The sequence below is a fragment of the Muntiacus reevesi genome, chromosome 1, assembly GCF_963930625.1.
Source record: "Muntiacus reevesi chromosome 1, mMunRee1.1, whole genome shotgun sequence".
In the NCBI taxonomy this organism is placed as follows: Eukaryota; Metazoa; Chordata; class Mammalia; order Artiodactyla; family Cervidae; genus Muntiacus; species Muntiacus reevesi.
The window spans coordinates 95695060-95765299 of record NC_089249.1 but is presented as its reverse complement, the minus strand read 5'-3'; the positions used below and the strand labels follow the sequence as shown (position 1 = coordinate 95765299).

The following is a 70240-nucleotide window of genomic DNA, read 5'->3' as shown; positions in this document are numbered from 1 at the left end:
CATGACTGGCTCACAGCTCTGGAAAGTGTGGGGGAAGCAGAGCCTTCAGGAGATGATATTCAGCTGGCATTAGTAGAGTAAGACACAGTAGTATTAATATCAAGGACTAAAAAGACAGACAATATTTTCTCCTCATCTCCAAAGGGCTTTGCAGCAATTGAGTCTCTGCCTGTTGTTCTGAGATTCTCAGAGCTGTAGTTGGTGGCTTCCCTGGTGACTCAGATGGTAAAAAATCTGCCTGTACTGTGGGAGACCCTGGTTTGATCCCTTAGTTGGGAAGATACCCTGGAGAAGGGAATGGCTACCCACTCTAGTATTCTTGCCTGGAGAATTCCATGGACAGAGGAGCCTGGGGGGCTATAGTCCACAGACTATAGAGTCGCATATGACTGAGTGACTAACATAACATTTCTGCTAACATAATATAGATGTCCTGTGCAAGGATTTTATCTTGACTTCTCATTTGGTGGGTACTTTCCTTCCCTCCTCATCTCCCATCCTGTCTTCCTTCCCGTTACTCCAGATTCTGTCTGAAAGATGGGTTAGTATTTTCATTTTAAATCACGTTCACTGATCTGATCCTCTCCCCTGTATGAGACACTGTGTCAGGCACAAGGGGGATACAGATGTCACACAGTCCTGGTGCCCTGCATCTGGGGCTCCGTGCAGCTGGAGAACTATAGGAACCCTGAGCTGTGTGGTGTGGGTGGGGCTTCCTTGGTTCTGGAGGAGCACAGCCTGACCACCTCCCAGCTCATCATTCACCCAACTGAAGAGCAACAGGGTCTGCTTTGTGATGGATATGGAAATTTGAAGCTCTTGTCCAAGAGGTTTTTCAGTCTACAGTTTGTTTTGTATGTCCACTTCTATCATGAAATCTGCTTTCTCAGCTAGTTCTCATCAGCTCTGGTTTTGGTCCAAGGCTTTTGCCTTGAGAATTTTGCAAGATCTGGGGTGACTGCCCAGCAGGGAGGATGGGAACAGATGTGGCCTGCAGTGTGTGGCCTGTTGGGGCCTGGGCTGTGGGGTATAGGCAGCCCTAGATCTTGGAGTCCTGGGAACTCTTGGGCACTGTCTATCTTGCGAAGATGGTGCACAGGGACACCTGAGTGTTGCTGCCTGACTGGCTGTAGTAGGACTGAGGATGAGGTAGGTTGAGGCCCCGTAAGAGTGGGCTCAGGTCCCAGTCCAGGCAATTGGTCTGTATCTTTTAAGTGAAAAACTAGAGTCTGGCCTAGCCTAGTCTTGTTGCTTGAACCCTCCTATCATGTTTCATCCATGTTTTCCTGAATAATTGGGTGAAATGTGGTCTCTTCTGCAAGTTGCTTGGGCACTTTCTGAGCACTTTTGTTTTGCTGGGGCCCATCTCTATGGAAACTCTTGCAACTAGGAATCTTTTCTGAGAAAGAGAATAATTTTGGAGAATGAGAAGAACAAATACTCTTATGACCAGATGGCAATTGGGAAAAAACCCTCACAACTTAAGAACAGTGTTGTTCAGTTCCTCAGTTGTGTCTAACTCTTTGCGATCCCATGAACTACTGCACACCAGGCCTCCCTGTCCTTCACCATCTCCCAGAGTTTGGTCAAACTCATGTCCATTGAGTCGATGATGCCATCCAACCATCTCACCCTCTGTTGCCCTGTTCTCTTGCCCTTGATCTTTCCCAGCATCAGGGTCTTTTCAAACGAGTCAGCTCTTCCTATCAGGTGGCCAAAGTATTGGATCTTCAGCTTAAGCATCAGTCCTTCCAATGAATACTCAAGGTTGATTTCCTTTAGGATTGACTGGTTTGATCTCCTTGCAGGTCAAGGGACTCTCAAGAGTCTTCTCCAGCACCACAGTTCAAAAACATCAATTCCTTGTCAATGAACCTTCTTTATGGTCCAACTCTCACATCCATATATGACTACTGGAAAAACCATAGCTTTGACCAAACAGACCTTTGTTGGCAAAGTGATGTCTCTGTTTTTTAATATGTTGTCTAGGTTTGTCATAGCTTTCTTTCCAAGGAGCAAGTGAAAGTGAAAGTCACTCAGTCATGTCTGACTCTTTGTGACCCCATGGACTGTAGCCTGCCAGGCTCCTTTGTCCATAAAATTATCCAGGCAAGAATACTGGAGTGGGTAGCCTTTCCCTTCTCCAGGGAATCTTCCCAACCCAGGTCTCCCACATTAGGCAAATTCTTTACCATCTGAGCCACCAGGGAAGCCCTTCAAGGGGCAAACATCTTCTAATTTCATGGCTTCAGTCACCGTACACAGTGATTTTGGAGCCCAGAAAAGTAAAATCTGTCAGTGCTTCCACTTTTTCCCCTTCTATTTGCCATGAAGCAATGGAACTGGATGCCATGGTCTTATTTTTTTGAATGTTGAGTTTCAAGCCAGCTTTTTCACTGTCTCTTTCACCCTCATCAAGAGGCTCTTTAGTTCCTCTTCACTTTCTGCCATTAGAGTGGTATTATCTGCTTATTTGAGGTTGCTGATGTTTCTCCTGGCAATCTTGATTCCATCTTGTCATTCATCCAGGCCAGCATTTTGCATGATGTATTCTGCATGTAAGTTAAATAAGCAGGCTGACAGTATGTAGTCTTGTCTTACTCCTCTCCCATTTTTGAACCTGTCCGTTGTTCCATCTAAGGTTCTAACTCTCCTACATACAGGTTTCTCAGGTGATAGATAAGTGGTCTAGTATTTCCATTTCTTTAAGAATTTTCTAGTTTGTTGTGATCCATGCAGTCAATGAAGCAGAAGTGGATGTTTGTCTGGAACCCCCTTGCTTTTTCCATGGTCCGACAAATGTTGGCAATTTGATCTCTGGTTTCTCTGCCTTTTCTAGACAGCTTTTACATCTGGAAGTTCTTGGTTCACGTACTGTTGAAGCCTAGCATGAAGGATTTTGGGTATAACCTTGCTAGTATGTGAAATAAGTGCAATTGTACAGTAGTTTGAACATTCTTTGGCATTGCTCTATTTTGGGATTGGAATGAAAACTGACCTTTTCCAGACTTGTGGCCACTGAACAGTTTTCCAAATTTATTGACATATTGAGTACAACATTTTAACAGCATCATCTTTTAGGACTTTCAATAGCTCAGGTGGAAGTCTGTCACCTCCACTAGCTTTGTTTGTAGTAATGTTTCTTAAGGCCCACTTGACTTCACACTCCAGAATGTCTGACTCTAGGTGAGTGGCCACACCATTGTGGTTATCTGGGTCATTGAAAACTTTTTTGTGTAGTTCTTCAGTGTATTCTTGCCACCTCTTCTTAATCTCTTCTGCTTCTATTATGTCCTTACCATTTCTCTTTTATTGTGCCCTTCCTTGCATGAAATGTTCCCTTGATCTCTCCAATTTTCTTGAAGAGATCTCTAGTCTTTCCCATTCTTCCCCATTCTATTGTTTTCCTCTACTTTGCGTTGTTCGTTTAAGAAGGTCTTATCTCATTTAATAGATCTTGCTATACTCTCGGACTCTGCATTCAGTTAAGTGTATCTTTCCCTTTCTCCTTTGCCTTTCACTTCTCCTTTTTCCTCAGCTATTTGTAGAACCTTCTCAGACAACCATTTTGCCTTCTTGCATTTCTTTTTCTTTCAGATGATTTCAGTCACTGCCTCTTGTCCAATGTTATGAACCGCCATCCATGTTCTTCAGGCACTCTGTCTACCAGACCTAATCTTTTGAATCTACTAATCACCTCCACTGTATAATCATCGGGGAATGGATTTAGGTGCTACCTGAATGGCTTAGTGATTTTCCCTACTTTCCTTAATTTAAGCCTAAATTTTGCCATAAGGAGCTGATGATCTGAGCCACAGTAAGCTCCAAGTTTTGTTTATACTGACTGTGTAGAGTTTCGCCATCTTTGACTACAAAGAACATAATCAATGTGATTTTGGTATTGGCCATCTGGTGATGTCCTTGTATAGAGTTGTCTCTTGGTTTGTTAGAAAAGGGTGTTTACTATGACCAGCTTGTTCTCTTGACAAAACTCTGTTAGCCTTTGCCCTGCTTCATTTATGTACTCCAAGGTCTAACTTGCCTGTTATTCCAGGTATCTCTCTCTTTTTTTTTTTCCATTTATTTTTATTAGTTGGAGGCTAATTACTTTACAATATTGTAGTGGTTTTTGTCATATATTGACATGAATCAGCCATGGATTTACATGTATTCCCCATCCTGATCCCCCCTCCCACCTCCCTCTCTACCCGATCCCTCTGGGTCTTCCCAGTGCACCAGCCCTGGGCACCCGTCTCATGTATCCACCCTGGGCTGGTGATCTGTTTCACCCTAGATAATATACATGTTTCGATGCTGCTCTCTTGAAACATCCCACCTGTGCCTTCTCCCACAGAGTCTAAAAGTCTGTTCTGTACATCAGTGTCTCTTTTTCTGTTTTGCATATAGGGCTATCGTTACCATCTTTCTAAATTCCATGTATATGCATTAGTATACTGTATTGGTCTTTTATCTTTCTGGCTTACTTCAGTCTGTATAATGGGCTCCAGTTTCATCCATCTCATTAGAACTGATTCAAATGAATTCTTTTTAATGACTGAGTAATATTCCATGGTGTATATGTACCACAGCTTCCTTATCCATTCGTCTGCTGATGGGCATCTAGGTTGCTTCCAGGTCCTGGCTATTATAAACAGTGCTGCAATGAACATTGGGGTGCATGTGTCTCTTTCAGATCTGGTTTCCTCTGTGTATATGCCCAGAAGTGGGATTGCTGGGTCATATGGCAGTTCTAATTCCAGTTTTTAAAGAAATCTCCACACTCTTCTCCATAGCAGCTGTACTAGTTTGCATTCCCACCAACAGTGTAAGAGGGTTCCCTTTTCTCCATACCGTCTCCAGCATTTATTGCTTGTAGACTTTTGGATAGCAGCCATCCTGACTGGCGTGTAATGGTACCTCATTGTGGTTTTGATTTGCATTTCTCTGATAATGAGTGATGTTGCGCATCTTTTCATGTGTTTGTTAGCCATCTGTATGTCTCTTTGGAGAAATGTCTGTTTAGTTCTTTGGCCCATTTTTTGATTGGGTCATTTATTTTTCTGGAATTGAGTTGCAGGAGTTGCTTGTATATTTTTGAGATTAATCCTTTGTCTGTTGCTTCGTTTGTTATTATTTTCTCCCAATCTGAGGGCTGTCTTTTCACCTTGCTTATAGTTTCCTTTGTTGTGCAAAAGCTTTTAAGTTTCATTAGGTCCCAGTTGTTTATTTTTGCTTTTATTTCCAATATTCTGGGAGGTGGGTCATAGAAGATCCTGCTGTGATTTATGTCGGAGAGTGTTTTCCCTATGTTCTCCTCTAGGAGTTTTATAGTTTCTGGCCTTACATTTAGATCTTTAATCCATTTTGAGTTTATTTTTGTGTATGGTGTTAGAAAGTATTCTAGTTTCATTCTTTTACAAGTGGTTGACCAGTTTTCCCAGCACCACTTGTTAAAGAGGTTGTCTTTTTTCCATTGTATATTCTTGCCTCCTTTGTTGAAGATAAGTTGTCCATAGGTTCGTGGATTTATCTCTGGGCTTTCTATTCTGTTCCATTGATCTATATTTCTGTCTTTGTGCCAGTACCATATTGTCTTGATGACTGTGGTTTTGTAGTAGAGTCTGAAGTCAGGCAGGTTGATTCCTCCAGTTCCATTCTTCTTTCTCAAGATTACTTTGGCTATTCGAGGTTTTTTGTATTTCCATACAAATTGTGAAATTATTTGTTCTAGTTCTGTGAAAAATACTGTTGGTAGCTTGATAGGGATTGCATTGAATCTATAGATTGCTTTGGGTAGTATAACCATTTTGACAATATTGATTCTTCCAATCCATGAACATGGTATATTTCTCCATCTGTTTGTGTCCTCTTTGATTTCTTTCATCAGTGTTTTATAGTTTTCTATGTATAGGTCTTTCATTTCTTTAGGTAGATATACTCCTAAGTATTTTATTCTTTTTGTTGCAATGGTGAATGGTATTGTTTCCTTAATTTCTCTTTCTGTTTTCTCATTGTTAGTGTATAGGAATGGAAGGGATTTCTGTGTGTTAATCCAGGTATCTCTTGACTTCATAGTTTTCCATTCCAATCCCTGATGATGAAAAAAGACTGCTTTGTTTTGATGTTAGTTCTAGAAGGTGTTGTAGGTCTTCACGGAATTAGTCTACTTCAGCTTCTTTGGCATCAGTGGTGGGGGCATAGATTTGGATTACTGTGATGTTGAATGGTTTGTCTTGGAAACGAACCAAAATAATTGTGTCGTTTTTGAGATTGCACCCAAGTATTGCATTTTGGAGTCTTGTTGACTATAAGGGTTATTCCATTTCTTCTAAGGGATTCTTCACCACAGTAGTAGATATAATGGTCATCTGAATTAAATCCTCCCTTTCCTATCCATTTTATTTCACCGATTCCTAAGATGATGTCTAATCTTGCCATCTTCTGCTTGACCACAACCAATTTACCTTGATTCATGGACCTATCGTTCCTGGTTCCTATGCAATATTATTCTTAAAAGCATCAGACTTTGCTTTTACTACCAGATACATCCAAAACTGAGCATTATTTCTGCTTTGGCCCAGCCACTTCATTCTTTCTGGAGCTTAGGCATCTTAACCATCTAGGGACCATGTATCCAAAACATAGCAAGTTTCATCTTGTTTTTTCCCATCATGAATTGCCTTGCAGGCACTGTTGGTGGGCAACTGCACTGAGGGTCACTTAACTGTTTGTGTGAGTGGATGATGAGTGAGCCTCCTTGTTTTTAGCTATGGGGAAGGGGGTGCAGCAGAGAGACTCAGAATGGAGAGGGAGAGTGAGCAGGCTGCATTCTAGCCATGTTACTTATGTGCAGTGTGAGCATGAGGGAGGTGCTTATCTTCTATGTGCCTCAGTTTCCTTGCTGATAAATGGTCTCAGTAGAATCCACTTGGAAGGGAGTTGTGTAGAGATTCTGAACCTCTGTCACCATATCTAGTGGATTATAGCACCATTTAATACAGTATAAAGTCTCTGTATGTGATAAGTCTGGATGTGAAATGAATTACAGGAAATCGGAAGAGTTAGCTTTCCAGAGCTGGGGACCCCAGAAGACTATATTTTGCCCCAACATTTGACTCGCACATGGAAGGGCTGTACCCCAGGTCCCAAACATGGGGAGAGCTGCCTGGGTTCCAGTGGGCAGCAGACCTGAGGCCTGGTGTTCTTTTCCCCACCCCCAGGGCCTGAAGAAGATCTCTGCCTACATGCAGTCCGGCTGCTTCCTCCCAGGCCCTGTGTTCCTGAAGCTTGCCGTGTGGGGCAACAAGTAATACCTGAAACCAGGAGATGGGCGTGAGGAGCCAGGGCCCTGGAGACCAGGTGGACCTTCCTGCACATAGAACCTTCGGTGTTTTCTTTCTCTTTCTGTTCACTCTAGATGGCTGCTTGGCCCCCTTATCTCCCTCCCACATCCCTTTCCATCCTTACTTTAAAGATTCAGTTTCCCACTATTTTTGAGCAAAGTTCCTCCCCCTCCCCACATTATCCCTGCTGCATTAAAGCCACCCAGACTATTCTTCCCTTCCATGATTACTTCTGCTGTGAGCAGCCCAGCCAGACTCCTGACCTTGGAGCTGTGTTCTGAGCTCCCAGCGCTACCTTGAAGACCAGACCTGGCCTGGTATGCACGCCCTGCTTCCCAGTGTGGTTCCTGCCCAGCCTGTCGGATGCCCAGTAAAGCCTTATCACACTTGCTGTGTCTTGTCTTATTCTTTCAGGGCTTCCTGGAGTCATGACTGTGTTGGGTATGTGGGGGTGTGTATTTTCCCCTCTGTTGTCCACTTCAGGGCTCCATGGTTGGGTATGGGTGTGTGTGGAGTGGGGTGGGGTAGACTGTTGGGGATGAGTAGGTTATATGATTGTTTGTTCATTTCTATCTCCACTTCATGCACCTCCGTTCCTTAGCATCAAGTCTCTGCAAAAGGGGAGCCCTTCTGTGCCTGGTTCCCTCTTTAATTCAGCATTCATGGGATGCCTCCTGTCAGCTTGCAGTACTCTGTGTCATGGTTCAGGGGATTCTTGGGTGCAGAGGAAGGAGTCTGAGTAGTCTACAGATGGTGTGGGATCCTAGTGGATTCGCTTCTGTCACCCTTTCCTGGAAGCTTACCCTGCTTTAGATACCCTTCATCCGCATTCTTACAACATGCATGTGTGCGTGCATGCACAGTCGTGTCCAACTGTTTGCAACCGTATGGATCTAGCCTGCCAGGGTTCTTTGTCCATGGGATTCTCCAGGCAAGGATTCTGGAGTGGGTTGCTATTCCCTTCTCCAGGGAATCTTCCTGACCCTGGGATCAAACCTGAGCCCCCTGCCTTGACAGCCGGATTTGTTACCACTGAGCCACCTGGGAAGCTCTATTTTTAAATACTTTTTTGCAGTATACCAACTTTGTGTATTAGCTTACAAAATTTATTTGCTTTTTAAAGCATTAATTACCTACATCCACTACTTTGTAATATCCTTTCAGCAAGGAAAAGAAACCACAGTCCAACCTATGTCCTATTCTTATTTTGAAATAAACTGCTGCCTGCAAAGAGGAAAGGTGGCAGGTAGGACGTTATTCTTGTGCAGATTGTACCTCAGGTCAGAGATCACAGAGTGACATCAAAAGACACTGGGCCCTCACACCACTATGTATAAGATGGATCACCAGTAAGGACGAGCTGTACAGCGCAGGGAACCCTACTCAATATTCTGTGATAATCTATCTGAGAAGAGGATCTGAAAAAGAGTGAACATCTGTATATGGATAACTGAATCACTTTGTTGTACACCTGAAACTAACACAACTTTATAGTTGTAAATCAACTATAATTTTTTAAAAGACAGAGTTCACTCTCTTAAAATCCCATTGGGTCAGGAGGCAGGGTGAGAGCTGGAATCTGTGGATCTAGGCAGCTGAGGGTGTGTGGGGTCACTCTGACTCTGGTCCTGTGTGGAGCTGTATAGGCTGTCACGCCTCTCTGGACACCCTCTGGGGCCCAGAGGCACACCCTCTGGGGCACTCAGAAGACTGGTCTCCCCTGGGTCCCTTTCCCACCACACTCCCTGTCACTGTCTCATCAGTGTGAGAGACATGGAGCTGTCTGTCAGAACATCTCTAGAGCTGCACCTGGGTACCCTCTCCACTGTGTGTGGATCTGGATTTAGATTCACAAGTGAGGCCATAAACTACTTGATTAATTTATGTTGTATCTTTATTTTTAGGCACATGAGGAGGGGCAGGGTCCTACACAGTCCCTGAAAGGAGCACAGGGAGACCACATTTCCTTTCTCTGCCTCCTCACCTCTTTCTATCGCAACGATAGTCTGTTCTGGAAGACCGCAGCTATCATGGGTTATATTAATAAATCATGGGGGAGGGTTAGGATTGCCTGGTTTCCCATGTTCCCGTAACACGGGCCGATTTAATGTTATAATTCAGTCTTGTTTCCCAAGGGCACTGGCAACTCCTCCCGGTTAGCTGACATCTAACTGGTCGGGAACCAGGCGGGCCCGACCTCGGCGGCCTTTGATCTCTAGGCGCCCAGGGATTGGCTCCCAAAGGAATCTGCTGAGAGACAGGAGCAGACCCGTTCTGGCCGCCGCGGGGCTGAGTCAGGGGCTGGGCTGGGGGCGGGGCCGAGAAGAGGGGCGGGTGCTTCCGGGCCCGCTTACTCCCGAATTCAGAAGACGTTTCAAGCCTAACTGCGCTGGAGCTCCTGCACTCTGAGCGTCATAACCTGCACCATGCCCATGATCCTGGGTTACTGGGACATCCGCGGGGTGAGCGGGGGTCCCCCAGGGCGGGGAAGATGGAGGCGGGTGGGGAAATGCTGCGCCACGCTGGGAAACTGCTGCAAAGCTGAGGCCGGTTCAAAGTCCCTCCCGCCTCAGCCCGATCATCTTATCTGGGTGTTGGCATGTGTGTGTGTGGCGTGGGTGGGCTGGTGCAGGTGATGGTGCTGAGGGAGTTGGAGGTGTGGAAGTGACCTGGAACAGAGAGTTTTGCAGTCAAGACTGACGTCTGCCCTCTGTCCCACCATCTCTCCCAGCTGGCCCATGCCATCCGCCTTCTCCTGGAGTACACAGACACAAACTATGAGGAGAGACAGTACTCGATGGGAGATGGTAATGGAGTCCTTTTCCTATTCTAACTTCTGCTCAACTCATGCTGATTTGTTGCCAAGCAACTCATATTCCGCTCTTGTTACTCCCATCCCTTAACTCCACCAGCTGGAAAAGGGACTTGCCCCTTCCCCAAACCTTGGGGGTGCAACTGTCCCCCAAAGCAGGACATGAGAGCCCCTGTGGCAGCCTTGGGCTCCACTTAGTGCTTGCATTAGCTCTCTGTAAGCCTCACCTCAGGGAGGTTCCAAATCCTTCTAAGTGTGCTTTCCGCTAAAGCTCCATGTGAGATTAGAATCCAGTTCAGATTCCAGATCCAGTAGTTTAGAGGGTCTTGCCTCTGATTCCTTGGTAGGTTCCCTGGGAAGGAGGGTTGGATTTGTGGGAAGTTGTTTCACTGCATCTTCTTTTTCTCAGCTCCCGACTATGACAGAAGCCAGTGGCTGAATGAAAAATTCAAGCTGGGCCTGGACTTCCCCAATGTAGGTGCAGGGGCTGGGATGCTGGGAGGGGGAGTGGACAGTGTCTCCATCCGTCTCCTTTCCTGGCTTAGAGGTTTCAGGAACAGGTGCCTTCTGTTCTGTCTCTCACCTTCCTGGTTCTCTCCCCTGCCCTTCCATGATGCTCTGTGTCCCAGCTCATCCCTCCATTTTGCAGCATATTATTTAGTACCCACCATAGTATTTAGGCTCTGTGAATGCCAGGTTTCATCTCTGCCCTTGGTCAACGGAGGGGGTACAGGGGAGTCTGGTGGGCCAAATAACCAGACCCTGTTGTTCTTCTAGCTGCCCTACTTAATCGATGGGACTCACAAGCTCACCCAGAGCAACGCCATCCTTCGGTACATTGCTCGCAAGCACAACATGTGTGAGTGGGTCTGGGGTTGGGGCAGGGGTGCAGGTCGTCATGCCCTGGGCTGGCCGGAGGGTATACTGAGGTTGAGTCTCTGTTGTGTGGCCACAGGTGGGGAGACAGAGGAGGAGATGATTCGTGTGGACATTTTGGAGAACCAAGTTATGGATGTCCGCTTTGCCATGGCCAGGATCTGCTACAGCCCTGACTTTGTGAGTCCTGGTGGAACAGAGTGTGAGATGCTTGTCAGGATCTCATTTATTGGTCTTTTAGATTTTTATTTCCTTAGAGCTACTTATCCACCAAGACATTTTCCTGAAAACTCTGATTCAGTTCCCACCAATAAGAAGAGTCCGGCTTTTCCTGGATGGAAATTCACTTCCTAGACAGGATATTTTCCTCCTTACTCCAGCACCTCCTCTCCGCATCTAAGGCCTAAACACATGTGTCCAGTGGGCAGCCCAGGGTTAGCTGTTATTCCTCTCCCTCCTTCCTTTTAGCTTCCAGTTCTCTCCAACTGTCCAGAAACTGCCCAGGTGTCCACACCATTCTAGTCTCCTATACTGGAACATAGGACTTCTTTCCTAGTCATTTCAGTGTTGATCGGCCTGAGGTCTGAGGACCAAGCTCCACCAGGTCTCACAGCACTGCTGGTCTGACCCAGGGCAGGTGTCTGGAGCTGAGTGGTGACAGGTTCAGGAACAGTGTGGTTTTGCCCTTTGTCCTCCCATCACCTCTCACAGATGGGAGGTGATACCCATAGAAGTCTGGTGAACACAGGTGGGTTAAATTGCCCCTGGGCCCTGACTCATGTACAGTCAAGGGACATGAGTGCTCACCTGACAGCTGGGATCAGACATAGCCCCGGGAGGACTGCTCTCTGCCAGTGAGTCTGTGTGTGAGGGTGGTGACAGCTGTTTTGTGTCTCAGGAGAAACTGAAGCCTGGTTTCTTGAAGGAGATCCCTGAAAAAATCAAGCTGTTCTCAGAGTTTCTGGGGAAGAGGCCTTGGTTTTCAGGGGACAAGGTATGGACGGCTTTGGGGGTGGGGTAGCTGTCATTTTTCCGAGGTTCAGAGTTCGGTCCGCATTCATGCTTTGTTTTTCTTCAGCTCACCTATGTGGATTTCCTGGTTTATGACGTCCTTGACATGCACCGCATATTTGAGCCCAAGTGCCTGGATGCATTTCCAAACCTGAAAGACTTCATTGCTCGTTTTGAGGTGATTCCCCTGAACTCCTTAGTATTTACATCTTTCTTCTCTTTCTTATTCTCTCTGATTTCCTAGTTGGAAATATGATGAAGAATAGCATTTATGGAGAATTTTGTTTACCAGAATCTCTCCTCAGACTGACGCATATTGTGTCACTTTTAATCTTTATAACATTCCTACATGTAGAACAATTATCCTCTCCATTTTACAGATAAGGAAATAAGCTGAAAGGATAAGTAATTTCTGAAGGTCACACAACCAGTACAGGCTGTACTGGGCTCCCAGTCAGACCGTCTGGCTTCTATGTGCCTCTCCATTTCCTGTACTGAAATGAAAAGCTCTGGTCCTTTTATTGTCTGGGTTCACAGTTTTGGAAAGTGTGTAGGAAGCAGAATATTCAGGAGATGGTATGCAACTGGCATTAGTAGAATGAGACACAATAGGATTGATATCAAGTACTAAAAACACATATGATATATTCTGATCTCCAAAGGGCTCTGCAGCAATTGAGCCCCCACCTGTTGTTCTGAGATTCTCAGGGCTGTAGTTGGTGCTGGGATTTGGGTACATACAGAGGTGTCCTGTGCAAGGATTTCATCTTCACACCTCTTATGGTGGGCAGTTCCTTCACTCCTCATCTCCTGTCCCTTCTTCCTTCATGTTAACTCCAGATTCCATCTCAGAGATGCGATAGTGCATTCATTTTAAGTCACGTTCACTGATCTGATCCTCTCCCCTGTATGAGATGCTGTGTCAGGCACAGTGGGGTACAGATGTCACATAGTCCTGGCGCCCAGCTTCTTGGGCTCAGCGCAGCTGGAGAACTACAGGGACTCCAAGCCGTGTGGTGTGTGTGGGGCCACCTTGGTTCTGGAGGAGCGCAGCCTGACCTCACCTCCCAGCTCATCATTCACCCAACTGGAGAGCAACAGAGTCTGCTTTGTGACTGATATGGGAATTTGAAGCTCTCATTCAATAGGTTTTTTGGCCTACAATCTGTTTTGTATTCCTGCTCCCCATCATGAAATTTGCTTTCTCAGCTAGTTCTCATCAGCTCTGGTTTTGGTCCAAGGCTTGTTGCCTTGGAAATTTTGCAAGAGCTGGGGTGACTGCCCAGCAGGAAGGATGGGGACAGATGTGGTCTGCAGTGTGGCCTGTTGGGCCCTGGGCTGTGGAGTACAGGCAGGCCTAGATCTTGGAGTTCTGGGAACTCTTGGGCACTATCTTGGGAAAATGGTGCACAGGTACACCTGAGTTTCTCACTGTCTGGTTGGCCATAGCAGAACTCAGGATGATGTGGGTTGAGGCCCAATGAGAGTGGACTCAGGTCCTGGGCCAGGCAGTTGGTCTGTGTCTTTTAAGTGGAATAATTAGAGTCTGGCCTGAGCTAGCCTTGCTGCTCCACACCCTCCTATCATGTTTCATCCATGTTTTCCTGAATAATTGGGTGAAATGTGGTCTCTTGTTTATGTTGCCTGACCACTTTCTGAGCCCTTTTGTTTTGCTAGGCCTTTTTGTTTTTCATCCCTTTGTGGGCAAACCCTGTGAACTAGGAGCATTTTCTCCGGAAGAGATTATTTTTTGCTTGATGAGAAGAATAAATACTCCTATGATGAGAGGTCGATGGAGAAACATTCGACACTACTTAAGAGCAGTGAGTTTTGACTTTATTTGGAGACCTCCAATTTTGTTTGGAACCCAGGAGACAGCTTCTCATAGAGCTCTGAAGATGTAGGGTAGGAGACAGTAGGTATATGAGTTTTTGGCTGGGATATACATATAGTCAAGCATGCATCTTGGTAAAAGATTAGTGCTATTTATTGAAAAACAAACATCTCAAGTTAATGATCTTAGTGCTTTTCTCTGTGTAGGAAGATGGGTTAATCTGGAGTCATGAAAATTCTTTGAGATGCATCCTAACTGTCTGGGGGCCCCGTGTCTAAAACACAGAATGTTTCATTCTGGTTTTCTTCATCCTGAAATCTCCTCAGGGTGATTGTCTGTGGTTGACTGCAGTAGATTATAGCTTACCCCTTTCTATAACCAGTTAGGAGCGAATATCTTCAGGCTTTTTACTGTTCATGGAAACGACGTAAGATTTACATTCATTCTTTTATTTTCATAAATTTAAAAAAGTTATTTATTTATTTTTGGCTGGGCTGGGTCTTCGTTGCTGGACCTGGGCTTTCTCTAGTTGCAGGGAGCTCGGTCTGCTTTCTAGTTGCGGTGTTCTGGCTTCTAATGCAGTGGCTTCTCTTGTTGCAGAGCACCAGACTCTAGGCACTTGAGCTTCAGTAGTTGTGGCTCTCAGGCTCTAGAACCTAGGCTCAGTTGCCCAGGGGCATGTGAAATCTTCCCAGACCAGGGATTGAACCCATGTCCCCTGTTTTGGCAGGCAGATTCTCAACCACTGGACCGCCAGGGAAGTCCTTCATTCTTGACAAATCCTTTAAAAGGCTGTAAATTAGATTTTGGGTGAAGGAGCCTTTCCAACTGTTTGAGTTTAAAAATACCTCTTTTCCATTATTTCTTCCGTTTGGTGTTAGATTTATCTTATTATGTTAATCAGGCTTAGTTTCAGGTCATTGTGTGCTATATTTGCATATCTGATATGAAGAGATTTTTAAAAATATGTAACCTTTTTTTGGCTACATTGGGTGTTAGTTGTGTCATGTGAGATCTTCCACTGTGGTGCTCCGGCTTCTTCTCCTTGTGGTGCATGGGCCCCAGAGCACATGGGCTCAGTAGTTGTGGTGTGTGGGCTTAGTTGCCCCTGGGCCTGTGGGATCTTAGTTCCTTGACCAGGGATTGAACTGCCTTCACTGCACTGGAAGGCAGATTCCTAGCAACTGGACCACCAGGGAAGTCCCCTGATATGTGGAGATTTGCAGGACAAACACAGTTGCTTTCAATTCCCGGAAGAACTGGGCTTCTATCTAAATGATATCAAAAGATTGATTTGACCAACTACCTTTTTTAAATTTTGCTTTTTTTATATCAGTAGGAAAATTTCCAACTAAACTGGAAATCAAAAGATTTCTATATTTTAGAACTTTAGGGATCCGTATTTCATGTCTTCAAATATTTGCAGAAGGTCCTCTTTCTGAGTGCACAAGTCAAACTCAGACCAATTTACCCTTGGTCAAAAACAAAACCAACCAACCAAACACAACCTCCCAATCAAACTCCAATATTGCTTTTATTAGGCCCTGAATATTAGCTTGCAATTTTAACCTTATGGTGTGTGGGCTCAGGTAACCCTATCGGTTTCCTCTGTTATATTTAATTAACGTTGTCTGAGAGGCAGATTATATGCCCTGTCTTATGCCAGGCAGGGGATCATTCCCCAGTGAGACATGTTTGTATATCCCCACAGTATAATCAGGTAAAAGAGATATAACCATCTTACATAAAGCCTGTTCAAATATACCACTTTTTAGTATGTTACTGAGTTCAAGTTTAGTCTGCTTGCTGCACAACAGGCCAATCATCTGAGAGACGAGGTGCAGACTGAGAAGATGGCAGACTAATGTCTCAAAATAACCATTTTATCAGGGTCTGCATGCCAGGTTCTTTTATAGAACAGAGATGGGGGAGGTGAGGAAGTAAAGTAAAAAGGTCATTAATCTTGCAAATATCTCCTGGAATTGCCAGCCTTGGGGAGAGGATATGCCAATTTTTTCCTTCCTGTAGCCATCCACAGGTGGACAGGGCCCTGAACAAGGGCACTTTGGTCTAACATTCAGGCAGAGGGGCAGGGTTCCCCAAGGCAGGCCATTATTGTGGAGGGTGTCCTTTTAGTGAACAAAAGCAATGGGAAGCAAAGTTTAAAGTAAAAGAAACAGATCTGGACTTCTCTGTTGGTACAGTGGATAAGAATCTGCCTGCCAATGCAGGGGACATGGGTTCAATCCTTGGTCTGGGAAGATTCCACATGATGCAGAGCACCGAAGCCTGCACCACAGCTAATGAGCCCGGCTCTAGGACCTGAAAGCCACAGCTGCTAGTCTATGTGCTGCAACTACCTACTGCATCTCACGCACCTAAGTCTGTGCGCCACAACAAGGGAAGCTGCTGCAGTGAGAAGGCTGCGCATCATAATGAAGAGTAGCCCTCACTGGCTGCACTAGAGAAAGCCCAGGCTCATAATGAAGACCCAGTGCAGCCAAAAAAAAAGGATACAAATCTTAAAAAAAAAAAAAAAAAAAAAAGAAAGAAAGAAACAGATCCAACATGGAGGCAGATTTTGTTCTTCCCCGTAACAAAAAAACTTTCATCTCAATTCTATCAACTATTAATATTTTACCTTTAACCATAGCCCTTGTAAGGATCCTGTTAACAAGTCTTGGTCTTATAAGGAGTCCCAGAAAATTTCCTTTTTATTCCCTGGCCATTTTACCCAGTTCTGTCCCCAGTGAGGGGTTGAGCCAAGGGACCCAGGGTTTTTTGTCAGTCTTTATTGGATTGTTTGGCATATTGCCCTGAGCAATTGCTGGTGAATTTTTCTACCGTTTTGCCTTTACAATTTTCCTACACTGGGGTAAATAGAGTGGATTTGTTTGGGTCTCTTTAACATTTAAGGGGACTGATAAGGGGTCTTTTTGGCCTCTCCAGAACATCTTTTTTGGTAGTGTTGTATCAAAATCTTTGATTTTGTGCCATCAAAGTCTGTTTCATTTACCATACCTCTTAATAGCCATCTAAAGATTTTCATCCTATTGGGACCAGTTCCTTTAAAATTTCTACTTTGTAGGAAGAACTCATTTGACTTTCCCCTCAGTTTTTAACTATTCCTTTGTTAATTAACCTAGTTAACTTTAGTTATTCTTTTGTTTTTATTAGCATCTGTAAGAGCCATTGAGGGGAAGCTGAGACCACAAAACTCTAGGAATAATTTTTGTTGGTTGATTGATTTGAAACTAAAGAAGTTCTTAAGGTTAGCCACCATTATATATCTGTGTATCCACCCTTTAGTTTGATTTTTCCATAGGGATCAGCTAAACAAATGTTTTCAATGAGAGGTCTCTAAAAATTTACCAATTTAGCAGGTTTCCCAGTTTAAAGGATCCATTGTTAGAATTCTTAGTTATGATTCAAACTAATAAGAGGCAAGAGGAATCCCCACGAGAGTGCAAAGGATGCAGCCTTCTCAAGAACCAGGAAGTTTACTCCCAAATATAGTCTAAGAAAGTAAAGGCCTTTGTTGTACAAGGAGACACAAGGAGGGTTGAAATGACAAAGACCCTTTATGAACTGGGACCCCTAACGACACATTTACCTAATGCAACTTAGCTGGACAAAAAGACTCTTGGAATCACTGTCTGTGCAACTTGCTGCCAACCACACACCATGTGTACCTTCACGATTAGAGAGACTGGAAGATGCATAAGAAGATGAGGTAGAACTTTTATGTCTCAAAGATACAGGGAGATGATGCAAGTTCTTCCTAGAAGGACTTTTGTTTCCTTAAGGTCAGAATTGGAAAACAAAACTTTTTTTGGCCAAAGTAATCACAGTTTTACCAAACCTTCTGAATCATTCAGTCTGTTTGATTTTATAACCCATTCCTCTTGCTGTGTACACAAAAAAAACCCTAATTTTGAATGTCAAAGAACCCTTTTTTGACCATTTTTAGGATGAGATCTCCTTTGGTATAGTTTCCCCAATTAAGTAAGCATTTGCAGTATAAACTCCACATGTACCTGTAATTACATATGTAATGTACCTGAACCTGCCTGTAGTGTCAGTCTTAGGTTGCCAATCTGTCACCCCTCTTTCTTTTGTTTATAAAGCTTTGTTTCCCATTTCACAGTATGTTTGTCAGGATAAATTTCTTTTGATAAGTGTGTGTGGTGGGCCCTTCTGCTGTTTGTGAGCTTAACTCTCCTCGTCGTCACCCTGTAGTCTTTTCGGGTCTTTGATATGTCTCGGTTTCTTCTGACAGTCTGAGAACACCGTGGGCATTGGGAACACAGGTTGGCCAAACCTTTTGTGTGTGTCCCCGGATGAGCAAGTTTCTTTAAAAAGTGGGATTCCTTATGGGATTGCTGTGTGGTATGAGGACTTGCCTCCCATCACTCCTGCAAGTTTCTCAATTGCCTGAAAAAGCCTTGCTTGGCCAAGAGGAACTCTGTCCCTTATCCATGGAGCTAAGAGATCTCATGTGGTATCTACACTATATTCCGACCAACTCTGGTAAATTAGTCAGTTCAAGGAAGTACACAAACCAGTCCCTGATCTACGCACCCAACCTGAACCTTCCCAGTGTCTCAGCTGGGTACCTTCTCAGTATCTCTAAAAACAGGAAGCTTTTTCATGTACCACTAAAGAAAACTCAGGATTGTCAACCAAGATGGTAAACCTGAGATCATGAGAGATTCACCGAAATTCACATGATCACGGACAGAGGTGGACCGGCACAAGGGGCCTTGCTGGTACCAAGGCTCCAGCTCCTTGTAAGGTTCCAATACCAGTAAGAGGTCTCATTTGGACTCCTTTGTGGTCACTATAACTCTCCACTGGAAACAAAGTCCACACAATGTAAGAGCAGTGAGTTTCTCTTTTGTTGGGAGACCTGTATGCTAGGAGACACCCTCTCAGATATCTCTGGGAAACTGCTTTCAGGAGGTGGAGGAGGAGGTCTGGGAAACAGGAGTAATCAATTATACATCTTGGTAAAGATTACTGCTAATCACCACAAGCTAGGGATCTCAAGTTACTGATTTTAGTGCTTTACTCTGCATAGAAAACTATACAAACCTAGTTTGATTAGAGTGCTTCTTTAGATGCATCTTAACTGTCTAGGGACTATGTATCCAAAACAGAGAATGTTTCATTTGTTTTTTTCCCCATCCTGAATTCCCCTGCGGCCACACTGTTGGTGGGAACTGCCAGGAGTGGTCACTTAACTGTATAAGTGGATGATGAGTGAGTCTCCTTGTTTTTTTTTCAGCTGTGAGGAAGGGGGTGCAGCAGAGAGACCTCAGAATTGAGAGGGCAAGCAAGCAGGCTGCATTCTAGCCATATTACTTATGTGCAGCATGAGCATGAGGGAAGTGCTTATCCTCTGTGTGCCTCAGTTTCCCTTCTGATAAATAGTCTCAGTAGAACCCATCTTGCAGGGTCATTTAGGGATTCTGAACCTATGTCATCATCTCTAGCAACAAGTGCTGGGTGGAGTCTCCATATGTCATGTTTTATCAAGATATCACTGGAATTACAAATAATTGGAAGAGTTAACTTTCCAGAGTTGGGGATACCAGGAGGATAGTATTTTGTCCCAATATTTGACTCCACATGAAAGGGCTATATCTAGGTTCCAAACTTAGGGAGAACTGCATGAACCGTAGTGGAGCAGTAGATCTGAAGCCTGATCTTTTTCCCACCCTCAGGGCCTGAAGAAGATCTCTGCCTACATGCAGTCCAGTCGCTTCCTCCCAGGCCCTCTGTTCCTGAAGCTTGCCGTGTGGGGCAACAAGTAATGCCTCCAACCAGGAGATGGGCCTGAGGAGCCAGGGCCCCGGAGACCAGGCGGACCTTCCTGCACACAGAACCTTCGGTGTTTTTCTTTCTCCTTCTGTTCACTCTAGATGCTTCCTTGGCCCCCTTATCTCCCTCCCACCACCCTTTTCATCCATCCTTTAATTCAGTTTCCCACTTTTTTTTTTTCATTTTTTTTTTTTGCAAAGATCCTCCCTGACCCCACATTATCTCTCCTGCACTAAAGCCACCCAGACTATCCTTCCCTCCCATGGTTGCTTCTGCTGTGAGGAGCCCAGCCAGATCCCTGGCCCATGGAGCTCTGCTCCGAGCTCCCAGCACTGCCCTGAAGACCAGACCTGGCCTGGTGTGCAGGCCCTGCTTCCCTGTGTGGTTCCTGCCTAGCCTGTCTGATCCCCAGTAAAGCCTTATCACACCTGACCTGCTGTGTCTTGTCTTATTCCCTCCTGGCTTCCTGGAGTCATGACCGACAATGTCGGGTGTGGTGGTGTCCATTTTCCCTTCTGTTGTGCTCTGCAGGGCTGCATGAATGGGCGCGTGTGTGTGTGTGTGTGTGTGTGTGTGTGTGTGTGTGTGTGTGTGTGTGTGTGTGTGTGTGTGGTGGAAGGTTGGGCACAGGTGGGATCATACTATTGCTTGTTCATTTCTATCTCCACTTCATGCACCTCTGTTTCTTAGCATGAGGTCTCTACCGAAGGGGGCCCTTCTGTGCCTGCTTTCCTCTAATTCAGCATTTATGGGATGCCTCCTGTCAGCTTGTAGTACTCTGTGTCATGGTTCAGGGGGCTCTTGGGTGCTGGTTAAGGGACCTGAGTAGTCTACTGATGGGTGTGCGATCCTGGTGTATTCACTTCTCCTGGAAGTTTTCTCTGCTTTAGATACCCTTCATCTGTGTTCTTACCACATATCTCAATAAAATTTGCCGCCACTGTATTATAATCATTGTTTTACTTGTTTTCTCTCTAACTTGGTCATAAAGACATTGAGGAAAGAATCCATTTTTATTCAACTTTATATCTCACATCTATTATACTGCCTCACACACAGTATATGTTCAATAACAGTTGGAAACGTGAAAGAAGTATCTCTAGTTAAAACCCTGGGAAATTCTCAGACTAAATTTTATGGATTTAGAGCTCTGCATATAGGTGCCTAGCTTCCAGGTGGTACTAGTAAAGAACCCACCTGCCAATTCAGGAGATGTAAGAGATACAGGGTTTGATCCTTGGGTTGGGAAGATCTGCCGGAGGAGGGCATGGCAACCCACTTCAGTATCTTTGCCTGGAGAATCCCATGAACAGAGGAGCCTAGCAGGCTACATACCATGGGATCGCAAAGAGTCAGACTCAACTGAAGCGACTCAGCACTATAGTTTCCTGAGCCACTTAAGATAAAGAATCAACATCAGAAGTTTTGAAATCTATATGTCTAGAGGAAAGCCATTAGGTCTCACTAACTTAAGCATTTAGTGGGCTGTAGCTGGCCCTTGGATAACTTGACCTGAAATGAGCTGGGCTAGTGTGCTGGACCAAAGTGTAGCCACTCTGTGCAGTCAGGAGGGAGAGTGCCATTTTAGGTAAAGTGTAGGCCTCATCAGATAACAATATGATTAGCAGGTCCTTCGAAGGGTGGCTAGATGGTGGAGTTGGGTTTGTTATAGCACCGCCTCAAGTCTTGACTTGGCCTCAAGTCATAGCCCTCAGGTGCTTTGGAGAAGAGTCCTGTTGGGTATTTGTCTGAGTGGTCATTTCTTGCAGTTATTAAGCAAAAAATATTAAGCAAAAGTAGGAATAATGTGAACTAAATGATTTTTAAATAAATAATTATTTCAAAAAGTAAACATGCTAACATAAAAAAGTCCAGTAAACTAATAGTTAATGAAACTTATAAGTCAGTAAATATTTTTGATTTTGCAGACCAGATGGTCTCCGCCATCACAATTGTTCACCTTTATTACTGTAGTGTGAAAGCAGCCATGGGACATACATACATGAATGGATGGGGCTGTATTTCAACAGAACTTCAAAAACAGATGAACTTATTTCTCTGACTCCAGATTTAAATGCTCAAATTAAAAGGGCAAAGCTAGTGTGGGAGGGAGGGTTAAGAGAGAGGGGAGATATGTATACCTATGGCTGATTCGTGTTGATTATACGACAGAAATCAACACAATATTATAAAGCAATTATCCTCCAAATAAAAAATAAATAGCTATCTTAAAACTTAAATCTTAGATTCGGATGTAAGAGGTGACCATCAAAAAAACCTAAACAACAAAATAATTCTTTAAAGAAATGAGGCAATATGTGATAATGAAGATATTTGCAAATAAAGTTTGAACACCTTTGTTTAAGTGTGAAATATTTCTTCTTAATGGCATTTCTTGTTTTCAATACTTTTTGTCTTAAACTTGGTTCCTTTTGTAAATTCTTGCAATCCTAGTTTGCATTTTGTTATTCAAAATGTTATAAGCAAGTGGAAAATTTTTGTCTCATATATAATTTGTCAGTATCTTGTCAACGGCTATTTCTACTATCTTATTTTCAGATTAAAAAATGTTCTCTATAACCTAAAGTTACACAGACAACACTTACAAACAAAAAATTAGCATGATGAAGACACATTTAGATTCTACTCTTTGTATTTATTATACTATTAATCTTGTGTTCTGAGGCTATTTCATTTAGAAACACTGTTAATTCACTGAGAATTCAGAAGGTCAGAAGTAGAACTGGAGTCAATTAAGGAAGACCGTACAGAAGAAAGACCACAGGCTAGACTTCTCAACTGGATACTGGACACTGTATGTTTTGATGTCTTGCACAGTGTTCTCTAAAATATTAGAACCTGTCAGCATTTACAGTCAAGAGAAAGAGCTCATGTAAATCCAGAAGACGTGACCACATTGACACTGAATATCAGCGAGGCAACCACTGGCTGCATCATGCCCTTCAGCCCCCTGTCCAGTTTCCCCAGTCCCCCTGCCCCCTACTGCCTTCCACACACCCACTGTCCCCAGCGGTGGGACCCCTGGGTCTGGGGGCTGAGTCTGAGAGCCTGCTCAGCCAGTCCTCCTCCTTCTCCTGCAGGATTGACGTCTTCCTCCTGATGGGGCCACCTGTGCTCGGGGCCCATTCATGTCCTCAGTTCCTTGTCCTAGCAGACTCTGCCTCTTTCTCCTGCCTTCAACCTCCCTCCTTCTCAGCGCCCCTTGGTGTTTGAACACTGAAAATCTCTTCCATATTTAAAAACTTCTCCCTGTATTTCCCAGAAGACTTCCAGCCTTTATTAGCCAGGATGATCTTACTTATGGTGCTGCTATATGTCAGAATTATAGTGATTGTTTTTTCATAAAGGAAAATGATAAATGAATGAGTGAGATTACATTATGTTACAGCATCTGCTTTACCTATTTTAAATATTACTATTGTGCTTCATGTAGCTTTGGAAAATCATTTTCTCAGTGAAATCTAGTGCTATTTCTCTAAGTTCAAGATGTAGAAAGGTCAGAATTGTAATTCCTTATTATGTTATGAAATGTGTAACTATTGTGAAGGTCAGCACTTTTGGTGACCATAGTCTCCATCGCTTCCTTGTGGGCAAAAGGACAAGAGAATCCACTTGACCCTGAGCCACATCCTGAGTCTGGACCCAGGGCTGAGCCCTGAGGACAGGCAGGGTAGGAATGGCTGGGACCATCCATAGAGGGACTGAGCTCTGCTGGTCTCTGCTGACACACTCTCTCTGCTTCCAAATTTAGCAGAGATGTACAAACTCTAAGTCTGTGATTTCACAGGGATTGGAGAAGGAAATGGCAACCCACTCCAGTATTCTTGCCTGGAGAATCCCAGAGATGGAGAAGCCTGGTGGGCTGTCTATGGGGTCGCACAGAGTCATACACGAGTGAAGCGACTTGGCAGCAGCAGCAGCAGCAGCAGCAGCAGCAGCAGAAAAGGTCTGTCTTCCAAGCCCCACTCCATACTATACCATGGTGATCTGAATCTTCTTGAGACAATGGTTCATGCCTTTCTATCCCACAAAGTGTGCTGTGCTGTGTTTAGTCATGTTCGACTCTTTGGGACCCCATGGACCGTAGCCCGCCAGGCTCCTCTGTCCTTGAGATTTCCTAGAGTGGGTTGCCATTTCCTCCTCTAGGGGATCTTCCAAACCCAGGGATCAAAACCATGGCTCCTGAGTCTCCTTCACTGGCAGGCATATTCTTTACCACTGAGCCACTTGGGAAGCTCTATTTTTAAACATATATTTTTGTAGTATACCAACTTTGTGTTTTTGGAGAAAGGCATGGCAATCCACTCCAGTAGTCTTGCCTGGAGTATTCCATAGAAAGAGAGCCTGGGGGGCTTATAGTCCATGCGGTTGCAAAGAGTCAGACATGACTGAAGCAACTTAGCATAGAGCACAGAGCACAACTTTGTGTTTTAACTTACAAAATTTGTTTGTTTTTCAAAGTTCCTCTCATTTGTTTCCTACATCCACTACTTTGTAATATCCTTTCAACAAACAAAAGAAAGCACAGCCCACCTGATGTCCTATTCTCCTAATTTTGAAATAACCTTCTGCCTCAAAGAGGAAAGTTGGCAGGTAGGACACTGTCCTTGTGCAGTTTGTACCACAAGTGACAGATCACAGAGTAACTTCAAAGGACTCTGAGCCCACACACTACTATATATAAGACAGATAATCAACGAGGACACACTGTACAGTACAGGGAACTCTGGGTGTCCCTAGCAGCTCAGATGGTAAAGAATTTGCCTGCAATGCAGGAGACCCGGGTTTGATCCCTGGGTTGGGAAGATCCCCTGGAGGAGGGCATGGCAACCCACTCTAGTATTCTTGCCTGGAGAATCCCCATGGACAGAGGAGCCCGGTGGGCTACATACAGTCCATGAGGTCACAAAGAGTCAGACACAACTGAGCGACTAAGGAAACAGGGAACTCTCCTCAGGAGTCTGTGATAACCTATATGAGAAGAGAATCTGAAAAAGAGTGAATATATGCTTATGTATAACAGAATCACTTTGTTGTACACCTGAAATAAAGCAGGACTGTAAATCAAATATACTTCATTAAAAAATTTTTTAAAGGCACAGATCACTGTCTTAATATCACACTGGGTCAGGAGGCAGGGTGAGGGCTGGGATCTGTGGAACTAGGCAGCCAAGGGTGTCTGGGTCACTGTGACTCTGCTCCTGTGTGGAGTCATCCAACCTTCTCAGGACACCCTCTGGAGCCACCCACTCAGAGGACAGGTCTTCTCCCCCCGGGTCACATTCCTACCACAGACCCCGTCACTGTCCCATCAATGTGAGAGCCGGAGCTGTCAGGACATCTCTGGAGCTGCACCTGGGTACCCTCTCTGCTGTGCATGAATCTGGATTTAGATTCACAAGTGAGGCCACAAACTACTTGATTAGTTTATGTTATATCTTTATTTTTAGGCACAGGAGGAGGGCAGGGTCCTCCACAGCGCCTGAAAGGAAGACATGAGGCCACATTTCCCCTCTCTGCCTCCTATCTACTCTTCCTACCGCACTGATACTCATTTCTGGAAGACTGCAGCTATCATGGATTGTAAATCATGGGGGACCGTTAGGGTTGCAAATCATGGGGGAGCGTTAGGATTGCCTGGGGTTCTCATCTTCCTGTAACACGGGCCGATTTAATGTTATAATTCAGTCTTGTTTCCCAAGGGCACTGGCAACTCCTCCCGGTTAGCTGACATCTAACTGGTCGGGAACCAGGCGGGCCCGACCTCGGCGGCCTTTGATCTCTAGGCGCCCAGGGATTGGCTCCCAAAGGAATCTGCGGAGAGACAGGAGCAGACCCGTTCTGGCCGCCGCGGGGCTGAGTCAGGGGCTGGGCTGGGGGCGGGGCCGAGAAGAGGGGCGGGTGCTTCCGGGCCGCTTACTCCCGAATTCAGAAGACGTTTCAAGCCTAACTGCGCTGGAGCTCCTGCACTCTGAGCGTCATAACCTGCACCATGCCCATGATCCTGGGTTACTGGGACATCCGCGGGGTGAGCGGGGGTCCCCCAGGGCGGGGAAGATGGAGGGCGGGTGGGGAAATGCTGCGCCACGCTGGGAAACTGTTGCAAAGCTGAGGCCGGTTCAAAGTCCCTCCCGCCTCAGCCCGATCATCTTATCTGGGTGTTGGCATGTGTGTGTGTGGCGTGGGTGGGCTGGTGCAGGTGATGGTGCTGAGGGAGTTGGAGGTGTGGAAGTGACCTGGAACAGTGCGAGTTTTGCAGTCAAGACTGACGTCTGCCCTCTGTCCCACCATCTCTCCCAGCTGGCCCATGCCATCCGCCTTCTCCTGGAGTACACAGACACAAACTATGAGGAGAGACAGTACTCGATGGGAGATGGTAATGGAATCCTTTTCCTATTCTAACTTCTGCTCAACTCATGCTGATTTGTTGCCAAGCAACTCATATTCCGCTCTTGTTACTCCCATCCCTTAACTCCACCAGCTGGAAAAGGGACTTGCCCCTTCCCAAACCCTTTGGGGGTGCAGCTGTCCCCCAAAGCAGGACATGAGAGCCCCTGTGGCAGCCTTGGGCTCCACTTAGTGCTTGCATTAGCTCTCTGTAAGCCTCAACTCAGGGAGGTTCCAAATCCTTCTAAGTGTGCTTTCCGCTAAAGCTCCATGTGAGATTAGAATCCATTTCAGAATCCAGATTCACCAGTTCAGGGGGTCTTGCCTCTGACTCCTTGGTGGGTCCCCCGGGAAGTAGGGTTGGATTTATGGGAGGTTGTTTCACTGCATCTTCTTTTTCTCAGCTCCCAACTATGACAGAAGCCAGTGGCTGAATGAAAAATTCAAGCTGGGCCTGGACTTCCCCAATGTAGGTGCAGGGGCTGGGATGCTGGGAGGGGGAGTGGACAGTGTCTCCATCCGTCTCCTTTCCTGGCTTAGAGGTTTCAGGAACAGGTGCCTTCTGCTCTGTCTCTCAGCTTCCTGGTTCTCTCCCCTGCCCTTCCATGATGCTCTGTGTCCCAGCTCATTCCTCAATTTTGCAGCATATTATTTAGTACCCACCATAGTATTTAGGCTCTGTGAGGGCAAGGTTTCATCTCTGCCCTTGGTCAATAGGGGGAGTACAGGGGAGTCTGGTGGGCCAAATAACCAGACCCTGTTGTTCTTCCAGCTGCCCTACTTAATCGATGGGACTCACAAGCTCACCCAGAGCAACGCCATCCTTCGGTACATTGCTCGCAAGCACAACATGTGTGAGTGGGTCTGGGGTTGGGTTCAGGGACACAGGTGGCCGTGCCCCCCTGGGTTGGACTGGAATGGGATGCTGAGGTTGAGTCTCTGTTGTGTGGCCACAGGTGGGGAGACAGAGGAGGAGATGATTCGTATGGACATTTTGGAGAACCAGGTTATGGATGTCCGTTTTGCCATGGTCAGGATCTGCTATAGCCCTGACTTTGTGAGTCCTTCCCACTGAGTTGTAGCGGGTGTAAGATGCTTGTCAGGATCTCATCTACTGGTCTTTTAGATTTTGATCTTCTTGGAGCTAGTGATCCACCAAGACATTTCCTTGGAAACTCTGACTCAGTATCCCACTAATCCTAAGAGGAGTCCAGTTCCCCTGGATAGAAATTCAATTCGTAAACAGAATGTTTTCCTCCTTACCACATAGCCTGCTTCTTGGTATCTCAGGGATCAGGACATGTGCCCAGTGGGCAGCTCAGGGTTAGACTTTTTTCCTCTCCTTCCTTTTAGCTTCCAGTTCTCTCCAACTGTCCAGAAACTGCCCAGGTGTCCACACCATTCTAGTCTCCTATACTGGAACATAGGACTTCTTTCCTAGTCATTTCAGTGTTGATCAGCCTGAGGTCTGAGGACCAAGCTCCACCAGGTCTCACAGCACTGCTGGTCTGACCCAGGGCAGGTGTCTGGAGCTGAGTGGTGACAGGTTCAGGAACAGTGTGGTTTTACCCTTTGTCTTCCCATCACCTCTCACAGATGGGAGGTGGTACCCATAGAAGTCTGGTGAACACAGGTGGGTTAAATTGCCCCTGGACCCTGACTCATGTACAGTCAAGGGACGTGAGTGCTCACCTGACAGCTGGGATCAGACACAGCCCCGGGAGGACTGCTCTCTGCCAGGGAGTCTGTGTGTGAGGGTGGTGACAGCTGTTTTGTGTCTCAGGAGAAACTGAAGCCTGGTTTCTTGAAGGAGATCCCTGAAAAAATCAAGCTGTTCTCAGAGTTTCTGGGGAAGAGGCCTTGGTTTGCAGGGGACAAGGTAAGTTGGATGGCTTTGGGGGTGGGGTAGCTGTCATTCTTCCCAGGTTCAGAGTTTGGTCCGCATTCTTGCTTTGTTTTTCTGCAGCTCACCTATGTGGATTTCCTGGTTTACGATGTCCTTGACATGCACCGCATATTTGAGCCCAAGTGCCTGGATGCATTCCCAAACCTGAAAGACTTCATTGCTCGTTTTGAGGTGATTCCCCTGAACTCCTTAGTATTTACATCTTTCTTCTCTTTCTTATTCTCCCTGATTTCCTAGTTGGAAATATGATGAAGAATAGCATTTATGGAGAACTTGGTTTATGCCAGAATCTCTGCTCAGCAGCTGATATATATTGTGTCAAATTTAATCTTTATATAACATTGCTCTTTGATAGAAGAATTATTCTCTGCATTTTACAGTAAGGAGTCAACCTGAAAGAACAAGTAGTTTCTGCAGGTCATAGAACCAGAACAAGCTGTGCTGGGCTCCCAGTCAGAGCGTCTAACGTCCACAGATAGCATCAACAGCTCCTCATTTCCTATAGGAAAAAGAGACCTCAGATCTCTTTCATGACTGTGTTCACAGCTTTGGAAAGTGTGGAGGAAGCAGAACCTTCAGGAGATGGTATGAAGCTGGCATTAGTAGAGTGAGACACAGTCGGATTGATAACAAGTAGTAAAAACACAGACAATATTTTCTCCTGATCTCTAAAGGGCTCTGCAGCAATTGAGCCCCCACCTGTTGTTCTGAGATTGTCAGATCTATAGTTGGTGCTGGGATTTGGGTACATATAGAGGTGTCCTGTGCAAGGATTTCATCTTCACACCTCTTATGGTGGGCAGTTCCTTCACTCCTCATCTCCTGTCCCTTCTTCCTTCATGTTAACTCCAGATTCCATCTCAGAGATGCGATAGTGCATTCATTTTAAGTCACATTCACTGATCTGATTCTCTCCCCTGTATGAGATGCTGTGTCAGGCACAGTGGGGTACAGAAGTCATGCAGTCTTGGCGCCCAGCCTCTTGGGCTCAGCGCAGCTGAAGAACTACAGGGACCCCAAGCCATGTGGTGTGTGTGGGGCCACCTTGGTTCTGGAGGAGCACAGCCTGACCTCACCTCTCAGCTCATCACTGTCGCCCTCAGTCAACTAATTTGAGAGCAAAGAAGCCTGCTTTGTGATGGATTGGGGAATTTGAGGCTCTAGTCCTAAAGGCTTTCAGCCTGCGATCTGTTTCATATTCCCACTCCTCATCATGAAATCTGCTTTCTCAGCTAGTTCTCATCAGCTCTGGTTTTGGTCCAAGACTTGTTGCCTTGAGAATTTTGCAAGAGCTGGGATGACTGCCCAGCAGAGAGGATGGGGACAGATGTGGGCTGCAGTGTGTGGCCTGCTGGGCCCTGGGCTGTGGGGTACAGGCAGCCCTGGATCTTGGAGTCCTGGGAACTCTCGGGCACTGTCTGTCTTGGGACGGTGGTGCACAGGGACACCTAGTGTTGCTGCCTGGTCGGCTGCAGCGGGACCGGGGATGAGGTGTGTTGGGGCCCAGTGAGAGTGGGCTCAGGTCCCATGCCAGGCATTTGGTCTGTGTCCTTTCAGTGGAATAATTAGAGTGTGGCCTGGACTAGTCTTGGTGCTTCACACCCTCTTATCATGTTTCATTTGTGTTTTGCTGAGTCATTGGGTGAGATCTGGTTCTGCAAGTTGCTCGGGCACTTTCTGAGCACCTTTGCTTTGCTAGGGGCCCATCTGTCTATGCAAACCCTGGGAACCTAGGAGCCTTTTCTGAAGAAGAGAATATTTTTGCATAAAGAGAAAAACAAATACTCCTATATGAGATATTGATTGGAAAACAGAACTTAAGAGCGGCAAGTTACAGTTTTATTTGGAGACCTTACTGAGGACTGTAGCCCAAGAGACAGCCTCTCAAAGAGCTCTGAAGATGTAGGGTAGGAGACAGAAGGTATATGAATTTTTCACTAGGAAATACATGTAGCCAAGCTTGCATCTTGATAAAACATTAGTGCTAATCCTTGAAACACCAACGTCTCAAATTAATGAACTTAGTGCTGTTCTATGTGTAGGAAGATGCGTGAATCTTAGGTCACTGTAATTCTTAGTTCGTGATGCATCCTAACTCTCTGTAGGATCCCGTGTCCAAAGCACAGAATGTTTAATCCTGGTTTTCTTCATCCTGAGCTCTCCTCAGGGTAGCCTGTTTGTGAGTGACTGTAGTTGGTGGCAGCTTACCCCTTTTTATAACCAATAATGAAGGAAAATCTTCAGGCTTTTTACTCCTCCTGGAAAAGAATAAGATTTGTATTCATTCTTATTTTTTCATAGATTTTAAAAAATATGTATTTATTTTTGTCTCAGCTGGGGTCTTCGTTCCTGGGCACAGGTTTCTCTAGTTGCAGCTAGCTGGGGCTAACCTCTAGTGTGGTCATCCGGCTTTTATTGCAGTGGCTCCTCTTGTCATGAAGCATGGACTCTAGGCGTGAGGACTTCAGTAGTTGCCACTCTGGCTATAGAGCCCAAGCACAGTAGCTGTGGTTCATGGGCCCAGTTGTTCTGGGTCATGTTGAAACTTCCCAGTCCAGGGTCACACCCATGTCCCCTGCATTGGCAGGCAGATTTTCAACCACTGGACCACTAGGGAAGTCCTTGTTCTCATTTTTGACAAACCCTTAAAGAGGCTGTTAAGTATATTGTGAGTGAAGAAGCCTTTCCAACCATTTGAGTTTAAAGAGACCTCTTTGTTATTTCTTCCCGTTGGTGTCAGGTTCTACCTTATAAAGTTAATCCTGCTTAGTCTCAGGTCATTGTGAGCTGTATTTACATTTCTGGCATGTGGAAATTTTTAAAAAACATTTATTTGTTTGACTGCATAGCGTGTTAGTTGTATCATGCAGGATCTTTCATTTTGGTACTTGGGCTTTTTCCAGTTGTGGTGTGCAGGCTCTAGAGCTCATGGGCTTAGTAGTTGTGATGTGAGAGCTTCGATGCCCCAGGGCTTGTGGGATCTTAGTTCCTCGACCAGCAATTGAACCTGAGTCTCTGCATTGGAAGGCAGATTCCTAACCACTGGACCACCAGGGAAGTCCCTTGATATGTGGAGGTTTGCAAGACAAACACAGTTGCTTTTAATTCTCTGAAGAACTGGGCTGCCACCCAAATGATATCAAAAGATTGATTTTCCCAACTATGTTTTCTTTCATTTGCTTTTTTATATCAGTAGGAAAATTTCAACTAAACTGGAAATCAAAAGATTTCTGTATTCTAGAACTATAGGGATCAATGCACCATGTCTTCAAATGTTTGCAGAAGGCCATCTTTCTGAGTGTACAAGTCAAACTCAGGCCAGTTTATCATAGGAACAAAGATAAAACCAACCAACCAACCAAGCAACACGCCCCCCCCCCCCCAACCGCCCCAGACCAAACTCCATTATTGCTTCTATTAGGCCCTGAATATTAGACTGCAATTTTTATCTCATAGTTTGTAGGCTTAGGTAATCCTATTAGTTTCCTTTATTATGTTTAATTAAAATTGTTTGAGAGGCAGATTATATGCCCTGTCTTATACCAGGCAGGGGAGCATTCCCCAGTGAGACATGTTTGTATATCCCCACAGTATAATCAGGTAAAAGAGATGTAACCATCTTACATAAAGCCTGTTCAAATATACCACTTTTAAATATGTTAGCAAGTCCAAGCTTGGTCTGCTTGCTGCACAACAGGCCAATAATCTGGGAGACAAGGTGTTGAGGGAGGGAATGTGGCTTTATTCAGAAAGCTGGTGGACTGAGAAGATGGCAGGCAAATGTCCCCAAATAACCAACTTATCAGGGTCTGGATGCCCATATGCCTCAGTTTTACAGAACTGAGAGTGGGTTGGTGAGAAAGTAAAGTAAAAAGGCCATTGATCTTGCAAATGTCTTCTGGAATGGCCAGCCTTGTGGAGGGAATATTTTAATTTCTTCTTTCCTGTAGCCATCCATAGGTAGCCAGGGTCTTGAACAAAGGTACTTTGGTTTAACATTCAGGCAGAGAGGGGCAGGGTTTCCCTCTGTAGGATATTATGTATAGCCAGTGTCCTTTTAGTGAACAAAAGCAATGGGAAGCAATGCTTAAAGTAAAAGAAACAGATCCTACATGGCATCAGATTTTGTTTTTATCTGTAACAAATCTCAGATCTATCAACTGTTATACCTTTAACTGTAGCCCTTGTCAGAACTCTGTTAGCAACTCTTGGTCTTATAAGGAGTCCTAGAAACTTCCCTTTTTATTTCCCAGGCCATTTTATACCCAGTCCTATATAAAAGGTTTTGGGCTCCAGTGATGGGTTGAGCCAAGGGATCCAGGCCTTTTTGTCAGTCTTTAACTGGATTGTTTGGTTTATTGCCCTGTCCAATTGCTGGTCAGGTATCTCAGTGTAAATTTTTTACCCTCTTACCTTTAAAATTTTTCTAAACTGGGGTAAGTAGAGTGGACTTGTTTGGGTCCCTTTAGTATTTGGGGGATTGATAAAGGAGTCTTTCTGGCCCATCGAAAATATCCTATTTGGTAGTGTTGTATCAAAACTTTTGTTTTCATGCCATCAAAGTCTGTTTCATTTATCTCATCTCTTAATAACCATATTAAGATTTTTATCCTATTGGGACCAGTCCCTTTAAAATTTCCTACTTGTAGGAAGAAATCACTTGATTTTCCCCTCAGCTTTTATCTATTCCCTAGTTTATTAACCTAAGTAACTTTAGTTATTCCATTGTTTTTATTAGCACCTATCAGATCAATTGAGGGGAAGTGTGAGACCACAAATAAGGCTCTATGAACAACTTTTGTTTGTTGGTTGATTGATTTGAAACTAAGGAAGTTCTTAATGTTAGCAACGATTATATTTCTTTGTATCCATCTGTAATTAAATTTTTTTAAATTTAAACTTTTAATTTTCTAATGGGATATAGCTGGTTATCAATATTGTGAATATCCACCTTTTAATTTTATCTTTCCGTGGATACCAATAAAACAACTGTTTACAATGAGAGGTCTCTAAAAATTTACCAATTTAGACGTTTTTCCAGTTTAAAAGATCCATTGTTAGAATTCTTAGTTGTGATTCAAACCAGTAAGAGGCAAGAAGAATCCCCTCAAGAGAGTGCAAAGGATGCAGCCTTCTCAAGAACCAGGAAATATACTCCCAAATATAGTCTAAGAAAGTAAAGGCCTTTGCTGTACAAGGAGACACAAGGAAGGTTGCAACAACAAAGACCCTTTATGAATTGGGACCCCTAGTGACACATTTACCTAATTCTAACATAGCTGGACAGAAAGACTTGGGATCGCAGTCTATGCAGCGTGGTGTGCTGCGTTCACCATATGAGTCCCTTTACAGTTACAGAGACTAATCTCTCAAAATGCACTAGGAGATGCCTAAGAAGATGCGGTAGAACATTGATGTCTCAAAGGCACAGAGAGATGAAGCAAGTTCCTTCTATAAGGCCTTTTGTTTCCTTAAGGTCAAAAAAAAAAGTTTTAAAAACTATTTTTGCCAAAATATTCACAATTTTACCAAGTCGTCTGAATTATTGTTGCTTTTGTGGGAATTGATTTTGGTGTTATAAGAAGGAAGTTCAGAGAGAGTTGAATAGCATGAAGGAGTGCATTGCAGAATATACTTAGAGGAGCAGGGAGGAGCAGTAGAGAGCAGGGCCAGCTTCAGGGGCCTTTTAAAAATTCTGATAAAATTTCAAGCAATTTTTTGTTGGTTTTCTGAAAGAAGTTACTTTCTCATTTCCTTTTTTAGAAGCTTCTAAATACAAATTGAAACAGACCTTCTATTCAGTCTGTTGGATCTTATAGTCCATTTCTTTAGCTATGTACATGAAAAAAACCCCAATTTTATGATGTCAAAGAACCCCACTTTGGTGATTTTTAGGACAAGATCTCCTTTGGTATAGTTTAAGCTTCGTATGTAATGTACCCAAACCTGTGGTGTTAGTCACTGGTTAGCAACCTGTCACCCCTCGTTCTTTTGCCTAGAAAGTTTGATTTCCCATTTCAGAGTCTGTCTGGACAAATTGCTATTGATAGCTGTATGTAGTGGGCCCTTCTGCTGTTTGTGAGCTTAACTCTCCTAGTTGTCACCCTATAGTCATTTCAGGTCTTATAAATGTCTCAGTTTTTCCTTCTGACAGTCTAAAACCACCGTGAGCACTGGGAACACAGGATCGCCAAACCTTTTGTTTGTGTCTTCCAGATGGGCGAGTTTCTTTAAAGAGTGTGTTTCCCTACGGGACTGCTGCATGGTATGAGGACTGGCCTCTACCTCTGCTACAAGTTTCTCAATTGCCTGGGAAAGCCTTTCTTAGCCAGGAGGAGCTCTGTTCCTTATCTAAAGAGCTAAGAGCTCTCCTGTAGTATCTATGCTATATTCCTACCAACTCTAGTAAAGCAGTCAATTCAAGGAAAGACACCAGCCAACCGCTGATCTATTCATCCTGACCTGTTCTCTCCACTGGGCACTTTCTCAGTATTTCTGAACTGAGAAGTCTGGTGCATTTTCACCTACCACTGAAGAAAACTCAAGATTGTCAACCAAGATGGTAAATCTGAGATCACTAGAGAACTCAGCCAAATTCATATTCATATGTAGAGAAGTAGACTGGCACAGGGGGGCTTGCTGGTACCAATGTTCCTCCTCTTTGTAACATTCCAGTGGGGGAAAAGTCTTCTCTGGGCCCTGTGGGGGTCACCAAACCTGTCTACGGGCAAGGAAAGCCCACACAATGGAACAGCGTGGTGGGCAACTGCGCTGAGGGTCACTTAACTGTTTGTGTGAGTGGATGATGAGTGAGCCTTCTTGTTTTCAGCTGTGGGGGAGGGGGTGCAGCAGAGAGACTCAGAACGGAGAGTGAGCAGGCTGCATTCTAGCTATGTTACTTATGTGCAGTGTGAGCATGAGGGAGGTGCTTAGCTTCTGTGTGCCTCAGTTTCCCTTCTGGTAAATGGTCTCAGTAGAACCCATCTTGCAGGGGAGTCATGTAGAGATTCTGAACCTATGTCATCATGTCTAGTAGATACATAGCACTTAATACAATATAGAGTCTCTGTATGTGGTGAGTCTGGATATCATGAATTACACGAAATTGGAAGAGTTAGCTCTCCAGAGCTGGGCACCCCAGAAGACTATCTTTTGCCACAGCATTTGACTGCCACATGGAAGGGCTGTACCCCAGGTCCCAAACATGGGGAGAGCTGCCTGGGTTCCAGTGGGGCAGCAGACCTGAGGCCTGGTGTTCTTTTTCCCACCCTCAGGGCCTGAAGAAGATATCTGCCTACATGCAGTCCGGCCGCTTCCTCCCAGGCCCTCTGTTCCTGAAGCTTGCCATGTGGGGCAACAAGTAGCGCCTGCAACCAGGAGATGGGCGTGAGGAGCCAGGGCCCCGGAGACCAGGCGGGCCTTCCTGCACACAGAACCTTCGGTGTTTTTCTTTCTCCTTCTATTCACTCCAGATGGCTGCTTGGCCCCCTTATCTCCCTCCCACACCCCTTTCCATCCCTACTTTAAAGATTGTTTCCCACTATTTTTGAGCAAAATTCCTCCCCCATCCCACATTATCCCTGCCGCATTAAAGCCACCCAGACTATTCTTCCCTTCCATGATTACTTCTGCTGTGAGGAGTCCAGCCAGACCCCTGGCCCACGGGGCTCTGCTCTGAACTCCCAGCACTGCAGGTCTGAAGACCAGACTTGGTCTGGTGTGCAGGCCCTGCTTCCCAGTGTGGCTCCTGCCCAGCCTGTCTGATCCCCAGTAAAGCCTTAATCACACCTGCTGTGTCTTGTCTTATTCTGTCGGGGCTTCCTGCAGTCATGACTGACTGTGTCGGGTGTGTAGCGGTATCTATTTTTCCTAGTGTTGTCCACTGCAGGGCCATATGGATGGGCATGCATGTGTGTGTGGTGGGAGGTTGGGCACAGGTGGGATTATACTATTGCTTGTTCATTTCTATCTCCACTTCATGCACCTCTGTTCCTTAGCATTGGGTCTTTACCGAATGGGAGCCCTTCTGTGCCTGGTCCCCTCTTTAATTCAGCATTCATGGGATGCCTCCTTTCAGCTTGTAGCACTCTGTGTCATGGTTTAGGGGGCTCTCGGGTACAGGGGAAGGGGTCTGAATAGTCTACTGATGGTGTGGGATCCTGGTGGACTCATTTCTGTCACCCTTTCCTAAAAGCTTTCCCTGTGTTCTTATAACATATCTCAATAAAACCTATCCCCACTGTATTATAATTGTTGTTTTACCTGTTTTCCTCTGTAACTTGATCATAAAGACACTAAGGAGGTAATCAATATCTTATCTGACTTTAAATCTTCTATCTATTACACTGCCTGGCAAACAGCAAATAGTCATTAAAATTGTAAATATAAAAGAATTATCTCTAGTTAAAACCCTGGCAAACTCTACAGTCATTATATGGATTTACAGATCTGAATATGGTTATAGCCATTTGAGATAAAGAATACATTTCAGAAGATTTAAAATCTGTAGGTCTGGGGGAAAGACATTAGGTCTCACTAACTTAAGCATTTATTAGGTTGTAGCTGGTCCTTGAATAACTTGACCGGCAATGGGCAGGTCTAGTGTGCTGGGCCAAAGTGTAGCCTATCTGTGCAATCAGGAGGTGGTGTGCCATTTTATGTTAGGATACCTGCCAAGTGTAGGACTCATCAGATAACAGTATGATTAGCAGGCTCAAAGAGTGGCTGGATGATGGAGTTGGACCTTGTTGTGGCATGGCCTTAAGTCTTGACTTGGCCTGAAGTCTGATAGGCCTTGAGCTTTGGAGAAGAGTCCTGCTGGGTGTTCGTCTAGATGGTCATTTCTTGCAGTCACTGAATAAAAAGGTAGCAAAGGAATAATGTGAAATACATGATTATTTCACTGAATAAAAAGGTAGCAAAGGATAATGTGAAATACATGATTATTTTAAGAAATAAGAAACAAATGATTATTTAAAAAAGTGAAACTGCTAACAAAAATGTCCAGTAAACTAAAAGCTAATGAAACTGATAAGTCAGTAAATGTTTTTGTCTTTGCAGGCCATGTGGTCTCCATTTTGGTCTCAAATTGTTCCATATGGTCTCAATTGCTCACCTTTATCTCTGTTGTGTGAAAGCAGCCATAGACCATACATAAATGAATGGATGACAACAGAACTTTAAAAACAGATGGACTTATTTTCCTGACTCCAGATTTAGATGCTCAAATTAAAAGGGCATAGCTATATTAGAACTTAAATCTTAGATTCAGATGTAAAAGGTGATGCTCAAAACAAGGCAATATGTGTTAATGAAGACAGATGAAGTGTAAACACATTTCTTTAAATGTGAAATTTTTCTTCTTAGTATTCCTTGTTTTTCATATGTTTCATCTTGAACTTGGTTCCTTTTCTAAATTCTTGAAACCTTAGTTTACCTCTTCTTATTCAAAATATTATGTCAATGGAAAAATTTTGTCTCATATAATTTTGTAGTATCTTGTGATCAGTTACTTCTATTATTTTCAGGTTAAAAAATATTCTTTATATCCTGAATATCCTATGCTTACACAGACAATATTTAAAACCTTAAAAAATTAACAAGATGAAGGACACATTTAAATTCTACTGCATTTATTTACACTATATAATTTTGCATTCTGAGGCTATTTCATATAGAACTTCTGTTAATTTATTTGAGAGTTCCGAATGTCAGCAGTAGAGCTGGAAGAATGGAATGTAGTGTAGAGCCAAATCAGAGGCAGAATTCTCAGTTGGATGCTGGACACTATATGCTCTGATGTCCTGCGCAGCATTCTCTAAAATACTAGAACTTGTTAACATTTACAGTCAAGTGAGCACATGTAAATCCAGAAGACGTGACCACATTGACACTGAATATCAGCGAGGCAACCACTGGCTGCATCACGCCCTTCAGCCCCCTTTCCAGTTTCCCGAGTCCCCCTGCCCCCTGCTGCCTTCCACACACCCACTGCCCCCAGCGGTGGGACCCCTGGGTCTGGGGGCTGAGTCTGAGAGCCTGCTCAGCCAGTCCTCCTCCTCCTCCTGCAGGATTGACGTCTTCCTCCTGACGGGCCACCTGTGCTCGGGGCCCATCCCTGTCATCAGTTCCTTGTCCTAGCAGACTCTGCCTCTTTCTCCTGCCTTCAACCTCCCTCCCTCTCAGTGCCCCTTGGTGTTTGAACACTGAAAATCTCTTCCATATTTAAAAACTCCTCCCTGTATTTCCCAGAAGACTTCCAGCCTTTATTAGCCAGGATGGTCTTACTTACGGTGCTGCTATAAGTCAGGATTATAGTGACTGTTTTTTCAAAAAAGGAATGAGGGGTGGATGGATGAATTACATTATACTACAATACCACTTTACCTGTTTTAAATATTATTATTCTGTTTAATGTAGCTTTTAAAATAATTTTTTCAGTGAAATCTAGTTGTGTTTCTGCTCAAAGCTCAAGGTGTATAAAACTCAAAACGGCAGCTCCTTAATGTATTGTGAAATGTGTAACTATTGCATGAGCCAGCACTTTTGTGTGACACAGACACCATCACCTCCCTGTGGGCAAACAAAAATAGTGATCTACCTGACCCTGAGCTGCATCCTGAGCCTGGACCCGGAGCTGAGCCCTGAGGACTGGCCGGGTGGGAATGGCTGGGACCATCCATGGAGGGACTGAGCTCTCCTGGTCTCTGCTGACACACTCTCCCTGCTCCCCAGTGAAGCAGAGATGAGCAGACTCTGAGTCTGTGATTTAACAGGGATGAGAGAACGTCTATCTTCCTTTGAAACCCCACTCCATACCATATCTTAGTTATTTGAATCTTTATTGAACACTGGTCCAGACCTTTCTATCCTAACAAAGTGTAACCTATTTTTAAACATATTTTTTATCGTGTACCAACTTTGTATTTCAACTTATAAAATTCATTTGTTTTTTTGATGTTGCTCTCATCTTTTTCCTACAGCTGTTACTTTGTAATATCCTTTCAATAAAGAAAAGAAATCACAGCCCACCCTATGTCCTATTCTCCTAATTTTGAAATAACCTTCAAAGAGGAAAGTTGGCAGGTCGGACATTATTCTTGTGCATGTTGTACCACAGGTCACAGATCACAGAGTGACTTCAAAGAACATTGAACCCACACACTACTATATATAAGACAGGTAACCAGAAAAGACCTAGTGTACAGCCCATGGAACTCTACTCAATATTCTGTGATAACCTGTATGAGAAGAGAATCTGAAAAAGAGTGAATATATATATATATATATATATATAAATATATATATATATATATAAAACTGAATCACTTCATTGTACACCTGAAACTAACACAAGATTGTAAATCAACTATACTTCAATATAATTTTTTTTTAAGGCACAGATCACCTAAAATCACAATGGGTCAGGAGATGGGATGAGGGCTGGATCTGTGGATGAGGGCAGCCAAGGGTGTCTGGGCCACTCTGACTCGTCCTGTGTGGAGTCGTCCAGGACGCCACCCCTCTCTGGTCACCCTCTCTAGCCATCTACACAGAGGACAGGTCTTCTACCCTGGGTCACATTCCCACCACACTCCGAATCACAACGTGAGGAACATGGAGCTGTTTGTCAGGACATCTCTGAAGCTGCACCTGGGTGTCCTCTCTGCTGTGAGTGAATCTGGATTTAGATTCACAAGTAAGGCCATAAACTACTTGATTAATTATGCTGTATCATTACTTTTAGGCACATTAGGATGGCAGGGACATCCATAGTCCCTGAAAGGAAACACAGAGACTGCATTTCCTTTTTCTTCCTCTTCACCTCTTCCTACCTTGGACTTCCCTGATAGCTCAGTTGGTAAAGAATCTGCCTGCAATACAGGAGACCCTGGTTTGATTCCTGGGCAGGAAGATCCCTTGGAGAAGTGATAGGCTACCCACTCCAATATTCTTGTGCTTCCCTTGTGGCTCAGCTGGTAAAGAATCCACCTGCAATGCAGGAGACCTGGGTTCAATCCCTGGGTTGGGAAGATGCCCTGGAGACCGGAAAGGCTACCCACTCCAGTATTCTGGCCTGGAGAATTCCATGGATTGTATAGTCCATGGAGTTGCAAAGAGTCGGACACGACTGAGCTACTTTCACTTTCACCTCTTCCTATTACAGTGATATTCTGTTCTGGAAGACTGCAGCTATCATGGGTTATTTTAATAAATCATGGGGGAGTATTAGAATGGCCTGGAGTCTTGATCTTCCTGTAACAGGAGCCAATTTTTAAAATATTTATTTATTTGGGCTTGCCAGTTCCTAGTTGAGGTACTGGTGATCTCAGATCTTTGTTGAGACATGCAGGCTATTCGGCAGCCATGCAGAAACTCTCAGTTGTGGCTTGTGTGATCTAGTTCCCTGACCAGGGATCCAACCTCATTCCCCTGCACTGGGAGTGGGAAATCTTAGCCACTGGATGACCAGGAATGTCCCCAGGGACCGATTTAATGTCTCCATTTCAGGCGCATGACTCTTAGCCTAGACTTGGCAGTTAGAGCTGCCCAGAGTCCGCAGGAACTCTACAGCCCAGGCTTAAGGCTGAATGGAGCCAGAGAGGGGAGTGGAGAGGGAGGAGCCTTGCTCTTGTTATGATTCAGGCTTGTTTCCCAGAGGGCACTGCCATCTCCCCTGAATAGTCAACGGCTGACTCGAGGCAGGAACCAGGCGAGCCCGACCCAGGTGGCCCTAGTCTTCTCGGCGCCCAGAGCTTGGCTTCCAATTCCTTCTGCTAAGAGACAGGAAGAGTCCTCGCTCTGCCTGTCTGGGCCTGGGTCAGGGTCTGTGCCGGGGGTGGGACCGAAAAGAGGGGCTGGTACTGCCAGGCCGGCCTTGACCCCCGGGTCACAGGAGAAGTTTCAAGTCCAGCTGTCCTGGAGCTCCTGCACTCTGAGCGTCATAACCAGCACCATGCCCATGATCCTGGGTTACTGGGACATCCGTGGGGTGAGCGGGGGTCCTCCAGGGCGGGGAATATGGAGGCGGGTGGGGAAATCCCGGGCAGTGGGACTGGATCAGCCAGAAGCTTCCTCAGGGCTTGCTGCAGCAGAGCCCCTTTCCTTAGCCCCACCATCTTACCTGGGTGTTGGCATGTGTCTGTGGGTGTGGGTGGGTGCATGGGGGGCGCCCATGCAGGGTTGGGGGTGGTGGTGAAGGGAGAGGCTTGGGAGTGTGGAAGCGACCTGGAGCAGTGAAAGTCTGGCAGTCAAGACCTGACAACTGCCCTCTGTCCTGGCATCTCTCCCAGCTGGCCCATGCCATCCGCCTGCTCCTGGAGTACACAGACTCAAACTATGAGGAGAAGAAGTACACGATGGGGGACGGTAATAGCATCCTGTTCATGTCCTGACTTCTGGCCAAGTCATGCTGATTTGGTGCCAAGCTGCTCATATCCTTGTCCCTGTTGCCTCTGTTGCCCTCCATCAGCTGGAGCAGAGGCCTGCCCCTTCCCAAACCCTTTGAGGGTGCAGCTGGCCTCCAAGGAAGGACATGAGAGCCCATAGCTAGGCCCTGTATCAGTCATAGGCTCCTGTTAGTATTGCACTAACTCTCTGTAAGCCTCACTCAGGTAGGTTCCAAATCCTTATAAGTGTGCTTTCCCCCAAAGCTCCATGTGAAATTGGTGGTTCTGAATCCACATCCACCAGTTCAGGGAGATTTGCCTCTGACTCTTCAGTGGGTCCCCCAGGAAGAAGGGCTGGACTCAGGAGATTTGTTTCACTGTATGTTCTTTTTCACAGCTCCCAACTATGACAGAAGCCAGTGGCTGAATGAAAAATTCAAGCTGGGCCTGGACTTCCCCAATGTAGGTGCAGGAGCTGGGGTCTGTGGGAAGAAGTGGACAGTGTCTCCATCCATTTCCTTTCCCAGCTTAGAGGTTTCAGAATCTGGTGCCTTCTGCTCTGTCTCCCAGCTTCCTGGTCCTCTCCCCTGCCCTTTTATGATGTTCTGTGTCCATTTTACAGCGTATTATTTAGTGTCTGCCATAGGCCAGGCTCTGTGAGTGCCAGGTTTCATCTCTACCCTTGGTCAAGGGAGGGGGTGCAGGGGGCTGGTGTTCCAAACACAGACTCCTGTGTGTTGCACAACAAAGGCCCTGTTGTTCTTCCAGTTGCCCTACTTAATTGATGGAGCTCACAAGCTCACCCAGAGCAACGCCATCCTTCGCTACATTGCTCGCAAACACAACATGTGTAAGTGGGGCTGGGGACCACATGCCCACTCCTCTGGGCTGGGCTGGAGTGGGATGCTGAGGGTGAGTCTCTGTTGTGTGGCCACAGGTGGGGAGACAGAGGAGGAGAAGATCCGTGTGGACATTTTGGAGAACCAGACTATGGACGTCCGCTTGCACATGGCCAGGATCTGTTACAGCCCTGACTTTGTGAGTCCCCTCCCACTGGGCTGGGTTGCCCAGAGTTTAAATGCAAGACAGGGTCCCACCTACACTGGTCCTTTTGCCATTTGAACCACTTGGTTCTTTTGATCCACCAAGCTTGTCCCTACAGAGTCCCCAGAGTGACTCTCAGAACCCACAGAACATAAAATGCAAATTCTAATTCCCACCAATCTTAGGAAGAGTCCAGCCTCCCCTGGGTGGAAATTCAATTCCTAGATGGTATATACCTCCTTAACCCAGGTCCTCCTTCCTGGCATCTCAGGGCTCCGGATGTGTGTCTTGTAGGCAGCCCAGGGTCAGACTTTGTTCCTCTCCCTCCTTCCCTTCAGGCTCTCAAATTGTCCCCAACTGTCCAGAAACTGTCCAGAAACTGCCCAGGCATCCACACCATTCTTGTCTCCCACACTGGAATGACTTCTTTCCTAGTCATTTTAGTGTTGATTGGCCTACGTTCTGAGGACCAATCTCCGCCAGGTCCCACAGCACTGCTGGTCTGACCCAGGGCAGGTGTCTGGAGTGGTGACAGGTTCAGGGAGAGTGTGGTTTTGCCTTTTGCTTTCCCATAGCTTCTCACAGATGGGAGGTGGTACTCATAGGAGTTTAGTGAACACAGGTGTGTTGAATTGCCGCGTGGGTATGAACCCAGGTGCAGTCAGAGGCCATTGCTGCTCACCCGCAGCTGGGATCAGACACAACCCTGGGAGGCCTGCACTCTGTCAGAAAGTCTGTGTCTGAGGGTGGTGACAGCTGTTTTTTGTCTAGGAGAAACTGAAGCCTGGTTACTTGAAGGAGATCCCTGAAAAGATGAAGCAGTTCTCAGAGTTTCTGGGGAAGAGGCCTTGGTTCGCAGGGGACAAGGTCAGTGGGATGGCTTCAGAGGAGGGAGAACTACTATTTTTTCTTACTCAGAGTTTGTTGCACATTCATGCTTTGTCTTTCTGCAGCTCACCTTTGTGGATTTCCTGGCTTATGATGTCCTTGACCGGCACCGCATATTTGAACCCACATGTTTGGATGAATTTCCAAACTTGAAAGACTTCATTACCCATTTTGAGGTGATTCCCCTGGTCCTCCTAGTATTTATATCTCTCTTCTCTTCCCTCTACTTTCTGATGCTTTCCTAGTTGAAACTACAATGAGAAATAGAATTTATTGAGAACTTGGTTTATTCCAAGATCTCTGCTCAGCAGCTGACATACATTGTGTTAGATTTAACTTTTATAACATTCCTACAGGGTAGAATGATTATCCTCTCCATTTTACTGATAAGGAATTAAGTTGAAAGGATAAGTAATTTCTGAAGGTCGCAGAACCAGTACAGATTGTGCTGGGCTCCCAGTCAGAGTGTCTGGTTTCTAGGGGCAGCAATCAGTGGCTTTCTGTTTCTTGTATGAAATTGAAAAAAAAGCTCAGGTTCTTTTGTTGACTGGGTTCACAACTATGGGAAGTGTGGATGAAGCAGAATCTTCAGGAGTTTGCATGCAGCTGGCATTTGTAGAGCTGAGACACAATAGGGTTGATATGAAGGAATAAAAACACAAACAGTGTTTTCTCCTGCTCTCCAGAAGGCTCTGTGGTTATTGGCTCCCTCTCTAGGGGTGTACTGAGATTTCCAGGAATGTAATTGCTGCTGGGATTTTCTTCCATATGTAGGTGCCTTCTTGGGAAGATTTTATAAGGACACCTCTTACGAAGGGCACTTTCCTTCCCTCCATGTCTCCCTTCTTTCTTCCTTCCACTTACCCAAGATTCCAACTCAGAGATGGGGTAGTACGTCATTTTAAGTTATATTCATTGATCTGATCCTCTTCCCTGTATGAGGCACTATGTCAGGCACAGGGGGATGCAGAAGTCACATAGTCCTGTCACCCAGCTCTGGGGCTGAGTGCAGCTGAGAACTATAGGACCCCGAGCTGTGTGGTGTGGGTGGGGCCACCTTGGTTCTAGAGGAGCACAGTCTGACTGCACCTCTCAGCTTATCATTCACCCTCAAGCTACCAACCGGAGAGTAACAAAGTCTCTTTATGATGGATTTGGGAATTTGAAGCTCTAGTCGGATATGTTTTTCAGCCTACAATCTTGTTTTGTATTCCCACTCCCATCATGAAATCTGCTTCCTCAGCCAATTCTCTTCAGCTCTGGTTTAGGTCCAAGGCTTGTTTTCCTGAGATTTTTGCAAGAACTGGGATGACTGCCCAGCAGGGAGGATGTGGGACAGATGTGGGCTGCAGTATGTGGCCTGCTGGGGCCTGGGCTGTGGGGTACAGGCAGCTCTAGGTCTTGGAGTCCTGGGAACTCTCGGGCACTGTTCATTTTGGGAAGATGGTGCACAGGTGCACCTGAGCGTCTCACCGCCTGGTTGGTTGCAGCAGGACTGGGGATGAGGAAGGCTGGGGCTCAGTGAGAGTGGGCTCAGGTCCTGGGCCAGGCAGTTGGTTTGTGTGGCCTGGCCTAGTCTTGCTGCTCCACACCACCTGTCCCCTTTCATCCATGTTTTGCTGGATGAGATCTGGTGTCTCTTTCAATCTGTTTGTCTACTCTCTAAGCCCCTTTGTTGTGCTTGGGGTCCACCTGTGGTCAAGCCCTGGGAAGCCAAGAGCTTCCTTCTGAAAAAGAGAATTGTTTTGCAGAATGAGAAGAAGTTGTTCTGTAGGGAGATGTCTGCCTGGGGAGTGGGGGAGGAGACAGTAAAAAACTACAATGTAAATGCAGTGAGTTTCAGTCTTATTTGGGGGTCTTACTGAGGACTTATAGCCTATGTGACAGCCTCTCAGAGAGCTCTGAGTAACTGCTATGAAGAGGTAAGGTAGAAGACAGTAGATATATAAATTATCACCTTGAAAATACATATAGTTGAGAATGAAAAATTTGTCTGCCAAAGGCAGTAAACAAAGGATGTTGCAGCCATCAAGCCATTGCATTATAGTTGTTCCCTGTGGTGGGCCCTGAGGGAATTCAGGATGGAAACCCAATACCCACCACCTAGCCATCATCCACTGCAGCCGTACCCAGCAGTGTACCCAGCAGAGACTCAGGATGGGAAAACACAGGATACTGGCCTCAGATAGCTGAGGTGCATATCAAAGTAACGGTTTCAGTGAGCCCAGTCTTTTGTAGCTTCTTATACACAGAACAGTGCTAAATTCATTAACTTGAGAAGTCTGATTTTCTTTAATTAACAGTAATCTTTTGATATTCCAACTACTTGGTTTTGTTACAAAACTCCTATATATCCTGGCTCCTTCCTTACCTCTTCAAGCCCAGGAAGCAGCCTCTCAGATAGCTGTAAGGGACTGCTCTGAAGTCCTCAGAGAATTACAGTATAAAACATAATTCTCAACTTTTAGATTGTGCATGTTTTTCATGACATCGTCAAATATACATGTTGGTAAAAGATCGCTGCTAATCATCAAAAAACCAACATCTCAAGTTAATGATATTAATGCTTTTCTATGTGTAGGAAGATGGGTGAATCTCGGGTCTTTGTAATTCTTCATTCAAGATGCAACCTAACTCTCTAGGGGACCCTGTGTCCAAAACACAGAATGTTTCATTCTGGTTTTCTCCATCCTGAACTCCCCTTAAGGCACACAGTCTGTGAGTGATTGCATGGGTTGCAGCTTAGTCCCTTCCTTAACCAGGTAGTGAGTGAGACTCTATTCTTTTTGTTTACAGCTTCTTTAGGCCATAAATTTGACCAAGGTTTGGGAGGCATTTCATCACCAGTTTGTCCCATGGTGCTAGGAAGGCTCATTTCTAGGTCAGACAAGGACTTCATTGATAGGTCATTTCTACGCTATAGCTGGACACTGTTAATATACTAAAACTTCTCTGGATCATCTGTCTTACTAACTAGTCTATTATGACCCAGGATATGTTTCCCTTTTTCACTTCTTCCCATATCTAGAGTCACACCATTACAATTAATTTTATATAGAGCTGTGTGTGTGCTAAGTTGCTTCAATTGTGTCTGACTCTTTGTGAGCCCACGGACAGCAGCCTGCTAGGCTCCTCTGTCCATGGGGATTATTCAGGCAAGAATACTGGAATGGGCTGTGAAGCCCTCCTTCAGGAGATCTTCCCAACTGAGGGATCGAACCTACATCTCTTATGTCTCCTGCGCTGGCTGGCCAGTTCTTTACCACTAGGGCCACCTGAGAAACCAATATGGAGGTATATATGCAATATATAGAGGTTTACCATCATTAATTTTATCAGAGACATGGCTGCACAGAAGGTAATGCAAGAAACAATAATCTTATAAAATAATTAAGGTATAAGTATTATAGCTAGTAACATTTTGAAGGTCACAGTACAGCAATGAAGGAAACAAAGCATGAATAATTTGAAAACAACAAGGAGATAATAAATTAAAACAATTATTAATATAACTGGTTGCAGTCTAGATCACAAGAAGCCATCAAGTCCAGAGAGGGGCCAGCTGGAGAGGCCAAATGCTGGAGGGATTAGATAGAAAGAAAAAGATAAATACTCCATCTTTGTTTGCAAAGGTATACTTTCTCAACTTGCTGCAAGTTATAGTAGGCATAAGAGGAAATGTTTCCTCATATCCAGAGAACAAAGATTAAAAGCCAGCAATATTTCAAACAGCCATAAAATTATAAATTCAGTTCATTCAGTGCCATGGAATTAAATCTTGTTGACCTTGACTTTTTTTTGTTAGTAGTTTTATTAAGCCATCAAGTTGTCCATTTACAGTTTTGTAAATTTTTCACTCAGTTCAGTGGAATCATTTAAAAGTTACCAGAAATGTGTATTTGTAAAAACATCCTTTTTATGAATCTTCAAGATCTACATTCTTTTAAAAAGAATCAGAGTACAACAATCAGTTCAGTTCAGTTCAGTTCAGTTGCTCAGTTGTGTCCAACTCTTCGCGACCCCATGAATCGCAGCACGCCAGGCCTCCCTGTCCATCACCAACTCCTGGAGTTTACTCAAACTCATGCCCATTGAGTCGGTGATGCCATCCAGTCATCTCATCCTCTGTTGTCCCCTTCTCCTCCTGCCCCCTATCCCTCCCAGCATCAGGGTCTCTTCCAATGTGTCAACTCTTCGCATGAGGTGGCCAAAGTATTGGAGTTTCAGCTTCAGCATCAGTCCTTCCAATGAATACCCAGGACTGATCTCCTTTAGGATAGACTGGTTGGATCTCCTTGCAGTCCAAGGGAGTACAACAATAACTGCCCATAAATGTCAAAAGACAAATGATCTGGTTACAATATAACTGTCAGTGAAATTTGGTTATTTCTGTGACATACAAAATTTTAATACAATAACTAGAATTAATTACCTATGTAGTATAATCTGAAAGTGTTAATTATAACTTATTTGACAACATTTCCCATGTTACTTAATATACTGAAAAGTGTAATTAATATCTCTTTTTGAGTTATTTTAGGGCCCTCTGAAGCATTCCAAAGTGAGTTAGATGTCAAAAGAACTTCATTTAGAATTTGACTTGGGGAAGGTTTGTCAAAGATATCAAGTTTTTAAAGCACTTGATAAAGTAGGATCATAGGTCCCAGTAAATACTTATTCATTAACCAAAGAGACAGTAAAAGATCTTAAAGTCAAAATATGTGAAATTATAATAGATCACTTAAGAGGTAAAGAAATGTTTTACATTGTTACCAAAAGATCAATATTTCAAGAAAACTTTGTCCTCTCAATGGAAAGAAAAATCAGATTCTAGTTTTGCACCACCTGACATTTAATACTGAGCTTTATTTACTTAGTTAAACTCATTCTAATCTTAGCCAGACTGGACTGCACATAGAATTCCTTTCTAAAGTTATCTTTTCTTTCTCACAAGCCTTTTACAGCTTTCTATATTCATATTAGTTTGTCTCCCGTTTTCTTTCCCATTTAGAAATAACCAGCTTTTTACAAAAAAAAAAAAGGAAAAAAAGAGAAATAATCAGCTTTAGCACAAAATCACTTTATTTTCCCTTAACAAAGTACATTTCCATTTTATTTTTAAATTGAAGAATATTTGATTCAAGTTTTGTACTGTTTCAAGTGTACTGCAGTGTTTCAATTATATATAATTCAGAATATTCTTTTCCATCATAGTTTGTTACAAGATATTAAATGTAGTCCCTGGTGATATACAGTAGGTCCTTGTTGTTTATTTTATATATGGTAGTGTGTATCTGTTAGTGGCAAGCTCCTAATTATTCCTCCCTTTTCCCCTTTGGTAACCATAAATTTATTTTCTATGTCTGTGAGTCTGTTTCCGTTATGTGAATAAGTTCATTTTTATCATAATTTTAGATTCCATATAAAAATGATACATATGACATTTGTCTTTCTCTGTCTGACTTATTTCACTTAGTATTATTATCTCTAGGTCCATCCATGTTGCTGCAAATGGCATTATTTCATTCTTTTCTATTCCTGAGTAGTATTCCATTGTGTGTACACACACACACACACACACACACCACATCTTCTTTATCCATTTATTTGTTGATGAATACTTAGGTTGGTTCCATGTCTTGGGTATTGTAAATCATGCTGCTGTGAACATAGGAGTGCATGTATCTTTTTGAATTAGATTTTCCTTTGGATCCATGACCAGGATTGGGATTGCTGAATCATATGGTAACTCTACTTTTAGTTTTTTAAGGAACTTCGATATTGTTCTCCATAGCATCTGCACCATTTCATATTCCCACCCCACTGTAGGAGGGTTCTCTTTTCTCCATCCTCTATTATTATTTACAATTTATTGACCTTTTGATGATAGGCATTCTGACTTGTGTGAGGTGATGTGTCATTATAGTTTTGATTTGCATTTCTCTGATAATTAGCAATATTGAACATATTTTCATGTTCCTGTTGGTCATCTGTATGTATTCTTTGGAAATGTCTAGGTCTTCTGCCCATTTTTTAAAAACCTTTTATTTTATATTGGGGTATAGCTGATTAACAGTGTCATGATAGTTTCAAGTGAATAGCAAAGTGACTCAGCCATACATATATATGTATCCATTCTCCCCCAAATTCCCCTCTCATCTAGGCTGCCACAAAACATTTAGTAGAGTTCCATGTGCTATACAGTAGATCATTATTGGTTATGCATTTTAGATATAGCAGTGTGTACATGTCCATCCCAAACTCCCTAACTATTCCATCCCCCCATCCTTCTCCCTGGCAACCTAAGTTCATTCTCTAAGTCTTTGAGTCTCTTTTTGTTTTCTAAGTAAGTTCATTTGTATCACTTCTTTTCAGATTCCACACATAACAGCTGTCATACGATATTTCTCCTTCTCTGTCTCATTTACTTCACCCAGTATGACACTCTCTAGGTCCATCCATGTTGCTGCAAATGGCCCTATTTCATTCTTTTTAAAGGCTGAGTATTCCATTGTATGCATGTACCTCATCTTCTTGTTCATCTGTTAATGAACATTTAGGTTGCTTCCATGTCTTGGCTATTGTAGACAGTGCTCCAATGAATATTGGTGTGCATGAATCCCTACAGATCAAGTTTTTTTTTTTTTTTTCTGGATACATGCCCAGGAATGGGATTGCAGGGTCATATAGTAGCTCTATTTTTACTTTTTAAGGTACTTGCATACTGTTCTCCATAATAGCTGTACCAGTTTACATTCCCACCAACAGCATAGGAGGAGTCCCTTTTCTCCACACCCTCTCTAGCATTTATTGTTTGGATTTTTTGATGATAGCCATTCTGACTGGTGTGAGGTGATATCTCATTGTAGTTTTGATTTTAATTTTTTAATAATTAGTTTTTCATGTGCCTCTTGGCCATCTGTACATCTTCTTTGGAGAAATGTCTATTTAGGTCCTCTGCCCATTTGTTGACTGAGTTGTTTGTTTTGATGTTGTTAAGCATCATGCACTGTTTATAAAATTTGGAGACTAATCATTTGTCAGGTCACATCATTCGCAAATTTTTCTCCCCATCTGTGGGTTGTCGTTTCATTTTGTTTATAGTTTTCTTTGCTGTGCAAAAGTTTTTAAGTTGGACTCATTTGTTTAATTTTTGTTTTTATTTACATTATTCTGGGAGTCAGATAAAGAAAGATGTTGCTGCAATTTATGTCAGAGTGTTCTGCCTATGTTTTCCTCTAGGAGTTTTATAGTGTCCAGTCTCACATTTATGTCTTTGGTTCTATTTTGAGTCTATTTTTGTGTATGGTATTAAAGAATGATCTAATTTCATTTTTTTTTTTTACATGTAGCTGTCCAGTTTTCCCAGCACCATTTGTTGAAGAGACTGTTTTTCCAACATTGTGTAGTCTTGTCTCCTTTGTCATATGTTAATTGATAGTAGGTGCGTGGGTTTATTTCTGGATTTTTATCCTGTTCCAGTGATCCATATTTCTACTTTTGTGTCAGTACCATACTATTTTGATGACTGTAGCTTTGTAGTATAGTCTGAAGTCAAGGAACCTGATTTCTCTAGCTTCATTTTTATTTCTCAAGATTCTTTTGGCTATTTGCGGTCTTTTGTGTCTCCATACAAACTTAAAGATTTTTTTTTGCTCTAGTTCTATGAAAAATGCCATTGGCAATTTGATAGAGGTTGCATTGAATCTGTAGATTGTCTTGAGTAATATGGTCATTTTGACAATATTGATTTTTTCAATCCAAGAACATGGTATATTTTTCCATCTGTTTGTGTTGTCTTTGATTTCTTTCATCAGCATCTGATAGCTTTCCAAGTCCATATGTTTTGCCTCTTTAGATAGGTTTATCCTTAGATATTTTTGATATTCTTTTCAATGTGATGGCAAAAAGGGTTGTTTCCTTATTCTCTTTCTGATAGTTTATTGATAGTATATAGGAATGCAAGAAATTTCTGTTTATTAATTTTGTATCCTGCAACTTTACTGACTTCTTTGATGAACTCTACTAGTTTTCTGATAGTGTCTTTAGGATTTTCTATGTATAGTAACAGTGACAGTTTTACTTCTTCCTTTCCAGTTTCGATTCCTTTTATTTCTTGTCTGATTGCTTATGGCTAGTACTTTCAAAACTATATTGAATAAAAGTAGTGAGAGTGGGCATCTTTGTCTTGTTCCTGACGTTAGAGAGCATGCTTTCAGCTTTTCACCATTGAGTATTATGCTAGCTGTGGGTTTGTTCTACATAGCCTATGTTGAGGTATGTTCCCTCTATGCCCACTTTATGGAGAGTTGTTTTTTTTTTTTTTTTAAGAATGGTATCTCTTTAAAGATTGTTTATTTTTGGCTGTGTTGGGCCTTAATTGCAGCACATGGGCTTTCTCTAGTTGCAGTGAGTGGGGGCTACTCTTTGTTGCAGTACACAGGCTTCTCACTGTGGTGGTTTCTCTTGCTATGGAGCATAGGGTCTAGGCACATGGGCTTCAGTAGTTGTGGCTCCGTCGTTGCAGCTTGTAGGTTCTAGACTGCTGGCTCAGCAGTGTGGCACACAGGCTTAGTTGCTCCATGGCACGTGGAATCTTCCCAGACCAGGGATTAAACCTGTGTCTCCTGCATTGGCAAGTGAATTCTTAACCACTAGACCACCAGGGAATCTCTTTGCTTTTATTATTATTGTTGTTGTTGTTTTTTTACCATCAATGGAATTTGAATTTCATCAGTAGCTTTTTCTACATCTGTTGAGGTGATCATATGGTTTTTATTCTTAATTTGTTGATACAGTATTTCAATTGATTGATTTATGGATGCTGAAAAATCCTTGTATCCCTGGATATCTCACTTATTCATGGTATATGATCCTTTCAAGGTATTATTGGATTAGTTTGCTGGTATTTTGCTGAGAAGTTTTACATATCTGTTCATCAGTTATATAGGCTTATACTTTTTTGTGTGATGTCTTTGTTTGGTTTTGGGATCAGGGTGATGATGGCCTCATAGAAAGAGTTCAGTAGTTCCTCTGAAATTTTCAGGAATAGTTTCAGAAGGATAGGTGTTAAGTCTTCTTTAAATGTTTAGTAGAATTCACCTGTGAAGTCATCTGGTCCTGGGTGTGTGTTTGTTGGGAGTTTTGTATTTATAGATTCAGTTTTAGTACCCGTAATTGGTCTCTTCATTGTTAATCTTTCTTCCTGGTTCAGTTTAGGAGATTGTACCTTTCTAAGAATTTATTCATTTCTTCAGGTGGTATATTTTATTGGTATATAGTTGTCATATTTTTATTCTTTATAGTTCCCCCTTTGCCGAAAAGTTTTTTTCCCTTATTTTAATAGTTTTAGTTACGTATATTAATTAGAATTCTTAACCTTTAATACCTTAGTTTCTAATGAAAACTAAGAAATAAGCAAGACTGGCACAATAAAGGACAGAAATGGTATGGACCTAACAGAAGCAGAAGATATTAAGAAGAGATGGCAAGAATACACAGAAGAACTATACAAAAAAGATTTTCATGACCCAGACAGTCACGATGGTGTGATTACTCACATAGAGCCAGACATCCTGGAATGCAAAGTCAAGTGGGCCTAAGTAAGCATCACTACAAACAAAGCTAGTGGAGGTGATGAAATTCCAGCTGAGTTATTTCAAGTCCTAAAAGATGATGCTGTGAAAGTGTTGCACTCAATATGCCAGCAAATTTGGAAAACTCAGCAGTGGCCACAGAACTGGAAAAGGCCAGTTTTTATTCCAATCCTAAAGAACGGCAATGCCAAAGAATGCTCAAACTACCACACTCATCACATAAACAATTGCACTCAGCTCACACACTAGCAAAGTAATTCTCAAAATTCTCCAAGCCAGACTTCCATAGTACGTGAACCATGAATTTCCATTTGTTCAAGCTGAATTTAGAAAAGGCAGAGGAACCAGAGATCAAATTGTCAGCATCTGTTGGATCATCGAAAAAGTGAGAGAGTCCCAGAAAAACATCTACTTCTGCTTTATTGACTATGCCAAAGCCTATGACTGTGTAGATCACAACAAACAGAGGAAAATTTTTCAAGAGATGGCAATACCAGACCATCTTACCTGCCTCCTGAAAAATCTGTATGCAGGTCAAGAAACAACAATTAGAACTAGACATGGAACAACAGATTGGCTTGAAACTGGGAATGGAGTACTGAACAGAACTGAACTGAACTGAACTGAAGAAATAAGCAATTATGAACTGTCTTTTATGTTAGTATTCTATATTAGTATTCTGCAGATGGGCAAATTTATAAATACTATTTTTGGTTTCTAAAAACATGCACTTTTTCTGTATAAAAATTTTTCAGTGTGCTACCAAACATATTTATTAATAGTCCTAAATATCTTACAGTCAGTTCAATTCAGTTTAGTCACTCAGTCACATCTGACTCTTTGCGACCCTATGGACTGCACACACCAGGCTTCCCTGTCCATCACCAACTCCTGGAGCTTACTAAAACTCATGTCCATTGAGTTGATGATGCCATCTAACCATCTCATCCTCTTTTTTCCCCTTCTCCCACCTTCAATCTTTCCCAGTCTCAGGGTCTTTTCTAGTGAGTCAGTTCTTTGCATCAGGTGACCAAAGTATTGGAGTTTCAGCTTCAGCATCAATCCTTCCAATGAGTATCCAGGACTGATTTCCTTTAGGATTGACTAATTGGATCTCCTTGAAGTCCCAGGGACTCTCAAGAGTCTTCTCCAACACCACACACAGTTAAAAAAACAATTCTTCAGCTCTCAGCTTTCTTTATAGTCCAAGTCTCACTCACATCCATACATGACAACTGGAAAAACCATAGCCTTCACTAGATGGGCCTTTGTTGGCAAAGTAATGTCTCTGATTTTTAATATGCTGTTTAGGTTGGTCATAACTTTTCTTCCAAGGAACAAGCATCTTTTAATTTCATGGCTGCAGTCACCATCTGCAGTGATTTTGGAGCCCAAGAAAATAAAGTCTTTCACTGTTTCCATTGTTTCCCCATCTATTTGCCATGAAGTGATGGGACCGGATGCCGTGATGTTTGTTTTCTGAATGTTGAGTTTTAAGCCAACTTTTTCACTCTCCTCTTTCACTTTCATCAAGAGGCTCTTCAGTTCTTTGCTTTTTGCCATAAGGGTGGTGTCACCTGCATATATGAGGTTGTTGATATTTCTCCCAGCTATCTTGATCCCAACTTGTGCTTCCAGCCCAGCATTTTGCATGATATACTCTACATATTAGTTAAATAAGCAGGGTGACAATATACAGGCTTGACGTACTTCTTTCCCAATTTGGAACCAGTCTGTTGTTCCATGTCCAGTCTAACTGTGGCTTCTTGACCTGCATACAGATTTCTCAAGAGGCAGGTATGGTGGTTTGGCATTCCTGTCTCTTGAATAATTTTCCACAGTTTGTTGTGGCTCAGATCATGAACTCCTTATTGCCAAATTCAGACTTAAATTGAGACTGGTTGTCTGAGGAGGCCTTACAAATAGCTGAGAAAAGAAGAGAAGCTTAAAGCAAAGGAGAAAAGGAAAGATATATGAATTTAGAGTTCCAAAGAACAGCAAGGAGAGATGAGAAAGCCTTCCTAAATGATCAGTGCAAAGAAATAGAGGAAAACAATAGAATGGGAAAGACTAGAAATCTCTTCAAGAAAATAGATATACCAAGGGAACATTTCATGCAAAGATGAGCACAATAAAGGACAGAAATGGTATGGATCTAACAGAACCAGAAGGTATTAAGAAGATGTGGCAAGAATGCATAGAAGAACTGTACAAAAAAGATTTTCATGACCCAGATAACCACGATGGTGTGATCACTCACCTAGAGCCAGACATCCTGAAGTCCAAAGTCAAGTGTGCTTTAGGAAGCATCACTACAAACAAAGCTAGTGGAGGTGATGGAATTCCAGCTGAGCTATTTCAAGTCCTAAGTGATTATGCTGTGAAAGTGTTGCACTCAATATGCCAGCAAATTTGGAAAACTCAGCAGTGGCCACAGGACTAGGAATGGTCAGTTTTCATTCTAATCCCAAAGAAAGGCAATGCCAAAGAATGTTCAAACTACCACACAATTGTACTCACCTCACCCCTGGAGAAAGGAATGGCAACCCACTCCAGTATTCTTGCCTGGAAGATTCCGTGGACAGAGAAACCTCATGGGCCACAGTCCATGGGATTGCAAAGAGTCAGACACAACTGAGCAACTAACACACACACACACACAGACACATGCTATCAAAGTAATGCTCAAAATTCTCCAAGCGAGGCTTCACCAGTACATGAAATGAGAACTTCCAGATGTTGAAGCTAGATTTAGAAAAGGCAGAGGAACCAGAGATCAAATTGCCAACATCCACTGGATCATAGAAAAAGCAAGAGAGTTCCAGAAAAACATCTACTTCTGCTTTATTGACTACACCAAAGCCTTTGTGTGGGTACCTGAATGGTCTAGTGGTTTCCCCTATTTTCTTTAATTTGTCTTAATTTTGCAATAAGGAGTTCATGATCTGAGCCACAGTCAGCTTCCAGTCTTATTTTTGCTGACTGTATAGAGCTTCTTCATCTTTGACTGCAAAGAATATAATCAGTCTTATTTTGGTATTGACCATGTGGTGATGTCCATGTGTAGAGCTGTCTCTTATGTTGTTGGAAGAGGGTGTTTGCTATGACCAGTGTGGTCTCTTGGCAAAACACTGTTAGCCTTTGCCCTGCTTCATTTTGTACTCCAAAGCCAAATTTGCCTGTTACTCTAGGTATCTCTTGAATTCCTCCTTTTACATTCTGTCCCCTATGATGAAAAGGACATCTTTTTTTTCGTATTAGTTCTAGAAAGTCTTGTAGGTTATCATAGAACCATTCAGCTTCTTTGACATTAGCAGTTGGGGCATAGACTTGGATTACTGTGCTACTGATGGTTTGCCTTGGAAATCATTCTGTCATTTTTTAGACTGCACTCAAGTACTGCATTTCAGACTTTTTTGTTGACTGTGAGGGCTACTCCATTTCTTCTAAGGGATTCTTGCCCATGGTAGTAGATATAACGGTCATCTGAATTAAATTCGCCCATTCCAGTCCATTTTAGTTCACTGATTCCTAAAATGTCAATGTTCACTCTTGTCATCTCCTGTTTGACCACTTCCAATTTGTCTTGATTCATGGACCTAACATTCTAGGTTTGTATGAAATATTGTTCTTTATAGCATCAGCCTTTACTTCCATCACCAGTCACATCTACAACAGAGTGTTGTTTTTGCTTTGGCGCCATCTCTCTATTCTTTCTGGAGTTATTTCTCCACCCTTCTCCAGGAGCATATAGGGCATCTACCTCCCCGGGGAGTTCATCTTTCAGTGTTATACCGTTTTGCCTTTTCATACCAGCTCAGAGGGTATGGGTAGTTCTCTGCTCCACTGCACAGTGTGGGATGCCCTTGAGCTTAAACCTTCAGGCCCTGAAGCCACAAGACAAAGTCAGGGCTTCTATCCAGAGCCCTTGAATCCTGTTTTCTCAGAATTAGACAAGGCTGTGGTCAATGCGATCCATTTGGTTATTTTTCTGTGATTGTGGTTTTCATTCTGTCTGCCCTCTGATGAATAGGGAAAAGAGGTTTATGAAGTCTTCCTGATGGGAGAGACTGACTGTTGGGCAAACGCCACCTTGTTCTGATGGGCGGGGCCATGCTCAGTAAATCTTTAATCCCATTTTCTGTTGATGGGCGGGTCTGTGTTCCCTCCCTGTTGTTTGGCCTGAGGCCAAACTGTCCACCCAGGCCTCCACTGGAGACGCCTGGACACTCACAGGCAAGTCTGACTGGGTCTCCTGTGGAGACACTGCTCCTTTCTCCTGACTCCTGGTGTGCACAAGGTTTTGTTTGTGCCCTCCAAGAGGAAGCCTCTGTAATGTTTCAGTATTTTATTTTGCTTGGGAATGATCTAGCTATTTAATAAATTTCCATCATTTAACTTAATGTAGTCAAGCTCCAAAGCTTCAACTTATCAAAGATCTGGAGAAACTAGTTTTAAGTAGACATACCATAAAACATAATTATTCTTAAAGAGTTCACTTTGAAGCTCTTATCCCACTTATATTTTTTTACTTCACTTGGTATAGATTACCCATGAAAGTTTCATGAGAAATTAGACCAAGTCACCCATCCTTACAAGCTATTTTTCTAGCTGATGAAATTTTTAAAAGAGATCGTATGACCTTATTTGGCTTTTAGTAAACCTAGGTGCCAGCTTCCCTCATAACTCAGTTGGTAAAGAATCTGCCTGCAATGCAGGAGACCTGGGTTCGATTCCTGGGATGGGAAGATCCCCTGGAGAAGGAAATGGCAATCCACTCCAGTATTCTTGCCTGGAAAATCCCATGGACAGAGGAGCCTGGCGGGCTGCAGTCCATGGGGTCGCAAGAGTTGGACACAACTTAGCGACTAAACCACTACCACCAAACCTAGGTGCAGTAACGTTGACATGTCTGTATTAATTAAACCAACAAACACCCCTTGACAAGGCCCTGCCCACCAGAGGGATAAGACCCAGCTCCACCCACCACTGGGCAGGAACCAGTCCCTGCCACCAGAAAGCTTACACAAGCCTCTTTGACAGGCCTCATCCACCAGGGAGCAGACAGCAGAAACAAGAATAACTACAGGCCTGCAGCTTGTGGAATAGAAATTGCTGTCACAGAAAGTTAGACAAAATGAGATGGCAGGGGAGTATGTCCCAGACAAAGGAACAAGATAAAACCCCAGAACAACTAAGTGAAGTGGAGGTAGGCAATCTACTCAAAAAAGAATTTAGAGTAATGACAGTAAATATGATCCAAGATCTTGGAAAAAGAACACAGACACAAACCAAGAAGATATTAAACAAGAAATGTTTAATAAAGAGTAGAAGATCTAAAGAACAGACAGAGATGAACAATATGATAACTGAAATGAAAAAATACACCAGGAGGAATCAATAGTAGAATAAATGAGGCTGAAGAATGGATAAGTGAGTTTGTGGAACATAATAAAGAAAACAGAAAGAAAAGAAGTGAGGACTGTCTATGTGATCTCTGGGACAATATTAAACATACCAACGTTTGCATTATAAGGTTCCGAGAGAAAGGATTGGGGAAAATATCTGATGAGATAACAGCTGAAAATTCCCTAACATGGGAAAGGAAACAGTCTTACAAGTCCAGAAAATGTAGAGTCCCAGGCAGGATAAAGCTAAGGAGGAACATGCCAAGACATATAGTAACCTTGGAGGCAAAATACAAGCAAAAAACCCCACTCTATTATTTCTTTTATTAAATATTAGCCCTCAGTTTTTACCTCATACTCTGTGAAGAAGTGAAGTGAAAGTGTTAGCTGCTCAGTCGTGTCTCTTTTCTACCCCATGGACTGTAGCCCACCAGGCTCCTCTTTCCATGGAATTCTCTAGGCAGGAATACTGGAGTAGGTTGCCATACCCTTCTCTGGGGATCTTCCTGGTCCAAGGATCGAACCTGGGTCTCCTCCATTGCAGGTGAATTCTTTACTGTCTAAACCACCAGAGAGGTCCAAGAATACTGGGATGGGTAGCCATTCCCTTTTCCCTTCTCCAGGTGATTTTCCCAATCCAGGGATCAAATCCATGTCTCCTACATTGCAGGTGGATTCTTTAGCATCTGAGCTGGCAGGGAAACCCTCATACTGTGTGGGTTCATGTAATCCTGTGGGTTTCCTTATGATGTTTAACTAACATTGTCTGAGGGGTAGATTTACATGCCCTGTCCAAGCATGGGAAGCATTCCTCAGTGAAATATATTGTACATTTCTATAATATAAATGGATAAAATAGATATAACCACCTTATATAAAGCCCATTCAACCACATTAAGTTTTTATAAATTTTCATCCCAGTCCTTTCAACTCTTACTTAGACTTTTAACCATAGCCCTCCTTAGGACCCTATTAACAAGTCTTGGTCTACAAGGGGTCCCAGAAACTTTCCTTTTTATCCCCCAGCCATTTTATTCATTTCTGTATAAAAGGCTTTGGGGTACCCAGTGAAGGATTGAAACAAGGGACCTTAACTGGCCTCTTGCCCAAGCAATTGTTTGTCTGGTAATTTGGTCAGTGTAATTTTTTTCTCTTCCAGACAAAAATTTTTCTTAACTGGGATGAATAGAGTGGCCTTGTCTGAAGTCCTTTAATGTTGAGGTGACCAATACAGGGTTCCTTTGGCCCACAGAACATTGGGTAGTTTTGTATCAAAACCTTGGTTTTAATCCCATCAAAATCTGTTTTATTTATTCCATTTCTTAATGATCATCTAAAGATTTCCATGCTGCCGAGACCAGTCCCTTTAAAATTTCCATATTATTAGGAAGAAATGACTTACCCTCAGATTTTATTTATTTTCTTGTTAATTAACCTAATTACAATTAGATATCATATTGTTTTTATTAGCATCTCTAAGACCCACTGAGAGGAAGCTGAGGCCACAAACCCTGTTTGTTTATTTTAAACTAAGGGAGTCCTTAAGGTTAGCTGTTACATTTCTTTGTATCCACCTTTTAATTGGTCTTTCCATAGGTATTGGGACTTCACTTGTAGCTCAGCTGGTAAAGAATCTGCCTGTGATGTGGGAGACCTGGGTTTGATCCCTGGGTTGGGAAGATCTCCTGGAGAAGGGAGAGGCTACCCACTCCAGTATTCTGGCCTGGAGAATTCCATGGACTGTATAGTCCATGGGATCAGAAAGAGTTGGATATGACTGAGCGACTTCCCAACCCAGGAATCGAACCCAGGTGTCCTGCATTGCAGGCAGATTCTTTACCAACTGAGGTAGAGCGACTTCCACTCACTTCCATAGGTATTACCAATAAAACAGCTGTTTACAATATGAGCTCTCTAAAAGTTTACTGACTTAGAATTTTTTTCCAATTTAAAGTCTCAATTTTTAGGATTAGTTCAGTTCAGTGTAGCTGCCTAAGATTAGCTAGAACATTTGTATATCAAAGGCATAGGGAAATGATTCAAGTTCCTCCTAGAAGGGCTTTGGTTTTCTTATTGTCAGAATTTCGAACTGTTGTTGTTTTCATGGGAATCAATTTTGGTGTTATAAAAAGGAAGCTTTTAAAAGAGGAAATGAGAAAGTAACTTCTTACGGAAAACTGACAAAAGATTGCTTGAAATTATATCAGAATTTTTAAAAGGCGCCTGAAGTTGGCCCTGCTCTCCACTGCTCCTCCCTGCTCCTCTAAGTATCTCCATCAACGCTCTCTTACATGGTGTTTGACTCTCTCTGAACTTCCTTTTCCTAACACTAAAATTGATTCCCATGAAAGCAACAATAATTCAGAAGGTTTGGTAAAGTTGTAATTATTTTGGCCAAAGAAGTTTTGAAAACCTTCCCCACCCCCCCACCCCCAATTCTGACAATAAGAAAACAAAACAAAACAAAAAAACCAAAACCCCTCAATCTTGAAATGACAAAAGAACCCTATTTTGGTGAATTTTAGGTTGAGATTTCCTTTGGTATAGTGTCTCAAATTAAGTAAAGTGAAAGTGTTAATCGCTCAGTCATGTCTGACTCTTTGTGACCCCATGGATGGTAGCCCTCCAGGCTGCTCTGTCCATGGAATTCTCCAGGCAAGAATACTGGAGTGGGTTGCCATGTCCTTCTCCAGGGGATCTTCCCAAACCAGAGATTGGACCCAGGTCTCCTGCATTGCAGGCAGACTCTTTACCATCTCAGCAACCAGGGAAGCCCTTTATCCCAATGAAGTAAGTATTTGCAAGTGTAAGCTCCACATGTGATGCACGTAAACCTGACTGTGATGTTAGTCATTGGTTACCAATCTGTCATTCCTCTTTCTTTTGTCTAGAAAACTTTCCCATTTCAGAGTCTGTCAGGATAAATTGCTATTCGTAACTGTATATGGTGGGCCCTTCTGCTGTTTATGAGCTTAACTCTCCTAGTTGTCACCCTGTAGTCATTTCAGATTTTTTACATGTCTCAGTTTTTCTCTTTGACAGTCTAAAACCATGGTGAGCGCTGGGAACCTAGGATCACCAAACTTTTCGTGTGCGTTCCCCAGACTGGCGAGTGTCTTTAAAGAGTGGGTTTCCCTATGGGACTGCTGTGTGGTATAAGGACTGGCCTCCACCTCTGCTGCAAGCTTCTCAATTGCCTGAGAAAGCCATACCTGGCCAGGAGGAGCTCTGTTCCTTATCTATGGATCTAAGAGCTCTCATATAGTATTTACACCATATTCCAGACAACGGTGGTAAAGCAGTCAGTTCAAGGAAAGACACCAATCAGCCCCTGACCTATTCACTCAGCATGAACTTTCCCAGGGTCTCTCCACTGGGTACTTTCTCAGCATCCCTGAACTGAGAAGTGACGTACCTTTTCATCTACCACTGAATAAAATTCAGGATCGTCAACCAAGATGATAAATCTGTGATCATGAGAGATTCATCCAAATTTGTACGCACATGTAGAGAGGTGGATCGGCACAAGGGGCCCTGCTGGTAGGTAGCAAGGCTCTAGATCCTTGTAAAGTTTTGTTGAGGGGATGAAATCTTCTCTGGGCCCCTCTGTGGTCAGCAAAACTCTCCGCTGGAAAGTAAAACCCACATAATGCAAAGCAGTGAGGTTCCCTTTTATTTGGGGACCTTACTCAGGACTATATCCTAGAACACTGCCTCTCAGATAGCTCTGGGGGAACTGCTCTCAAGAGGTAGGGGAGGAGGTCTGGGAAATAGGAGTAATCAACTATGTATCTTGGTAAAAGATTACTGCTAATCACCAAAAACCAGGGATCTCTAGTTAGTGATTTTAGTGCTTTTCCATGTATGAAAAGATCTTCAGTGTATGTATGTGCAATCTTGGGTGATTAGAGTTCTTCCTTAGATGCATCTTAATGGTCTAGGAACCATGTATCCAAAACACAGAATATTTCATCTTTTTTTCTTCCCCCCATCCTGAATTGCCTTCCTGGCACACTGTTGGTGGGCGACTTCCTTGAGTAGTGACTTAACTCTATAACTGGATGATGAGTGAGCCTCCTGGCTCTTTTTGTTTTCAACTGTGAGAAAGTGGGTGTAGCAGAATGGGGAGCGAGAAAGGGGGCAAGAGAGGGAGCAGGCTGTATTCTAGCCATTTTATTTATGAATTGTGTGATCATGACAGTGGTCCTTAACTTCTGTGTGGCTAGTTTCCCTTCTGATAAATGGGGACAGTAGACCCCATCATGCAGGATAGTGACATAAAGATTCTAAACCTGTATCATCATCTCTAGCGCCCAGCAGTGGGTGGAGTCTCCATATGTGATGTCTTATCAAGATACCACTTGAATTACGGGAAATTGGAAAAGTTAAATTTGCAGAGCTGGGGACACCAGGCGGACTTTATCTTCCCCCAATATTTGACGCCACATGGAAGGGCTGTATCTAGGTTACAAACCTAGGGAGAACTCCATGAACACTACTTGAGCAGCAGACCTGAGGCCTGACCATCTTTTTCCTACCATCAGGGCCTGAAGAGGATCTCTGCCTACATGAAGTCCAGCCGCTTCCTCCCACACCCTGTGTATTCGAAGATGGCTGTGTGGGGCAGCAAGTAGTGCTCTGGACGGCAGGAGACGGGCATGAGGAGCCAGTGCCCTGGAGACCAGGGGGACCTTCCTGCATACAGAACCTTCTGTCTTTTTCTTTCTCCTCTCTTCACTCTAGATGTTCTCTTGGCCCCCTATCTCTCTCTCACACCCCTTTCCATCCCTACTTTAAAGATTCAGTTTCCCATCATATTTGAGCAAGTTTCCTCCCCCACCCCACAATATCTCTCCTGCACTGAAGCCACCCAGGTTGTCCTTCCCTTCCATGATTGCTTCTGCTGTGAGCAGCCCAGACAGATCCCTGGCCCATAGCGCTCTGCTCTGAGCTCCCAGCACTGCAGACTGAAGACCAGACCTGGCCTGGTGTGCAGACCTTGCTTCCCTGTGTGGTTCCCTCCCAGCCTGTCTGATCCCCAGGAAAGCCTTATTCACACCTGTTGTGTCTTCTCTTATTCCCTCCTGGCTTCCTGGAGTCATGAATGACTGTGTTGGGTGTATAGGGGTGTCCATTTTATCTTCTGCTGTCTACTGCAAGGCCACATGGAGGGGAATGCATGTGTGTGTAGAGGGGGTGGGGCTTGCTTGTTCATTTCTATCTCCACTTCAAGCACCTCCGTTGCTTAGCATCCAGTTTCTGCAGTAGGGGAGCCCTTCTGTGCCTGGTTCCCTCTTTAATTCAGCTTTCATGAGATGCCTCCTGTCAGCTTGCAGCACTCTGTGTTCAGGGGACTCTCAGGTGCTGGGGAAGGGGTCTGAGTAGTCTACAGATGGTGTGGGATCCTGGAGGATTCGCTTCTGTCACCCTTTCCTGGAAGCTTACCCTGCTTTAGATACCCTTCATGTGCATTATTAAAACATATCTCAGTAAAGTCTGCCCCTACTATATTATAATCGTGTTTTACTTGTTTTCCTTTCTAGCTTGACCATAAAGTCACTGAGGAAAGAATCCGTGTCTTATTTGACTTTATGTCTCAGATCTATTTTTCTGCCTGGCACACAATAAATATTTAACAAAAGTTGGAAATTTGAAAGAATGATCTCTTGTTAAAGCCCTGCAAAGTGTACAGTCATTATATGGATTTACAGGTCTGGATACAGTTATCTCAGCCACTTGAAGTAAAGACTAAATTTCAGAAGATTTAAAATCTACAGGTCTGGGGGAAAGCCATTAGGTCTCATTAACTTAAGCATTTAGTAGGCTGTAACTGGCCCTTGTATAACTTGACCTGAAATGGGCAGGTCTAGTGTAGCCACTCTGTGTGGTCAAAAGGTGGAGTGCCATTTTTTATCAGAATACCTGCACCTGCAAACTGCAAAAGTACTGCCTCAATACCTGAGGCATAGCCTCAAGTCTTAGCTCAAAACAAGGAGTAACTTTAGAGAAGTTTCCTGTTGAGCAGTTCTCCAGATGGTCATTTACTGCAGTTTAAATAAACAGAGAACAGTAAGAATAATTGTAAAGTCCTTAAGAATTAAATGATTAAAGATAAAACTGGTATGACAGAAAAAAAGCCCAGTAAAACAGAGCAGCCAAGATGGTGTAGTATTAAAACTCTGAGCTCACCTTCTCTCATGAGCAACTCAAATGTCACAACTATCTTCGGAAGACGCATCAATCAAAAAGACTGGGACCTACCAGAAAAGATCTTCTATAACTAAAAGACATAAAGAAAGAAGTACAATAAGACAGGTAGGCAGGGAGGACTCCTGCTATCATGAAATCCCATACCTCCCATGGGGTGACCCACTAACTTGAGAATCATATTGGATAGGTTCTCCCATACGTGGGCTAAATAACTTCAGTCGTGTCTGATTATTTGTGACCCCATGAACTGTAGCCCACCAGGCTCCTCTGTCCATGGGATTCTCTAGGCAAGAATACTAGGGTGGGTTGCCATTTCCTCCTTCAAGGGATCTTCCCAACCCAGGGATCGAACCTGCATCTCCTGCATTGGCAGGCAGGTTCTTTACCACTAGTGCCACCTGGAAAGCCCAGGTTCTCCTATAGGGGAACTGTTTTTGTTCACTACCAATATAATTTTATTGAAATATGGAATGTAAACAGAGGTTTTTTTAAAAAAACAATCTAACCTTATAGAAATGTATGACATTTTTAAAAAGTTAATAAAGATTCTAAAGGGTGATGGGGTAGACACATATTGAGCTCCACCCTAGTTGTGAGGTCCCCGGAACTGTGGCATGACTCTGCAGCTGGGGGGTAGGAGACTGCTTGTAAAGCGTGAGTGAGAGCCGAGCCCCACAGCAGGCTCCCAGCCTGGGAGCCCAGCACTGGGAAGATGAGCCCCTAGAGCGTCTGGCTTTGAAGGCCAGTGGGGAGTAACTATAGGCCTGGGGGAAATGGGGATTTCACTCTTAAAGGGCTTACATGAACCAGAGGGACCCCTGAAGCACTGGCCTTAGCCAATTAAGAGGCTGGACCCGCACTATCACAGATGCCCAAGGACTCTTAAGGCAGAATCAAGGGGCACAGTTAGGACGTGGTCTGTGTCGAGTCAAGAAACTGGGCTGCACTATAAGAAGTTCCTGGCTTACCCCTGAATCCTGACCATCAAGTGCATTGGTATCTCCCGCATTGACCTGAAATTACCTGCTATTAATACAACTTCCATGCCTAATATTCCTTCATCATTGTTGTATCAGCAGAGAAAGATGAAGCTGATAGAGATCCCAAGCTAGCAGTCTACAGAAAATAGAAGTTTATTCTTCTTTCATGTCCCATGACAAATAGGCCAGGCTGTTGAGGCAGCACTGCTCCGTGAAGTTATTCGGGAACTGAGGCTCGTTTCATCCTGTGGCTCTGCCATTAGCAAGGTTGCTTCCTCATTTCCTTGGTAGCAGATGTAACATGAGTATGGGAAAGAAAACAGAGCAAACCTAACTAAGCAACTTCCCAGAATACAAGTGAGGCAGAAGTTGCAAACATCACAACCGGTCACATTCCATTTGTGATCAGAGGTGTGGCTTTACCTAGTCACAAGGGTAGACACATATTTCAACAGAAAAATAGGTTTGGTGGCCAGTTTCAGTCTCTCCCACATTCAGGAGAGAGAGGATAAAGGTTAAACCCAAGACAAGGAGAAACCTTGGGTTTAAGGCAGTGGTTTCAAGCAGCAAGAATAGAAACCAAAGTATTAAAGATAAGATCTTTATCTTTAGATAGACCAAAGGGGAGTGGTGTATTCTTTAGTGTTCCTTGTTGAAACAGGAAAACAATTTTTTGAAGGTATTGGTAGCTCACTAAATCTCTGCGGAGGCCAGGGAGTTGGCATTGGAAGCTGGGTAACTAGGAAGCGTGCCTAACCACATGGGGGGCTGTCCTAGAGACGACCCCTCGGCCACTGTGGGGCACAGATGCTGGAGCTCCTACCTGTGGCATGTGGTACTGGATGTGAATGTCTCATCACTGCTGCCTCCAGCATCCTGATCCCTCCACCACTACCTGTGCCAGATAGGTGCTCAGGGTCTGCTTCTTCAGAACTGAGGTCCTGTTCTAATGTGTGCAGTTCATAGAACCTGGGTCACAGGCCTGTGCCTCAGCCACAAGGGAGGCTGCAAAAGCAGGTGAATTCATTAGGATTAAGTTCTGCCGTGTATAACTAAATAATAGCAGTGGCTTATAGACTTCCCTGGCGGTCCAGTGACTCGGAGTCCACCTACCAGTACAGGGGACGTGGGTGTGACCCCTGTTCTGGGAAGATGTCACACGATGCGGGGCAACTGAGTCCGTGTGCTTAACTACTGAGCCTGCGCCCGAGGGTCCGCAAGCTGCAACAAGAGAAGCCACCGCAAGGGGAGAAGCCTGCGCAGTGCAAATATAGGGTAGCCCCCACTCACCACAACTAGAGAAAGCCCACGCACAGCAATGAAGACTCTGCACAGCCAAAAATTATATATATATATATAAACAGTGGCTTAACAGGACAGACGTTTATTTCTCACGTGCAAATAGGTCTGGAGGTAGATAGTTAAGCACTGGGAATGCTGGCTTCATAGCAGTCTTAATGATTTAGCTTTTTAACTTTTATGCTTCATCATCATGAATGGGTGTTTTCCATTCTCTATGTCACCTCATAGACACAAAACAGCTGCTAAAGCCCTGTCACATCTGCTTTGCAAACAGCAGGATGGAGAAAGAGGAGTGGGTCTTACTCTTTCCCTCTTACAGAAAAACTTCCTGGAAGTAACATATAACACTTCTATTTATATCTCATTGGCTAGAACTTCATCATTTTGGAAATGACATCTTCTGCCTGGGAAGTAACATGCCCAGCAGGAGTGGAGATTCTGTAACAACAGAAGATGGGGACACGGATATCGAGAGTCAACTAGCAGTCTTCTACCTGGGGGAGGTGGGACCTGTAGTGTGAGAAATTCCCAACTTATGAGAAGGATGTTTAAAAGATACAGAGGACAAATGCCTAACAGAAACATCCTTTTGCACATGTGCGTTTCCAATCATCACTACCATCACCACAACAGGATACTCACGCCTACCATAATACAACCATCCCTGTACAAACAAAAATACATCCACCCTCTTTCACCAAAACAGGGACAACCCAATGTCATCCACTCCTGCATCCAGCTCCAAGTCTGGCATCTTGGAATAACACTCATATTGATATTCTGAAACTGCTAGTTTAAGCATAATGTCAATGACTCCCAATTCAGTCCATATGAAGTAGTAAGGGAATGAGAGGTGGGAAAAAAGGTAAAATTAGATGAGCTCTGTAATTTAATAGAAAACAGCCTACACTCACATTTGCAAATAAGCTGTTTTGGTTTTATCTACCATGCATATAGGGGCTTCCCAGGCAGCTCATTGGTAAAGAATCTGTCTGTCAATGCAGGAGATGTGGGTTCAATCCGTGGGTTGGGAAGATCCCCTGGAGGAGGAAATGGCAACCCATTCCAGTATTCTTCCCTGGAAAAATCCCATAGACAGAGGAGACTGGCAGGCCACAGCCCATAGGGTTGCAAAGAGTTGGACATGATTGAGCACTTGATTTTTTATTTTTATTTTTTACCACGCGTATACCCTTCTATGGTGAGAGATTCCAAACAGATACTGCATAATAAAGCTTAAACATCAATATCTGCAAACTAAAGCTATTCCCTGGATCAGCACCTGTGTCCATTCCTCCGGTGACTTCACTTTCAGGTTCACTGTTACCCCACTTTTATAGCTTACCACCTGACTGATGACAGACACACAGAGACCAGTCTGCTCTATATAGCAACTCAAGACTTGGAAGCAGAGAAGAAAGTCCAGTCCTGGTGGATTCCAGAACAAGTCTTCCAGAATATGCCCATTATTCTATTCCTGTTAACCAGATCTGGCTTTCCCCAACTCTTCCCAACACAATCCCTCGACAAAGCACAGTCCTGTCTAAAAGACCCAACAGCCACTCTGCATTTCCTACATTCTACTTTTCTTCCCATTTTAAACATAATTCTGGAAAGAAGCAGATAGGGTTTCAGTCATGGTTTACAAAAATCTGTTAGTACTATTGGAAACATTACACCACAGAAGATAAAATACAGATCTAGCCTCATTTTCCCTCAAACGTCTCACCCAGCATGCAAATTATCCTGTTGGTTCTAGTCCCACCTCTCCCCACCACTGTAAACCCTCCTTCTAGTGACAAAAACCTCAGGCTGGCCCTCTGTCTCTATGTGTCTTCTGCACAGCAGCACCTATTCATTTGAAATTCAAACATACATATGTCTATTTAATCTTTTCTTCTGGATTTAAATCTCACGTGTGACACACCTATAATTACTTCTATTGAAAATCCTCCCAAGACACAAAGAGCTCATATCTGCTGGTCCTCAGTGATGTTTCCTTACAATCTGGCCTAAGCAAGCAGCAGACCAGACCATGAAATCTCATCGCCCACTCTCCAGCCTCAGAGTTCTTTGCTGATCTCTGGGACCTGATCTTCTGTGCTCCCTCCAAGGACTTCTGCCATCTACTTAAAGAACAGGGCATTCTGTGTTGTGTTCTATCTCCCAACCAGAACAGAGTGAAATTCTTAAGGTTCCTTGAGACCATTAAGTACTTTTCTGAAGCAAACTCTTCTTTATTCTTTCCATTTTCATTAAAAGGGAATCAATGCATTGTTGTGTCTACTTTGTGTCAGGCTCTACACAAGCTCCAAATAAAATTTGCTTAAGTCACAGTCCCTGCTCTCAGGCAACATATTGTTCAATGGCAGAGACAGATATTTAAGCCAGCAACTAGAGTTCAATAAGTGCTGACAGAGGAAAACGAATCCCATAGGAACAGGGATTTAAAGTCAGTGCACTGAAATTAGCTGGGTGGAAGGTGGGGGAATGTCATTCAGGAGAAACCAAATCTCAGTGGCTTAATGCATGTTTATTTCTTGCTCACCCTTCCTGTCCACTGCGGTTAACAGCCCCTGGATTTCCTGGTCTGTCAGAAACCCAGACTGATGGAGGCTTCCCCAGCAGTCTGAAGTAGATATGGTCACTCCCACACTGGCTTTTAAAGCTTTTGTTCGGAAAACTTCTAATTTCCACTGTGTTTAATTGGCCAAAGCAAGTCAGAATGTTACATGTAAGTTCAAGAGGGAACTTCTCTAAAAGGGAAACAATCATAAACCATTGGTGACCATCACTAATACTTCCCAGAGGGATTATCAGTTGTGGCTCTCCCCAGGTAGGGGCTTCTCAGCTTACATTAGATGATTAATAGGCATTAGGCAGGCTTAGCTGGCCAGAACAAAAACATTCCAGGCAGAGAGAACAGCAAGTGCAAAAGCATGAAGATAAAAGAACATGGTGCTTCTAGATAATTTCTAAGTTTATGTAACAATCATCCATTCTAAATGCTTTAGAAATACTGGCTTATTCCTGACAAGGTCCAGTGAGGGCTGGGCAGGGCTGGGTTGGGGGGATGTTCATTTGTCAGAGAAGCACAGGGGGCTAGAGTTTATTGTAGCAAGGCCAAGATCCCAACCCAGGCAGCCTGACTCTGCAGTCCAGGGTATTCAGAAAAGCTAGAACCCAATGCTCCAGGGAAATGGACGGACATCTTGCCAAGAGATGTAGCTGGAGAGGAAGCAGAGGTCAGACTATAAAGGGTTTTGCAAACTGGAGGAGACTGTCTTTTCCCCAAGGCCTAAGAAGCCATTAGCCATATTCAAGCAGCAGTGATGTGAGCAAACTTACACATTAGGAAAATCACTGGCTAAATGTTACTTCCTCCCTTCTCTACCATCCACCTGGACTCCT

At 43.7% G+C, this 70240-nt stretch overlaps 4 protein-coding genes across 5 annotated transcripts in view; all 4 read left to right on the top strand.

Annotated features, from left to right (window-relative positions):
• Positions 1-7310, top strand: part of LOC136147942 (glutathione S-transferase Mu 1-like) — a 10604-nt gene extending 3294 nt beyond the window's left edge. The window contains exon 8 of the mRNA XM_065907307.1: positions 7221-7310. Coding sequence (XP_065763379.1) covers positions 7221-7310 — 90 coding nt within the window. The remainder of the gene's footprint in view (positions 1-7220) is intronic.
• A 2357-nt stretch (positions 7311-9667) lies between these two features.
• On the top strand, positions 9668-20131 carry LOC136147927 (glutathione S-transferase Mu 1). Its single transcript, XM_065907280.1, has 8 exons — positions 9668-9805; positions 10075-10150; positions 10565-10629; positions 10933-11014; positions 11111-11211; positions 11930-12025; positions 12110-12220; positions 19603-20131. The coding sequence occupies exons 1-8, from the start codon at positions 9770-9772 to the stop codon at positions 19690-19692; spliced, it is 657 nt and encodes a 218-aa protein (XP_065763352.1). The 5' UTR covers positions 9668-9769; the 3' UTR covers positions 19693-20131.
• Positions 20132-25614: 5483 nt separating this feature from the next.
• On the top strand, positions 25615-35800 carry LOC136147935 (glutathione S-transferase Mu 1-like). The gene is made up of 8 exons (XM_065907293.1): positions 25615-25748; positions 26021-26096; positions 26512-26576; positions 26880-26961; positions 27064-27164; positions 27891-27986; positions 28074-28184; positions 35288-35800. Exons 1-8 carry the CDS (start codon positions 25713-25715, stop codon positions 35375-35377), a joined length of 657 nt encoding a protein of 218 aa, XP_065763365.1. The 5' UTR covers positions 25615-25712; the 3' UTR covers positions 35378-35800.
• Positions 35801-40683: 4883 nt separating this feature from the next.
• Positions 40684-63908, top strand: LOC136147947 (glutathione S-transferase Mu 1-like). 2 transcript variants are annotated; one of them, XM_065907329.1, is made up of 8 exons: positions 40684-41004; positions 41306-41381; positions 41799-41863; positions 42170-42251; positions 42339-42439; positions 43217-43312; positions 43399-43509; positions 62882-63908. In XM_065907329.1, the coding sequence occupies exons 1-8, from the start codon at positions 40969-40971 to the stop codon at positions 62969-62971; spliced, it is 657 nt and encodes a 218-aa protein (XP_065763401.1). In that variant the 5' UTR covers positions 40684-40968; the 3' UTR covers positions 62972-63908. The 2 variants fall into 2 exon arrangements, with proteins under 2 accessions (XP_065763401.1, XP_065763392.1); XM_065907320.1 differs by lacking the exon at positions 43399-43509 and having other exon boundaries at positions 40821-41004.
• Positions 63909-70240: the final 6332 nt, after the last annotated feature.

What these genes read in the sequence shown, in the direction of transcription:
- LOC136147927 (XM_065907280.1), top strand. Translation starts at nt 9,770, where the DNA reads ATGCCCATGATCCTGGGTTACTGGGACATCCGCGGG. An exon ending in GTTACTGGGACATCCGCGGG is followed by an intron (nt 9,806 to 10,074) that starts GTGAGCGGGGGT and finishes CATCTCTCCCAG; the next exon opens with CTGGCCCATGCCATCCGCCT. An exon ending in ACAGTACTCGATGGGAGATG is followed by an intron (nt 10,151 to 10,564) that starts GTAATGGAGTCC and finishes TCTTTTTCTCAG; the next exon opens with CTCCCGACTATGACAGAAGC.
- LOC136147935 (XM_065907293.1), top strand. Translation starts at nt 25,713, where the DNA reads ATGCCCATGATCCTGGGTTACTGGGACATCCGCGGG. An exon ending in TCTGCTATAGCCCTGACTTT is followed by an intron (nt 27,165 to 27,890) that starts GTGAGTCCTTCC and finishes TTTGTGTCTCAG; the next exon opens with GAGAAACTGAAGCCTGGTTT. An exon ending in CTTGGTTTGCAGGGGACAAG is followed by an intron (nt 27,987 to 28,073) that starts GTAAGTTGGATG and finishes GTTTTTCTGCAG; the next exon opens with CTCACCTATGTGGATTTCCT.
- LOC136147947 (XM_065907329.1), top strand. Translation starts at nt 40,969, where the DNA reads ATGCCCATGATCCTGGGTTACTGGGACATCCGTGGG. An exon ending in TGGGCCTGGACTTCCCCAAT is followed by an intron (nt 41,864 to 42,169) that starts GTAGGTGCAGGA and finishes TTGTTCTTCCAG; the next exon opens with TTGCCCTACTTAATTGATGG. An exon ending in ACTTCATTACCCATTTTGAG is followed by an intron (nt 43,510 to 62,881) that starts GTGATTCCCCTG and finishes TCCTACCATCAG; the next exon opens with GGCCTGAAGAGGATCTCTGC.